This window comes from Notechis scutatus, chromosome 8 (genome assembly GCF_049901735.1).
Source record: "Notechis scutatus isolate UNSWTSFEM ecotype Mainland chromosome 8, rNotScu1.2, whole genome shotgun sequence".
NCBI lineage: Eukaryota > Metazoa > Chordata > Lepidosauria > Squamata > Elapidae > Notechis > Notechis scutatus.
Genome location: NC_142016.1, coordinates 12,423,557 through 12,495,645, shown reverse-complemented (window position 1 = coordinate 12,495,645; position 72,089 = coordinate 12,423,557). Strand labels below are relative to the sequence as shown.

General features: G+C 41.2%; 1 protein-coding gene across 6 annotated transcripts; it reads left to right on the top strand.

Annotated features, from left to right (window-relative positions):
- The first annotated feature begins 35,767 nt into the window (after positions 1-35,767).
- Positions 35,768-71,803, top strand: WASF2 (WASP family member 2). Of its 6 annotated transcripts, XR_015750449.1 has the most exons (11): positions 35,768-35,885; positions 46,604-46,659; positions 51,838-51,991; positions 57,502-57,636; positions 59,035-59,188; positions 60,339-60,456; positions 62,325-62,455; positions 65,018-65,173; positions 66,353-66,855; positions 67,597-67,989; positions 70,648-71,803. XR_015750449.1 is itself a non-coding variant. In XM_087970674.1 (10 exons), the coding sequence occupies exons 3-10, from the start codon at positions 51,862-51,864 to the stop codon at positions 67,752-67,754; spliced, it is 1,485 nt and encodes a 494-aa protein (XP_087826800.1). In that variant the 5' UTR covers positions 35,768-35,885; positions 46,604-46,659; positions 51,838-51,861; the 3' UTR covers positions 67,755-71,803. The 6 variants fall into 6 exon arrangements, 4 of the variants coding, with proteins under 4 accessions (XP_087826800.1, XP_026531876.1, XP_087826799.1 ...); XR_015750448.1 differs by lacking the exon at positions 46,604-46,659; XM_087970674.1 differs by having other exon boundaries at positions 67,597-71,803.
- Positions 71,804-72,089: the final 286 nt, after the last annotated feature.

The window sequence follows — 72,089 nt, the reverse complement described above, 5'->3', positions numbered from 1 at the left end:
TGGTGGCTAACCTTTTTGGGCTCCTGTGCGAAAAATTGTGCACGCACCAGCACACACGCACTTGCGTGCCAGCACCCAGAATGCAATGCGCGTGCCCCTCCCCATGCCCCGCGCATGTGCGCGCAATTCCCCCCGCCACCCCTTACCTGCACTGCGCCTCACAGCTGATTTTTCGGCTGGTTTGAGGCCTTTTTTGGCCTCTCAGAGGCTTGGAAAAAGCTTCTGCAAGGCTTTTCAGGCCGAACTATAGGTCCGTTTTGTCACTTCCGGTATTGCAGGAAGTGACGAAAGGGATCTATATTCAGCCTGAAAAACCTTGCAGAGGTTTTTTTTTTTCAAGCCTCTGAGAGACCGAAAAAGGCCTCAAACCAACCGGAAAAAAAAAAATCAGCTGTCAGATGCGCGCATGCGCAGTGAGATAAGTTTGCCTGAGGCTCGCGTGCCAGCACAAATGGCTCTGCATACCACTTGTGGCACGTGTGCCATAGATTCACCATCACGGATTTATAGCAAGCTTCCTAAACTGTAAATTTAGGATCCCTCCTCACAGTTCAGAAGCAACTTAGAGAAGGCTATAATTATTTTTATAACCTGATTGGGCTTGTATGGACAAAGCAGCAGAACTGTCAAAACTCAGCCAGGGTTTGGGCCATTTTCCAAGCCTAATCCTGCACAGGGCAGTTGCTCTGAAGTGGAGAATTACAATTCCACAAAGTCTGATTCCTTCTGTGCTAAAAGAGCTGCACAGCAGTCAAATGGTTAGATCAGGGGGTCTGCAACCTTAAACCCTCAAAGAGCCATTCGGGCCCCTTTCCCACAGAAAAGAAAACCCCGGGGGGCCAATAATTTAGCAAGCGGTTTGACTGGGTGGGCGTGGCCAACTCTGCATCACTCACTCCCACCCAGTCACCTCCTGCTCTGGAATATGGAGCGAGCCCCCGTACCCCGCCATCATCCTTACCTTCTCTGGCCAGGTGAGGAGTGATGGGGAGGGGAAGGGAGGGGCCAGCCAATGATGGGATCAGTCAACAGGGAGCCACAGCAGAGGGCCAAAAGAGCCGCATGTGGCTCCAGAGCCACCGGTTGCAGACCTCTGGGTTAGATAAAAGGCAACTGAGCCCACGGAAGGATTGGGGGTGTAGCAAACACCTCAGAAGGGACCTCCCTATTTTTTTGGGACCGTAGAGAGAACGGGAGAGATTTACTTCCAAGCTTGCCAAGTTAATGCCAGCCTTAATGGGGTAATCCAGATGAAGAGGCACACCCAGAATTACTCGCTCTAATTTTATTGTAAGGTTGCATTAATGGAATCTTGTAAATATTCAGTAGTCCTCGGTTTACAAAAATTCCTTTAGTGACCTTTCAAAGTTACAACGGCATTGGAAAAAATGTAACTTATGACCATTTTTCACAGTTACAACTTTTGCAGTTGCCCCATGATCCTTGGTGACCGGTTCATATTTGGTGACCGTTCCTGTGTCCCAAGGTCATGTGATCTCCCTTTGCAACTTTCTGACAACAAAGGCAATGGGAAGCCAAATTCACTTAACAACCGGGTTATTAACTTACCAACTGCAGTGATTCACTTAACATCTGTGGCAAGAAAGGTCCTAAAATGGTGCAAAGCTCACTTAACAAATGTCTCACTGAACAACAGAGATGTTGGGCTCAATTGTGGGTGTAAGTCGAGGACTACCTGTACATTTCTCTCCCCCCCACACACCTGAGGCACCAAGGCAGCTGTATTGTTCCCACCCTAGAAACCTAGTATTGCATAATGTAAAATGTTGCATAATCCAGTTCCTTAAAAAAAACCAGATCCATCGATCAACCTAAGAAGTATGTCAACTCGTAAAGCAATCCTATGCCTGTTTCTGAGTTGCCATAAGAAGGAGGAGGGGGGAACCTGAAGGAGCAGTATGGCAATTAAAACCAGAAACAAATTCTGTGCTTATCTTATAAAGTTTGTAGCCTATGCTACTGGATCTTCTGCCCACAAAAATCCTTCATTGGAGAGTGTGATTGATGACACCCAGCCTGTGAAAGTGTTTCCATTGGAGAATCTGATTTATGACACACCAGGGGTGTGGGGGGGGAAACAGGGTCATAGGTGATAGTAAATTACGTTTGTCAGATTTGGCTTCATACAGACTAGTGTTGCTCCTAATAAATCTTTTGGATTCTTTTGAAGCTTAGCTCAAGGTTCATGATTTAATTAGGGCAATCATCGGAACCCTGACAAAGTGGTAGCTGCCATAACTGGATAAGCTCTCAGCTTGAGAACCAGCCCATCCTAACTTGTGGAGAGAAGCTGGAAATGAAATTGACCAAGATACTCTGGGAAGGAAGCTGAGGAAGCAGTGGGAGTCCTGTGTCTCTCCCACTCGTTGCCTAGTTTGTGAGTCAGTGTGTCAGGCAGGACTGTGGAGGTCCATTAGTTAGTTATGGAAGGGATCTAGCTTGGAGACCGAGCAGATTCTTAAGTGTATGTCTTAAATCAGTGGTGGGATTCATTTATTTTTTTTACTACTGGTTCTGTGGGCGTAGCTTGGTGGGCATGACATGGCTTGGTAGGCAGGAGAAGGTTACTGCAAAGCCCCCATTCCCTCCCCACCCCACTAACCTGCTTTCCAGTTCCGTTCTCCTGTGCAGGGCAACCAAAGAAGACCCAGCCAATCAGCTGGGACTCAAAGGGAGGCAGAGAATAGATGGGGGCGGGGCCAGTCAGAGGTGGGATTTGCCGGTTCTCTGAACTACTCCAAATTTCCTCTACTGGTTCTCCAGAACTGGTCAGAACCTGCTGAATACCACCTCTGTCTTAAATCCTGCATTCACTTTCTTTGGAGGGTTGTTGCAAATCAACACAGACAACATTTAGCTAGGTCAACCGATGGTCTGCCTTACTAAAGGCAGCTCTCTGCCCAGAGGTTTTGTTGCCATGGTATTAAGAAGGGTCAAAGCTCAGAGGTTTCCAGTTTGAAACCCCAGCATCTCCAAGGAGGATTAGAAAGAATCAACTCTATTTATTTATTTATTTATGTATTTATTTAGTTTAGTTTGTCAAGCATATATGAGAAAACAAGTAGTATGAACATATTATATAAACATATAAGTATAAACAGGTATAAGTATATACATAATAAATGAGTACAAATAAATGGGAATAGTAGGGCAGGGACGGTAGGCACGCTGGTGTGCTTATGCACGCCCCTTACACATCTCTTAGGAATGGGGTGAGGTCCACGGTAGACAGTTTAAGGTTTTGGGGTTTTTAGGATGTAACAACAGAGTCGGGTAGTGAGTTCCAGGCATTGACCACTCTGTTGCTGAAGCTGTATTTTCTACAATCGAGTTTGGAGTGGTTTACTTTGCGTTCGTATCTATTGTTTGCCCGTGTGTTATTGCGGTTGAAGCTGAAGTAGTCATTGACAGGTAGGACGTTGAGGCAGACGATTTTGTGTACTAAGCTTAGGTCAGACCGTAGGCAACGTTGTTCTAAGTTGTCTAAGGTCCAAAATTTCAAGGTAATCTATTGCGAGCTGAGGAGTGGAGTGCTCTTCTCGTGAAATACCTCTGCACTCGTTCCATTGTACTAATGTATGTTATACAGTGTGGATTCCAGGCAGATGAGCCGTATTCGAGAATTGGTCTGGCGAAGATTTTGTATGCCCTGGTTTGCAGTTCAGTGTTACCAGAGATACTTCTATGGATATGGAAAAGACCATTAATTCTGTTGTCCAAATGAATTGCTATATTCATGAATAGACTAAACCAGGGGTGTCCAACCTTGGCAACTTTAAGACTTGTGGACTTCAACTCCCAGAATTCCTCAGCCAGCAAAGCTGGCTGAGGAATTCTGGGAGTTGAAGTCCACAAGTCTTAAAGTTGCCAAGGTTGGACACCCCTGGACTAAACCATAAGCCTGGTATTTGTTAGATTTCTATCCCACTTTTTTGGGGTACTTTTTCTATCCCACTTTTTTTTGGCTCAAGGCAGCCTATGTAAGGCTCCCTCTCCTCCTATTTGTCTGTACAACAGCAATTCTATGAGGTTGGTTGGGCCGAGAAGGAGGAACTGGTTCACAATCATCCAGGGAGTTTGCTTGGCTGATTAAAAATCTGGAGCCTGATTTCCCCACTCCCATTCTGACAACCGGTAAGCCAAAAGTAAAGACATAGTTTTAGCATGTTGTGAAAACAGTGCCACCATATTAAACCATGATGCTAACGGCAAAGCTAATAGTAAATAGCTCAACCAAAGAACCTCTTAAGATTATCCCACCAATATTGACAATTGGGCAAGCCACAAGAATATAAACTGAGAGCAAACCCCATGCCTTATTAGCTCTGATGATGTTACCTGGTATAGGTTTTAGTATAGGTATAGGGCAGTGGTGGCTAACCTTTTTGGACTCCTGTGCCCAAAATTGTGTGCATGCTTGCACTCACATGCCAGCACCCAGAAGGCAATGCGCACCCCCTACTCATGCACGCGCAATCCCCACCCACGCCGCCCCCTTACATGCACTGCGCCTCACAGCTGATTTTCAGCCGGTTTGAGGCCTTTTCGGCCTCCCAGTGGCTTGAGGAAGGCTTCTGCAGGCTTTGCAGGCCGAAAACTAGCCCCATTTCATCACTTCCGGTATCTTTGGAAAAATAGGAAATGATGAAACGGGGCTAATTTTTGGCCTCCAAAGCCTGCAGAAGCCTTCCTCAAGCCTTTGGGAGGCTGAAAAAGGCCTCAAACTGGCCAAAAATCAGCGCATGTGCAGTGAGGTAAATTTGCCTGCAGTTCGCGTGCCGGCACAAATGGCTCTGTGTGCCAGCTGTGGTATGCATGCCATAGGTTTGCCGTCACATGTGTAGGGTTTCCTGCTTCAGCAGGAATTTGGACTAGAAGACCTCCAAGGTCCTCCTGTTATTCTGCCCCCTAGTTTGGATAATGAAATGTCTGCAAGAAAGCAACCAAGCTCAGAGGACCCCTAAAGCATAACCTTCATTTAGCGTAGCCTGTTAATTTGAACATACCCTTCGTAAGTTAATTGAGCATCTTGTGCTAACACAGCCAGACCCTTTCGAAAAGCTTCAGAAGATACAGGGGCCTCCGCACTCTCCAAAGTTGACGTGACCATTAACTTGCGTGACTTTAACTTAAAAACCCGAAGGCTCTCCAGGACTTTGTGCTGCCCGTTGTTTTGCTGCAAGAAACTATTCACTTGGAAAATATCCGCTGGCATGCCTGCTGCCAATGAATGAGGAAGGAAGAGTGGGCGACATCTGGGAGGCAGAAGTGATGTGAATGTCGCCACCCAGAGCCCAGTTGTACCACCGCTCTAAGGGATCCTCACCAGGGATCCAAGCGGCGAGTGGGTTGGATTGGGGTGGGTGGGTGGGGGTGGCATTTGGAACAGCTCTGAACAGTGGTGGGATTTGAAACTTTTTACTACTGGTTCTGTGGGTGTGGCCTGGTGGGCGTGGCAGGGGGAAGGATATTGCAAACTCTCCATTCCCTCCACACCCCATTAACCTGCTTTCCAGCTCCCTTCTCCTGTGCAGGGCAACCAAAGAAGACCCAGCCGATCAGCTGGGACTCAATGGGAGGCAGAGAAGAGATGGGGGTAGGGCCAGTCAGAGGTGGTGTTTGCCAGTTCTCCAAACTACCCAAAATTTCTGCTACCGGTTCTCCAGAACCGGTCAGAACCGGCTGAATACCACCTCTGGCTCTGAAGCATGTCCCTTTGCACAGGCTGAGGTAGCTGTAGGTAGCAAAGTGATTCAAAGGGACTCCAGGGAGCCAGGAGGGGAAAAGACCCAAAGGAAACTTACATATTTATTTCTCACCGGTGCCTAAACTGCTAGGATTCCTAAGGGAAACCAAAGCTCCTCAATGCATCCTATCTCTGTGCCAATGTCAGCTCCTAAGGGGAAGGATTAAAGGAATTATATTATGATTGGCTATCTCTGAAAGGAGGCAGAAGACAGCAAAGAAGAAATCTCAGTTTCTGGGAATTTTGCCGGATCAGAGCAATTATTGGGCTTTCTCAACCCTCCCTGAGCAATACAAGGAGGGTATCTCCTCCTTGCCAGAAGAAGCCCGTCGTGGTAGAAGAGAAAGTGGGGCACCTTTTTAGAAGGAAGTTCCTGAACAACCCGGGTGTCGACTTAAGTTTACACAACTCCTTAAACCAAAAAGTACAACTCGCTTGGCACAATATGTTAAGCAAGAACCATTTGAAGCTCTACCACCATCTTGGATCCTTTTAACTCACCTGCCCAAGACTTCTCTGCTACATCAAACCAACCACGTATGGATCAGGATACAGGGGGTCCTTGAATTGCAACAGTTCATTTAGTGGCCATGCAAAGTTACAAAAGCACTGAAAAAAGTGACTGGTGACCATTTTTCCTACTTATGACCTTTGTAGCACCCCCGTGATCATGGGATCAAAATTCAGATGCTTGGCCATTGGTTCATACTGACGACCGTTGCTGTGTCCCAAGCTTACGGGATCCCCTTTTGCAACCTTTTGACAAGCAAAGCCATGGGGAAGCCAGATTTACTTAACAACCATGTTACTAACTTATCAAGTGCAGTGATGCGCTTAAGAGCTGTGGCAAGAAATGTCATAAAGTGGAGCAAAACTCACTTAACAAATCTCTCACTTAACAACAGAAATTTTGGGCTCAGTTTGGGTCAGTCAATTTTATTACAGGTAGTCCTCAACTTACGACCACAATTGACCCCAAAATTTCTGTTGTTAAGTGAAACATTTAAGTGATCTTTGTCCCATTTTACAGCCTTCCTTGCCACAGTTGTTAAGTGAATCACCGCAATTGTTATTTGCCTATCAGAAGGCTGCAAAAGGTGACCACACATGTTCTTGGAACGCAGCAGCACTCATGAATATGAGCCTGTGGCCAAGCATCTGCATTTTGATCACATGGTCATGGGGATGCTGCAAAGGTTGTAACTGTGAAAAACCGTCATAAGTGTTCTGACCCAAACCTGGTTCCAAGAGAGCAAACACAAGACAAAGGTAGCAGAACAACCTTTTAATGTTTCATTTACAAATCCTGTTTCTTCACAGACAAAAGGCTGCTTCCAACTAATTAGCTCTGATAAGGAAGAGCCTTGCCAAGTTTTCTCAAGGCTGCCAAGAACAACAGATAAAGTTACTAAGCAATAAATCAAAGAGTCTTCAAACACCAACTCAGATACTCTAACGTCCACCAGGCTCGAGTATCAAACTTCTTTGCCTTTTGCAAAGAAGTCCGGTTTCTCAGCTAGCTTTTATCTTCTCAGGATGGGGCCATAACCTTGCAGCCTTACTCCTTAGTCACCCATGGTGCTGCAGCTGCTCTTTCCTTTGAGCAGCCCTGCACACGCGCGCTGGGCACGGGCTCCTCAGGGGCCTCTTCATCACTGCTGCCAGCCTCCACAATCTCCGAAGGTGGCATTCCACTCCCTGATGGTCCTGGCCCCATCCCTGCATCATACGTAGGTCCCTCGTCTTAGTCCTCACTCTCCAAGACCTCAGCCGTCTGTACCTGCTGCTGGTGAACCACAACAATAAGTCCCATTTCTCAGTGCTGTTGTAACTTTGAATGGTCACTAATCATCATCTTCTTTTATTGACCCCATAATCCCTTGCGGGGGTGAAGTCTGGGCAACTGAATGCAGCTGAGTGTTTACTGGCCAGATGCCCTCCCTGTCACCAATGCAGAGTTTCGTTCAGCAGATATATCCTCAATGTGTCCAGAGAGAGAAATATCTGCCTCTACCTAGGATCGAACTCACAGCCTCCTGATTGTGAAGCAAGAGCTCCACCTCTAGGCGACTGTCCCACTCATTTGAACAGTCACTAAACAAACTGCTGTAAATTGAGGATTAGTTGTATATAAATATATACTCTACCTGACTCTGTGGTTTCTTCCACAAACCCCAAAAACTTTAACCTTAGACTGTCTACTATTGACCTCACCCCCTTCCTAAGAGTCTGTAGGGGGCGTGCATAAGCGCACCAATGTGCCTACCGTCCCTGTCCTATTGTTTCTTTTATTTTTCTTTATTTTCTTATAAATCTAGGCAGGTTTATGCGCTCTCCCTTCCTTAATCCAGGCATCCCACCGCCGTGTTTAATTTACGCTGAATAAAAGAAGGAGAGAATTCTAGGGCCTTTGTCATATTGCCCAACAAAGCAAATCCATCAGCAGGATTTCCTGCCAGCTGTATCTCTAGTCTTGCACCACCCCGTCTTCCGGCCACTTCTAGGTGTCAAAACGTGAAGGGCACCTGGGTGTTTGTTTTCAGCTTCAGTGGGTGTCACATTCCACCTTCAGAACAGGGGGAATTCCAGGCTCTTAAAAGGAAGTAGCCTGAAGCATTGAAGAACAAAGAAAGGTTCTTTCCTGAAGACCGCACTAGCCTTTAGTTCCCAAGCAACATGATAGGAGAGGCCCATTTAGCTTAGACAAGGCATCCAGGAAGAGCCAAACAGGATTATGAAGGGTGGTGGAAATGCTGCAGGGATGTGTTTTGATTTTCTGTTGTTTTATGAAGTTTGAAAAGTTAAGGAACACGGGTAATAGCAATAGCACTTAATAAATAAATAAATAATAAATACATAAAATAAAACAGCAATAGCGCTTAGACTTATACATACTACTTTATACGGCTTTACAGCCCTCTCTAAGCGGTTTAGAGTCCCCAACAATCTGGGTCCTCATTTTACCCTCCTCGGAAGGATGGAAAGCTGAGTCAACTTGGAGCTGGTGAGACTTGAACTGCCAAACTGCAGGCAGCCAGCAGTCAGCAGAAGGAGCCCGCAGTACTGGCACTCTAACCACTGTGCCACCACAGCCGTTTTTGAGCCTGGCAATTACAGTCGTAAGTCATGACGATCATAAAGCGGGAATAACATAAATCAGAGATGATTTTACGACATCCTCCACAGCAGTCGTTAAGTGAACACTGTGGTCATAATATGAAGTCCACAATCATTAAGCAAACACTGTCCTGATTAAGCAACTCATTGTTTGCTATGGGCTGGTTTTGGATGGAAACCGGAAGTAAACACCAGTTTCCTGCAAAACCATCGTAAATCCAATCACACGACCACAAACAGCAGCAAACGTGGATAGGTTGCCGAGTATCCAAAATCCCAGGACTGCGGGGAGGGCAACATTGGAACTTGAAAACAGGATCATAAATACCTTTTGGGGATCCATCATAACTTTGAATGGTTGCTGGGTAACTGATTGTAAGTGGAGGACTAGCTCCAGGCACTTACGGTAAATTTTGTTATCATCAGCTACATCTTCATATTCTAACACTTGACCATAGTACTGTAGTACTGCACTGTACTCTGGTAGATTATGTATCAAATATACTTGCAAGGTGGCAAATGCCATGCAGTTGGGCAAGACCAAGGCAGCAAGAATGACAGAAATCTCAGATCTCTTTAATGTCTGGGATAAATACAGAATCTTGAGAACTAAGAGGAATTTCCAATCCTCATTTATATTGAGTTAATTAGGATGTTTGCTGGATTGGAAAGGCTTTTTCTGGATTTCTGGCCACCTGGGCTGAGTTGCCTTTTATGAGATAAGCTGCCAAAACCCTGTCCTGCTAGCTCTTGGTTGTTTATGTCGACTCTCCCATTCCTTTCTCAGTCGCACTGGCTGCTCAGCTGCAGCAATTTCCATCCAGGCATCCCATATCTTCAATTGTGTTGAGTTTATTTACGTAGTGAATGCTAGACAGGCATGGCTTTGGTTAGAGAATTGGCTTCAAATATCAACATTGTCTTTGGGTATCCAAAGTGGCTTCAGCATCAGGGGTGCACAACTTTTCTTGGACCAAAACCCACCCTGGTTGTAGAGAAGCTTAACAGGATCTGCACACAAACAAAAAGTATGTTATAGTAGGAGATATTATAGACATCTATTTTATAGAGCCAGTTTGGTCTAGTGATTTATGCTCCAGGCTAGAAAGTAAGAGACTGTGAGTTCTAGTCCCATCTTAGGCCTCAAAGCTGGCTGGATGACTTTGAAACAGTCCTTCTCTCTCAGCCAAATATAGCTCCCAGAATTATTTTGTGGTTGTCAGGTGCAAGAAGTCAGGGACCAAGATGGAGTTCAGGAGCATCACAAGTTTATTTCATGTTACCTATACACAAGAGTGTACTAATGGTTGCGACGAATTGGTACCAGATAAGAATCCATGGACTTCAGGAGGGCTGGACTTGGGTCTCTTACCAGGGTGTAGAGACTCCAAACTGATGATGCATTTGATTCCACCCTCAGACTCAGCCTGGTTGTCTCCTATAGTTGTGTGAAAAATAGAAGGAGGGAAGAGTGCTAGATCTGATTGCTGTCTTGTTATTTATAAAAATAATAAAGGTGGGATGTAGATAAATAAATAGGCAAAAACAACAACAACAACAACAACAACAACAACAACAACAACAACCAGTGAGCTTTCATCAATTCCTGACTGTAGGAGAAAAGAAGGCAGAGCTGGGGGGCAGAGTTAAACAAGTCGTCAGCCTAGAATGGTTCCATTCTCACAGATGATCCAAGTCCAACCCCTCCTGAATTCTTTTTTTTGCTTATTCTTTTTTTTTTAATTTTTATTGGTTTTTAAGATGAACATAGACAAACAAAACATAAAAACATCAAGCCATCTTCCATATATATACACATAGTGTGCTGGTTGGTTTACAAATTGTTTTGTGCTTCCATTTCGTAGTCTTCAATTACAATTACATTGTATATATTCTCATATTTTCAATCAAGTATTAAATACATTAATATCATTGTTAATCAATCATTTGACTATACTTTTATTCATTCATGTTTTACGAAATAATCATATTTTACTTAAATTGTTTTGTGACAGTTCATATTATCATCTCAAATCTATCCTACAATCTTTTTGTAGATGTAATAAGAAAAGAATACATCTTTCTATATTTATTATTTTCTAAGAATCTACATATTTCATTACCATGTTTTATTTTCTAACCATTGATAGAATAGATCCCAGATTTTATAAAATTGTTTATCATCTTGTTCTCTGATTTCAAATGTCAATCTACTCATTTCAGCACATTCCAATATTTTCTTAATAATTTCCTCCTATGATGGTATTTTCTCATTTTTCCAATTTTTAGCAAATACAATCCTAGCCGCTGTTAATACATTTACAATCAGGTATTTCAATTCTTTACTATATATTTCACGTAAAATTCCCAATAAAAATATATCTGTTTTCAAATCTATATGCTTTTTTGTCATTTTTTCCAACCACGTGTGGATTTTAGTCCAATATTTTTGAGCATCCACACAAGTCCACCACATATGGTAATATGAGCCAGGTGTCTGATGACATTTCCAACATTTTTCCAAGAATTTTCCGACAACAACAACAACCAGTGAGCTTTCATCAATTCCTGACTGTAGGAGAAAAGAAGGCAGAGCTGTGGGGCAGAGTTAAACAAGTCATCAGCCTAGAATGGTTCCATTCTCACAAATGATCCAAGTCCAACCCCTCCTGAATTCTATTGACTCTTTTCTGGCGCCAATTTAATATGGAACTTTAGTTGACTAGATTCTTATCTATAGGCTTAAGCAATAAACTGCTTCTGAACTGCCGCTTAATATGCCCCTGATTCTTTACATCTGACACTGACCAAGAAAATATGTTATTGTTCAGGTTGGAGCCCAAATACTTTTGGATTGAAGACGCAACCGTGCAACAATTTTGCAACATGCAAAAGGAATGGGGCATGTCTTCTGATTGGTCCAGGAAGCAGAGGGGGAGTGACCAGAACATTTATAATCAGGCAGGAGGAGGAGCAAAGAGTAGCTTTTTTGCATTCATGCAAGAATTAGTTTAGTTTAAAACAGTTAATTAGTTAAAACAGTTTAAAACAGATAAGAGAATATCTAAATATCGGTTTCAATATTAGTTTAAAACAGAGATCTCCAAACTTGGCAACTTTAGGACTTGTGGACTTCAACTCCCAGAATTCTCCAGTCAGCATAGATGGCTGGAGAATTCTGGGAGTTGAAGTCCACAAGTCCTAAAGTTGTCAAGTTTGAAGAGTTTTGATTTCCTACAATGGGCGGTAGTTTTGTGGGAGAGACTTGGGCCTGGGATACAGCCACTTACACGGTGACATCTTGCGATCTTGAAACACAAGTCCTGTTTACTCTGGCAGGAATGACTGAAGGTACCACCAACTGATTTAATAAACTACTGTCAGTTTCTCTGCCATAAATTTTGCACAACACATTATTGGAGCAACCCTTCCCGCAGACCCTCAATTTTTAAAAGAAGCTGAAACATGTCAACTTTTCCCCAAAGTTCAGGGGGCTAAGATGAATATTAAATTGCACTCAATTTAAATGGGACTGTAATTAAAGATAGTTAATATGCATTACTGTATTAACTGTATGAATTACTTACAGTTAATTTGATTGCTACCTAGATGTTTAATCATTTCGTCTTCTCCCTGTCGTGTTTAAAGATTTTAATTCGGTGACACATTTTGAAGAAGCTCCAAAGGTTCGGGTCGGTCGGTGAGCAATGTAGGCTCAGGCTATTGGTGGTGTGTGGCGTCCCTGCTCTATTCCCCTAATGTGGCCAAAGAGTCATTTGCCCGCTAGCTTGATGGGGATGTTCATACACGGCTTCATAGCCAACAGCAGCTCTTGACCTAATTCCAAGCAGTTCAGACTTTTGGGAAAAGAAATCTATCCGTTTACTGGTAGCCTTTTGGGTGGCAAAGAATAAGTTGGTATAAATGGAATGAAAAGATATCACATAGATATCAAAACGACGCTATAGAGCACTGCACACCAGAACAACTAGATACAAGGACAGTTTTTCCCCTGAAAGCCATCACTCCGCTAAAGAAATAATTCCCTCAACACTGTCCAACTATTACAAAGTCTGCACTACTATTACTATTACTCTTCTCATCACTCCTCATCACCCATCCCCTCCCACTTGTGACTGTATGTAACTTTGTCACTTGTATCCTTACGATTTATATTGACTGTTTCCTAGTATGATTTTATTGCTTACTGTACCCAATGACTATTATTAAGTGTTGTGCCTTATGATTCTTGATGAATGTATCTTTTATGTATACTGAGAACATTTGCACCAAGACAAATTCCTTGTGTGTCCAATCACATTTGGCCAATAAAGAATTCTATTCTATTCTATTCTATTCTATTCTATTCTATTCTATTCTATTCTACTCTACTCTACTCTACTCTACTCTACTCTACTCTATTCTACTCTATTCTATTCTATTCTATTCTATTCTATTCTATTCTATTCTATTCTAAGAACACATAGAATAACAGAGTTGGAAGGGACCTTGGAGGTCTTCTAGTCCAACCCCTTGCTCAGGCAGAAAACTCTATACCATTTCAGACAAATGGTTGTCCAATTTCTTCTTAAAAACGTCCAGTGTTGGAGAACTTCTGCAGGCAAGTTGTTCCACTGGTTAATTGTTCTGCCAGGGAATGTCTCCTTGGTTCTATGTTGCTTCTCTTCTAGATTAGTTTCCATCCATTGACTCCCTCTTCTTTGTGGCAGTCCCTGAGATATTGGACCACTGCTATCATGTCACCCCTAGTCCTTCTTTTCATTAAACTAGACATACCCAGTTCCTGCAACCGTTCTTCATATGTTTTAGCCTCCAGTCCCCTAATCATCTTTGTTGCTCTTCTCTGCACTCTTTCTAGAGTCTCAACATCTTTTTTACACCGTGGCAACCAAAACTGGATGCCGTATTCCAAGTATGGCCTTACCAAGCCATTATAAAGTGGTATTAACATTTCATGTGATCTTGATTCTATCCTTCTGTTTATGCAGCCTAGAACTGTGTTGGCTTTTTTGGCAGCTGAAGTACACGGCTGGCTCCTATTTAAGTAATTGTCCACTAGGACTCCAAGATCTCTCCTCCACCCCGTACAAATCCTAATTTGGACTCAGTGTTCACTCATCTGCATCATATAAAATGTTGTAAAATTGGGCGTGACTCAACTATCCAATTGCTTATGGACAAAAACTGTGGTCGTAAGATAAGGACTACCCCGTATGTATAATTGTACCCTTTAGGTTAGGCACAACGCATGCCTCTTCAGCGAGCACGAAACGGGAGAATGAGAAAACCTCCTGCAAGAGATTTGCTTAAAAGGAAGCGCAAGGATGGCTGAACACAAGCGGCAGAGGTCTGTCAATCTCTCTCGCCCTTTCTCTCCTCCTCCCTCCTTCCTTCTCCTTCCTTCCCTCCCTCTCCCCTCTCTCCTCTCCATCTGTCTCCCCTCTCTTTTCTTCCCTCCCTCTCCTTCTCCCTCTTCCTCCCTTTCCTCCTCCCTCTCTCTTCCCCTCCCTCCCTATCTCATTTGAATTTCCTTCTATTTCCATGGGCAGGAGAGAAAGTTGAACATCTATCAGCCAAGCAGCCTCTTGCTACACACACAAAATGCACCCTGTTCCCTTCCACAACATGAACCAGGACAAAGAAAGGAGAAACCTTAGCAATGGGGGTGAGAAGATTGTTGAAGAAGAATGGGCTTTTATTTTTTTTTAATCCTAAAAAGTTCCATGCAGATAAGATTGCAGAATGAGGTGCAACTTGGAAGAGGCATAGAATTTTTTTTTAAAAAGAGGTAGAATTACTTTAAATGCAGGGATGCTTCCATATGGGACTTTTTTGTGTGCTGTCACCTTGCCTAATCTGCAGAAAGGGGTAGAGTTTCCCCACCTTTTTCTTCTATTTTGCTTAAGATGGAAATTTTCTCCAGGAGGGAAAGATGCTGCCTATCAGGTGGGTTTTTATATATATATATATAAAAATCTACCTTGTTTGTGAACCTCCTACTTGGAAGCAGCTTTTCTGAGCCTTTCCTGCTGCGAACTCCCAAATTCGTTTAACTTACTCCCAAATAAAATGTTCTGGGCCAGCAGCAGCTTGGCAGAAGCGAACAATCCTGCCTTTAAGATTAAGGCACAGTTGTTTTTTTAAAAAAATGTAGAACTGGCCCAGTTCAAGCGCTGTTCTTTTTCCTCCTCCTCCTCCTCCCACTCCTCCAATCAGGTGTGGTGAGCCTTCTCGGTTTTTGCTCGAACAAATCAAACGGAGCAGCAGTTGCGAAGTGCAGAATGGCAGGAGGGCGAGGAGAAAAAGGTCTGTGTTTCCAGACTAAAATCGGGCACATGGCCATTTAAGACCAGGGATTTTTTTTTTTGGGGGAGAAGGCCATTAAGGCTGAGGTCTAAAATGATCTAGCTGTGCCCATCGCTGCAATTGCTGACGTGAGTCTACAATCATTCCCGTCCTCCTCCCTGGAGGAGGTGACTTGACCACAGAGCCTGGCAGTTCATTTCCAGCCAGGATGCAGGAGTAGGGGAAGAAGGTTCAGCTCATGATACATATCATTAAAATAAAAAGGGTGGATGTTTTTTTCCTCCCTATCCTGGCATATGGCTAGGGAGAGACTTTTTTAGTTTTTAAAAATATTTTTTTTTCTTAAATAATAATATGAGTGACAGTGAGGACGAAAGGGAACCAGTCAGGGAGTCTGGCGAGGACTTGGACAAGGGTCCTGCATCCGATGCAGGGATGGGGCCAGGACCAACTGAGAGTGGGGTGCTGCCTTCGGGGTCTGGCAGCAAAGCAGAGGACCCTGGGGGATCCTTTTCCCAGTGCGCCTGCGCGCAGAGCTGCTAGAAGGCGAGAGCAGTGGAAACAGCAGGGACGCCTTGGGAGTAAGGCTGGGAGGTGATTGCCCCTCCCATCAGAAATCAAAGTCAGCCCTCGGCCATGTGCTCTTTGCAGGAAGCAAAGAAGTTCATTAGATTCTGATTCCTCATCGAAGCCCTGCAAACTCTGGTTTGTTTTTGCTGGAACTCCTGTCGGTTTATATTCTACGTAATTGGACTTCTGTTTCTTGGCAGCATTCTGCAGCAACTGAAAAGCGTGCTCTTACCTGGAGGAATTGTGTCTAATGAGTTTTGGCTGGGAATGCAAGTACTTCCCAGCGTTGCATTAAAAAAAGATTCTACTTTTAAATTCAGTTGGTGTTTTATTAAGTCTGACGAAGCCTGGGTCAGAACAGGATCCTGCAACGGTCGTAAGTGTGAAAAATGCTCATGAGTCACTTTTTCAGTGCCATTGTAACTTCGAACAGTCACTAAATGAATAGCTGTAAGTCGAGGACTGCTTGCACTAGATTCAAGAAAGGAAATTCCTAATTCTTGAATTAGCCCTTGATCTGGGCTGGAAAATTGTGAGGGCAGGAAAACTGGCAGCACAGGTGCTAAACTCCTCGGGGAGGGGTGGATTCTTTCAAACAAAACAACCTTGTGCTGTTTTTATTTGCCTAGAAAGCTGAGAGTCTGTTGGAGGCCTAAAGATGTCCTTGAAGATAAATAGAATAGCAATAGCAATAGCACTTAGACTTATATACCGCTTTACAGTGCTTTCCAGCCCTCTCTAAGCGGTTTACAGGGTCAGCCTCTTGTCCCCAACAATCTGGGTCCTCATTTTACCCACCTCGGAAGGATGGAAGGCTGAATCAACCTTCAGCCTGGTGGGATTTGAACTGCCAAATTGTAGGCAGGTGGCAGTCAGCAGAAGTAGCCTGCAGTACTGCACTCTTACCACTGCGCCACAGAGGCTGAATGCTAAAGTTGGCTGCTTCACTTTGTAATCCTAGATGGTTGCTATCTTTAAAAAATACACACACAATACAGTTAGTCCTTGACTTACGACCACAATGGAGGCCCCAAAATGTCTGTTCCTAAGGGAAACAGTGGTTGAGTGAATTTTGCCCCGTTTTACGATCTTTCTTGCCACGGTTGTTAAGTAAACCAGCTGTGGTGGTTAAGTTAGGAACACGGTTGTTAAGTGAATCAGGCTTCCCCGTTGACTTCATTTGTCAGAAGTTCCTAAAAGGGTTAAGGGTTAGGGTTCACATGATCCCGGGAGATTGCAACTGTCATAAATATGAACCAGTTGTCAACCCTCCCAATTTTGATTACGTGACTATGCATGGGGAGGCTGCAATGGTCATAAGTGTGAAAAATGGCCATACCGCATTTTTTTTCACTGACGTCGTAACTTTGAACGGTCACCAAATGAACTGTTGTAAGTTGAGGACTACCTGTATATATGAAGCCCAGTGTGGCAGGGAATTTGGTGAGGTGTCCAAGGACATTGGTGCCTCTTGAGCAGGGGTGTCCAACCTTGGCAACTTTAAGACTTGTGGACTTCAACTCCCAGAATTCCTCAGCCAGCAAAGCTGGCTGAGGAATTCTGGGAGTTGAAGTCCACAAGTCTTAAAGTTGCCAAGGTTGGACACCCCTGCTCTAGAGCCATGATGGTGAACCTATGCCACGCATGCCAGAAGTGGCATCCAGAGCCCTCTCTGTGGGCATGCAAGCCGTCACAAGCTGCTCTTCTAGTTTCTGGTGCCAGCTGGTCTTAACAGGCAGTGGAGCTCTGGAAAATGGCCTGAAAATAAGTGGAAAAAACAGGCTGTTTTTCGGGCCGTTTTTTGGTTGTTTTCAGGTCATTTTTCAGGCGGTTTTCGGCCCAAAAACAGCCTGAAAAATAGTGTGGAAATGACCCCAAAATGCCCCCAAAGTAGGCATGCGCGCACCAGCCAGCTGGTCTTCGGGTTTCCAGCGCTCCGGCACCCACACATGCACAAGTGTTCCAGTTTGGGCACTCAGTGCCAAAAAGGTTCTAGAGAGTGCATGGAGACTCCAGTTTTACTAGCATGCGGTATTAAGAGCTGTGTTGGTGCAGTGGTTAGAATGCAGCATTGCAGGCTAATTCTGCTGACTGCCAGCAGTTTGATTCTCACCGGCTCAAGGTTGACTCAGCTTTCCATCCTTCCTACGTCAGTAAAACAGGGACCCAGATTGTTTGTGTGTGTGTGTGTGTGTGTAATATGTTGACTCTATAAACCGCTTAGAGACGGCTGTAAAGCGCTGTGAAGCGGTATATAAGTAAGTGCTATTGCTATAAAATGGCTGGTAAATGTTTAATGGCTTAAAGCAAGGGTGTCAAACTCAGTTTCATTGAGGGGCCGCATCAGGGTTGTGTTTGATCTCGGGGGCTGCGGGGGGGGGGGCATGGCCAGCTTGACATCATTCTCTGAGTCTCCATTTTTGACTGCAGTGGCCTCCTGCATTCCTCTGTCAGTAAAAACAGAGTATGTGGCTAAAAACAGAGTCCAGCTGGGCTGCATGCCCCCCCCCAAGCTCCATTTTCATTGGCAGAGGGATGCAGGAGGCCATCACGGCCATAAATGCAGCTAAGGTGGGCCTTGCACAGCCTCCCTGAGCTCCATTTTCGCTGGCAGAGGCACTGCAGGCCAGTCCTTTGCTGTTTCCAGGGCGGCCCCGCAGCCCAGATTTAAGCATTCTATAGGCCAGATCCGGCTCCCGGGCCTCGAGTTTGACACCCCTGGCTTAAAGCCTCACTCTGGCAATGCGGTCGGAAGCGATTTCTGAGGCTGCACAGAAAAGAGGCTTTCTCTGGGGTCGGTGGGTTTCAAGTTCTCCATGCCCGCTGTGCAAAATATTAGATCTCTCTAGTGAACTTAAAGCACAAGAATTACCTTCTGCAGCAGCTGGGCAGCTGGCTGCTTTTGTGGTCGGCATGCATAGAAGCGTATGAAAAGAACAGGAGCCTTTTAAGAACATGTGCAATGCCAGTCAATTGTACAACGACGCATTCTTGTTGTTTAAACAATCACATACACACATACAACAGTGGATTTTGCGACTTGATATTCGGTCATCCTCTTGAGCAGTCCTTGAAAGACCATTTTGTCCAGGATTTTTAAATGACTGAACTACCTCACCGGGGCCCTAAGACTGCCTGTGTGATGCAACGGACTTTTTTTGCGCAGGTACCAACAGGAGGAGGGGGAAGACAATAGGCATCAATCCACATTTCAAACTGCTTTGATGCTCTGGATAAAAAGGCGGGGAAGGGGAAAACAGCAAGCTGTGAGTGAATCCTACCAATTTTCAAGACAATATTCGTTGCCTTTCTGATTAAATGTATTCTCCCTTTCAGAACAAGCAACTTAATGTCATCATGACTTTAGGTTGTCTCGAAGATGCCACTAATCTGTTTGTCTCCCACTCACCAACCTCAGTGCTTGTGACTTCCTGGGGTGTTTTTATTTTTATTTCTTTTGCTCAGCCATTGTCTTGATCCTTCCAGAGCAAACCAAGTCCTCTTTTCTTCTGCTGCTGTTCTAAATCCAAGGTCTGGGCCTCCACATTTCCCATTCTGGAATGAAATGCAAATTGCTCTTCTCCAGAGTTCTACCTTGCACAGGTAAGGATGCTGAAAGGGCACCGCTAACCTATACCTTGGCGCAAAGGCTGAATTTCTAGTGTCAGCAAGATAATCACATTTTTCCCGTTCTTTTTCCTGAGGGGTGGATATGCATGCTAATATTTTATAACACAAAATCAAGGAGACTGGATAAGCAAGATAAATAACCATGGCTATTCCTGCACTGAATTGCAAACTAGCCAACTACATTACAGCTTAGCATGTTCCGTAAGCAAAACTCTAGTATTTACTGGATAATTTAGGGGCTTGGTTCACACAGCATGCTAAATCTGGTTACAGAGTTAATCTGTCTTCTGGGCTTGCTCAATACATTCAACACACCAACTCATATTCACACAGACGCACATACCACCTCTGAACAAGACTAAAATGAAGGAAGGTTAATCTTTTGGGTGAATGCAACTGTTCGATTTGTAACCGGCCTATATAAAAATGATAGGTGAATGCAATCCATGTGACATGCAAACTCAGGGGAAAAAATGAGCTGATTCAATAAACCATGGTTCAACTAACATAGCTGTGTTGTGTTGTAAACAGGTTGTATATGATCTGGTCAATTTTTTTAATTATGCTTTGGAACAAAGCATCATTGGCTGCATTGCCACAGCATTCTAAACCCAAAAGCAGAATTTATAACCTCAATGGTTGGCTTTACAGATTATGTCTGAATACAGCCATAATAAAAATAAAGCGGCTGAGTATATGTAGTCCTTGGTTTATGACCACAATTGGGGCTGGTGCTTCCATTGCTAAGTGAAGTGGTTGTTTAAACGAGTTGCATCCGATTTTATGACCTTTTTTGCTTTTTTTGTTAAGTGAATCACTTTGTCTGTTAAGTGAATCTGGCTTCCTTCATTGACTTTTGTTTGTCAAAAGCCAACTGAGGAGGTAGAAAAGGATAGGCACATGACCTTGGGACACTGCAACCCTGATAAAGACATGCTAGTTGCCAGGTGCCCAAATTTTGATCATGTGCTTGTGGGGATGCTGCAATGATGGTATGTGAGGACTGGTTGTGAGGCACTTTTTCCCCATGCTTTCATAACTTTGAATGGCCACTAAGTGAATGGTTGTAAGTTGAGGACCACATACAAAGCATGAAGTCTACCTCTGATTAAATCTCAAGAGCTTCAGAGACAGGTGTCTACAAGGGAATATCCTGCCTGATAGAGAGGAATATCCTGCCTGATAGATTCACACAATCTTCTGGTTTCAAGTACAGTGTTTTCAACCTCAGCTACTTTAAGATGCATGTACTTCAACTCCCAAAATCCCCCATCCAGCTGTTCTAGGGGATTCTGGGAGCTGAAATCCATGCATCTTAAAGTAACTGAGGTTGAGAAACATTGTTTTTGTGGGTAGCCCACAAATTGGATGCCTCCCTTGTCCCTTGTCTGCTGCATGATACTGGTGAAAAAACAGGATTTCAATGTTCTACATCAGAGGTCTCCAAACTTGGCAACTTCAAGACTTGTGGACTTCAACTCCCAGAATTCCTCAGCCAGCTATTGAAGTCCACAAGCCTTAAAGTTGCCAAGTTTGGGGACCCCTGATCTACATGAAGGATCTTGGACAGTAAAATGTTTATAAAAGGAAGTAGGATGGCTGCACAGCCAGGGCTTTATTCCCCAAGTGGGCTTGGGAAAGTGACATAGCACAGGAACTCTTTAAAAAGAAAAAAGAAAAAACATTCTAGACCAGGAAGGAAGATTTTTCCCACACCCACTTTGCCACTTTGTTTTCTCCTATGGGGAATGTTTGGAATACCATCTGGAGCCTGGCAGAAGATAAGGGAGGAAGGCAAACCAAGGAACAGGACACAACTAAAATTGATTTTACTTTATTTTCCTTTAAAACAGAATAAAAACAAACATAATTCATTCACGTGAAGTGTTAATACCACTTTATAATGCCTTGGTAAGGCCACACTTGGAATACTGCATCCAGTTTTGGTCGCCACGATGTAAAAAAGATGTTGAGACTCTAGAAAGAGTGCAGAGAAGAGCAACAAAGGGGACTGGAGGCTAAAACATATGAAGAATGGTTGCAGGAACTGGGCATAGCTAGTCTAATGAAAAGAAGGACTGGGATGACACAATAGCAGTGTTCCAATATCTCAGGGGCTGCCCCAAAGAAGAGGGAGTCAAGCTATTCTCCAAAGCACCTGAAGGCAGGGCAAGAACAATGGGTGGCAACTAATTAAGGAGAGAAACAACTTAGAACTAAGGAGAAATTTCCTGACAGAAATCAGTGGAACAACTTGCCTCCAGAAGTTATGAATTCTCCAACACTGGAAGTTTTTAAAGAAGAGATTGTCTGAAATGGTATAGGGTTTCCTGCCTGAGCAGAGGGTTGGACTAGAAGACCTCCAAGGTCCCTTCCAACTCTCTTATTTTAAAAGCCTCTCCTCTCCCATGATCTGTTTAAAGTATTCTCTTTTTCTTTGCACTGGGAACTATTCTTTGAGAACGAGATTTGGAGATCCTGGAGGGTCCCATGTCAAGCACCTTTGTTCTAATCTAAGCCATCACATATGTGTTTGGTTCTGGCTTGCCAGGGTGCTCAAACCTAGTCTCGTTCTGCTTAACAAACCATGATTAAATCAAGACTTGGCTTAGCTTTTGGTAAACATATCAGTCTTTGTCTCTGATAAGGTTTAGGTGACAGAGTGAGAAGAACCGTTGGAAAAAAAAACCCTGTTACTGGGCTCTAATGATAAAACAGTGTCAAGGGGCAACACACATTCACAATGTTGTTAGTTGCAAAGTTGCGTCCGAACCATTGTGACCCCATGGACAATGTTCCTCCAGGCCTTCCTGTGGTAGACATCTTCTGGAGTCCATTTAAGCTCACGCCGACTGTTTCAGTGACTCCATCCAGCCACCTCCTTCTCTGCCATCCTCTTCTCCTTTTGCCCTCAATCGTTCCCAGCATTAGGTTCTTCTCCAGGAGTCCTTCCTTCTCATTAGGTGGCCAAAGTATTTTTTGAGTTTCATCTTCAGGTTCTGGCTTTCTAAAGAGCAGTCAGGGGTGATCTCTTCTAGGACTGACCCGTTGGATCATCTTGCAGTCCAAGGGACTCGCAGGAGTCTTCTCTAGCACCAGAGTTCAAAGGCTTCAATTCTTTGGCACTCAACCTTTCTTAGGGTCCAACTTTCACAGCCATACATTACGACTGGGAAAACCATAGCCTTGTTGGCCCAGTGATGTCTCTGCTTTTTAGTATGCTGTCTAGATTTGGATTTAGAATATAATGCCCATGGACATGTCATGGGATTGGGATACATTCACAGTGGCAAAACATTTTTTTACAGATGGACCTGGTCATCCAAACTGCTTGAATGTAAAAATAATAATAATCCTCAAATCTCTAGTTGTGTTGAGGTTGAACATAGCTTCCACTGGGTTTGCACTTTATTATTATTATTATTATTATTATTATTATTATTATTATTATTATTATTATTATTATTATTATTATTATTATTTGCATGGGCTGGCCGGATTGGCCTGCTCCTCCACAAGCCAGGATTCACAAGCCACAACAGCTCCCTTCTTCACACAACTTGCGAAGCCCCAAGGAAGCAGCTCGCATTGTATTCAGTCGGACCTGTGAAGCTCGTCTTTCTGTCCCTTGTGTTTTGATGTGCAAAGCGCGCAATCAATAATCCCCGGGCACAGTCTGAGGTTTCTTCCGCTCGAATAACGTTTCTCTCTGCTCCAGCCGCTCCCTCCCTTAATAGATCTGGTTCGCATTTGGGGTGAGCCAGTTGCTTTGTGTCTATCTTTCAACCCAGATGCTCAACTGACCCACTGCAGAAGATAATCAAAGCGCTTTCAGCTCGTGCCCTTTCTGAGCGGCTGGCCAGTGTTGTTTCCCAACGTTTTTTTTTTCTTTCTTGACACCTTTATGGCGGGTATGTTTTTGCAGTGTGCAGGCTCGGCTGGGGTGCAGGCTCGGCTCTTCAGATCTTGGCTGGTGGCAGAGATCCACCTAATTATAATCATTATCCAGTGGCAGGTAATAACGGGCATCTTTCCCGTGCTAATTTGGAGATGGGAAGGGAATGAGAGGAAGAGGCTTCTTTAAAAAAAAAAGAAAAAGAAAACCCAGAAAAGAAGAAAGAATGCAAAAAGGGGGGTATGCATCTAGCCCTCCCCAAGACTGGGATTTTTTTTTTACCTTTGATACTATATTTCCTCACTTTCAGGAAAGTTATAAAGAAAGCGCATTTCTGTTTAATAATCTCGGGATTGTCCTGAGATGGAAGATCCAGGTTAGGTTCCCTACATCCGTTAACAGCAGAGGTATCAGCGTTCCGACAAATAAACTCCAACCCAATAAACTCAGAGACAGGCATTTCCTCAAAGTTACATTTTATTAGAGTTGTCGTATTGGCACATCTGGGAAAACCCAAATCTGAGAGTTCCAGGTTTTCCCTTCCCCAAGAGAAATTCAAAGATCCATCCCCTGCACCCATCAGTCCATCACATGGCCAGTGGTGGGATTCAAAAAATTTTTACTACTGGTTCTGTGGGCGTGGCTGGATGGGTATGGCAGTGGAAGGATACTGTAAAATCTCCAGCCAGAGGTGGTATTTGCTGGTTCTCCAAACTACTCCAAACTTCTGCTACCGGTTCTCCAGAACTGGTCGGAACCTGCTGAATATCACCTCTGCACATGGCCCAATCAAACGTCGTCCCAACTGGAGACATTCCTCCAGACACTCCTCTCCAGGTGCAGGGCAACTTGTCCTTGACTTCTAAGAAAGAATGTTGTTGAGTCTAATCTTCTACTCACTAAGAAATCTCACCTTCCAAATTCCCAGGCACTAAATGTGGCAGCCTCGAAGCTTCCAAGTAAAATATGACTTCCAAGGCTGACAACAGGTAGTGCTCAATTTACAACAGTTTGTTTAGTGTCCATTCAAAGTTACAATGGCACTGAAAAATGCGACTTATGACCATTTTTCACAGTTGCGACCTTGGCAGCACCCTCATAATCATGTGATCAAAAGTTCAGATGTGTCATGCCCCTGATGGAGACTGACTCTGAGTCAGAGGAGGAACAGCCGACAGGGAGTGGAAGTGTGGCTCCAGAGGTTGTGGAGGAGGCTGCGGAAGGGCAGAGGCCCGCTGGGCAGTCAGAGGAGGACCCAGGCCCATCCCCTATCCATCTTAGGACATGCAGGGAGGAGAGGGCTTTGATCTTCTTCATGGGCTGCAGCTGTGACAACTGAAAAGGACGGACATGCGTATGGGCGAATGCTGGAAACAAAGCGTGGAAATATCTCTAGTTTATGGTTCCTCTCTGAGTTTGGCGTCCTTCCCAGTGTGTGTTCTGTTATCTGTGGACATCCTCCAACCTTGCCTGGTTAGTGTTGCTTTTTTCCTCCTTCTTGTAACTGTGTGGGAGTTTTTTGTCTTCAGTCAAGGATATTCAGAGCTTGGAAGCAAAGTGAAGGAATAAAAGGAGCTTCACCTGTTTTCTGTAACTATGTTTGTTTTGTATCCCACCCTGGGCCATCACATGATGCTTGGCAACTGGTTCTTATTTTATGACTGCTGCTGTGTCCCAAGGTCATGGGATCACATTTTGCGACCTTCTGACAAGTCAGTGGGGAAGCCAGATTCATTTAACAACCAGGTTACTGACTTATCAACTGTAATGATTCACTTAACAACTGTGGCAAAACAGGTCGTAAAAAGGTGCAAAGCTCACTTAACAACATATCCCTTAGCAACATAAATTTTGGGCTCAGTTGTGGTCATAAGTTGAGGACCACCCATGTATTGGATTTAACACAATGTCTCTCCCTGAAATTTAACTTGCAGAGCCTGCCAAACCTTGTCTAATTTGTTGGCTAAGCCGCAGCTAGCTGAGTTCCCTTGCCACCACATTAAGACACACCACAATGGGTTGGATTCATACAACTGTATGTGGTGTGTCTTTAGTTTTACATTAATATGTTTATGCAGTTGTTCCCTTCTCTTTCTAAAACAGTGTTTCTCAATCTTAGCAAACACTAGAATGCGAACCATACTGGCTGGGGAATTCTGGGAGTTGGAGTCCAATATGTCTTAAAGTTGCCAACGTTGAGAAACAACATTCTAAAACTCCTGCCCTCCCCAGCTCCCTGGCCAGTAGTTTTGCCTCTGGAACCATGCAGTGTATATCTCTTTAAAGCTTGATCCTCCAACAACTAGAAGTCCTTACATTTCTCTTCCTATATGCCTGGAAAGGGCAACTTTGGGGAAAGCAGAATTGTGTGGTTGGGTTCACAAATCACATTAAGCCACGATTCTTTAACACTGCTTATTTATAAAATGTATCCTTTTGTTGGTTTTACAAATAGGGTCAAAGAAGAAATGGGAGTGGGGGAAAGCAAAAATAAAAACATACTATCCGCTGAATTTGCACAACACATTAAGCCCAAATTTATGAGTTTGCAGTCTGAATTCACAAAGGATGCTAAGCCCAAACCAAATATTTGAGCTTAGCAAGGTGTAGAACCAGCCTGACTATTTCTCTGTCCAAAGGATGGCTGGCAAAGAGCTATCAAGGTGACAAACATTAAAACACACACACACACAAACAGACAAGTATTTGATTGCAATGTAGTGGTAGCATTTTGACTATTTTTTCACCATGCTCTGCAGACACCCCTGAGCCTAGGCGTCCCCCAGATCGACTAGCTTGCAAACCAAGCAAGTTTCAATCGAAGAACAGGGGACTGCCATCTCTAGCAGAAGAGAAATAAAGAGTTGGGCCAAGGAAGGAGGCTGCCATAATTATAAACATCCCCTTATTTCCCTGCTGGGCATAGAGAGCGTTCTATCTCCTTTATCCAGCTGGCTCACTCATTTGCACAGCCTTCCTTTTTTGCTTCATGGACTATCCTGTAAGTACTTTACTAATAATAATGATAATTCTTTTTAAAAAAAGTCTACATTGTGTTCTCTGGCTGGGGGTTATGTCACTCCAAAATCCTGTCTTTCGGTTTCCTAAAGGTTGTTCTTTGGTGTGAAGGAGGCATCTTATTTGTTTTTTTTCCCAATTGCTTGGGAAAGTCATTCCATTTTAGTCTCGGGGTTTTGTTTTGTTTTTGAGTGGGCTAGGCAGTATGGTTTTCCCAGTTGCAATGTATGGCTGTGAAAGTTGGACCATAAGAAAGGTTGAGTGCCAAAGAATTGAAGCCTTTGAACTCTGGTGCTGGAGAAGACGTCTGTGAGTCCCTTGGACTGCAAGGCCATCCATCCGGTCAGTCCTAGAGGAGATCAACCCTGACTGCTCTTTAGAAGGCCAGATCCTGAAGAGGAAACTCAAATACTTTGGCCACCTAATGAGAAGAAAGGACTCCCTGGAGAAGAGCCTAATGCTGGGAACGATTGAGGGCAAAAGAAGGGGATGATAGAGTATGAGGTGGCTGGATGGAGTCCCTAAAGCAGTCGGCGTGAGCTTAAATGGACTCCAGAAGATGGTAGAAGGCAGGAAGGCCTGGAGGAACGTTGTCCATGGGGTCGCGATGGATCAGACATGACTTCACAACTAACAACAACAAAAGACAGTTGAAGAAGCTAGTTTGCTGTCGTTGTGGTAGTGCGGTTGTAGGCACCGAGCTACAAAGCAGCAAACCGGGAGTTCTAGTCCCACCTAAGGCACAAAGCCAGCTGAGTGACCTTGGGCCAGTCACACGTGCTCAGCCCTAGGAAGACGAAGAAGAACTTCTGAAAACGTTGCCTGGAAAATAAGACCGCCTTGAAGGCCCCACAAACAAACAAAGAAACATCTGGCGAAGCCACCAGAGGCGGCGGCTGCTTTCTGTGACACGTCTTCCCATGGCTCTGCAGCCTCCTTGGCTCCATTGCCTTCCCCATCTGAAAAGCCTGAGGGGTGTGTGTGCTAGACATGTATGTATCCTGAGGTGTGTGTGTGTGTGTGTGTGTGTGTGCATGTGTGTCTGAAACTCTCCTTCAATGGGAATGGGGGAACCCAGGGACAGAATTGTACAAAAACGAAAAGCACTGCACACACACACACACAGACAGAGAGAGACGTTTTCCAGCCATCTTGTCAGGGTGCCTTAGGGGTCTCAAACCAGCGGTCACAAGCACAGGACGACCCTGCCTTTGCAGTAAACTGCCAAAGAAAAAGGGAATTAAAAAAATGAAAAAGCAAACCCACAGCTGTTTATTTTTGAGCCCCAAAGCGCTGCATTCTGCTGGTAGGGAAGCTTGCTTGTTATTTTTATGTTCCAGCTGCCGTGGCTATGAGATATCTCTCTAGCTGTTCCCTTGCTCGCGGCCAAGGCTAGCCTTAGAACAAATAAATAGCACCCTGGGTGAGCAGCTCTCCTCCTCCTCCCCCCCCTCTCTCTCTTGGCGCTGTGGTGTTGCCAACTTGCGTGACTTGTGCAGAATGGCAAACCCAATCAAAGGGAAGCCTGGGTCCAGGCTGGCTTCAATCTAGAAGAAACGAGACCCCGATTGGCGATTGAGAGCGGCGCATCCTTGGCGTCTCCCAATGGTTTGAGTGAATCATTGGCAGAACGTTTTTGGGAACATCAGGCCTGCTTGTGGCCTGAATATTGCTGGTTGTCCGCCCTGGGGGCAGAGATAAGCAGCATCGGCGGTGGTGTGATGGCTTTCTGGAAGGCGGAGGAGCGTCCAAAGAGGCAAATGGGCTTGCTTCCTCTCCGCTCTCCCCAGGCACACTCCTGCAGGGCGAGATTTTGACTCTGGTGGGGAAGAAGAAGAAAAAAGGGAAGCAGGCAGCTTTGCTTTCTGGAGGTACCAGGAGCCGGTTGAGCAAAGGTTGGCTATGTCTCCATGGAGACAAGACAGCAAGCCAGACACTGCGTGTGTAGATCTAAGGTTAAAGCTGATTAGCAAATGTCAGTGGGATCATGTCAGCAGTGTTTCTAGGACTGCCCTCCATCCGCCTTGGCATGGGTCCCTGTCAGAAAGGAAAACTCAGCAGGCAAGAGCTGGCTGAAAGGAAAGAAGCTGGAGGCGGACGGGCAGGGAGGAGGGTGGGTGGGAAGGAAGGAAAAAGAGACTCTGTGGGAAAAAAAACAACGGCTGCTTTCTCCTTGCAAAGCTCAGCACTGAAGACTTGTGTAAGAGGGGCCTCTTCTGCAGAGGTGGTGTCATTGTAGTGTCGTGGTGGCTGGACCAGGACTTTTTGCGAGATCTGGGGTTTGGGCCGAGGGAGTTCACCTCTGCTGATGCCCTTCCTTGTTTCGGTTTACCATTCAAACAGGTACTTCTACACGGCCTTTGCCCCTCTTCCCTAGGGGTGTGTGGGTAGTGTGTGTGTGTGGGTATATATGTGGGGGAGGCGGAGAGAGCAGCGTGCAATATGCAACCCCGCCACCAGAGAACAGGGATAGTGCAACAGGAGAATGCCTGGAATACAAGTTTTGTAAAGAGCCAGAAGGATGGGTATGTTGGTTTCCAAAAGGCTGGCTCAAGAGGGCACGTGGAGGGGCCGTAGAACAGAGGTCGCCAACTGGTGGGCCGCAAGAAAATTTCGGTGGTCCGCAGAGAAATCTCACCCCCAGAGCATCCCCCAAAGCAATTAATCCAGGCTGCACAGGAACACAAGTCTGCGCCGCCCACATGGCCCAGGGAACCCTCCCCTCCTTACCCGGCAAACTTGCCTGCTAAATTGCTATTTTTCCTTTCTCCGACCATCATCCGTTCTGCTGTGCCAGGATTTAGATTAGCTAGGAAGCAGGAAATGGTTGGATTTCTTGCTTTCTAGCTAGTCTTTAGATCAGCCGAACCTCCCTTAGGACTGAAGGTTCTATTATTCAGTGCAGACTCATGGCAAGCAAATTTGAGAAACTGAGCTAGCCGATGGCAGATAGATAGATCACTGACTGATTCTGTGAGCAACTCAATCTGCCTGCCTGCTTTGCCGGATTTTGGGTAAAAGTTGCTCTTTTTTGAATAAAAAAATTCAATATTTACATAAATATTTATAATATTTACATACAAGCCATGCCCAGCCAGTCACATGACCACCAAGCCACACCCATAAATTAGGCCACACCCACAGAACCAGTTAGTGGTCCCCGGGATTTAAAATGATGAGTTTGGTGGGCGACTCCTGCCCTAGAAGGTAGCATCCCCTCGCCCCTTCTTTGTTGATCTCAAAAGCTAAACAAGGTTGGATTGGGGGGGAGGGGGGCAAGGCACCAACAGGATTGGGGAATAGAATGACTGCAGGTTAGACCAGAAATCAGAAAAACATTCTGGAAGGTGAGAGGAAGCCTCTTCTGCACTGTGGCTGAAAAATGGACATGACTATATCCCTGTCAATCACTCAAAGACAACTTTACCATAATGTGGACAAGGGACTGGTCAACCTGGATTCCCTTGGGTGGAAGTGCCAGAGCTGGAGAGTTGCTCAGAAAGACACCCAACTGCAGGTATAATTTATGAAGGTATAATTTATACCTTCTGCACGTATAATTTATGAAAACCAGAACTGGCCAGGAAATTTGGGGCCTCTTCTCTGAATAAACTCTCTCCAGAAAGGGCATCTCATGAGGAAGATCATTCAGACAGAAAGCCCCAAATTTCTTTACATGTTATGGTTTTGTGGGATTCTTGGTGCTCTCTGAGCTTGGTGGTTTTCTTGCAGACGTTTCGTTACCAAACTAGGTAATATTATCAGTGCAAACTCTGTTGCTTCCCACAAGGCTTCTAAGCCAATCCATTTTTCCTAACCCAAGAGTCACAGTTGAGAAGTGGTGAAGATGCTAGACTGGGAGTAGAGAGAATAAAATTCTTTAGCTACAAAATTTCTCTGGGTGACTTTGAACTGGTCCCTTCCTTTGAGTCCACCATCCCCATCTGCACTCTTAACACCTGCTCTGCAAAAGCCAAAAACTGAATTAGCCCACCTGGAGGTCAGGAGGCTACATTGCAAGTCAAGCCCTCAAATGTTACCGTCCCTGCAATCTTCAGTTTGCAAACCTGCTAATTTATTTAGATACGTGACTTGGCTAGGAATTAGCAGAAGCTCGGAGGGTAGTTGTTATGTCAAGTCACCTGTGTCTGTCAAAACAAAAGCTAGGTAATAATTGATGGCCTTTTGACTCATGGGGTGGGAAGGTAGGTAATATGCTTTCAAAAAATAGGAACTTGCATTAGCATAATTATCGAGCTGTATGAGACAATAAAAGCGTAGCTAAGAGGCAACCTGTTGCAGCAATTTGTGTGTTGGGGCTGGGTTGTACAGATCCATTCAGGTTTAAGTCTCCATGCTATCATGGACGTCAGTTGGATTTGTGTCCCTCAACTAAACCTACTTCACAGAGTTGTTGCTGCAGAGTAAGTAGTTCTTGACTTACAACTGTTTAGCGACTGTTCGAAGTTACAGCAGCACTGATAGTAATTTAGAATTGGTCCTTGCACTGTCACAGCAATGTGGTTGTCCCACAATCACAGGATCAAAATTTGGGTGCTTGGATTGTGCAGAAATGGACAGACTTACATTGAAGATTAAACAGAAAGAAGATACAGAATATTATCAAACTTGGAAATTATTCTAACAGTGGTTGGAAAAAAGGGGGTGGAGATTAAGAATGTAATCTGTACTGCTAAGAAAATAAAATAACCCAGACAACACTATGTTTATTAAGCACTAACCAAATGTAAACAATAGAAAATTAATAAAACTTTATAAAAAAAAATTTGGTGCTTGACAAGCATCATGTATTTATGATGGTTGCAGCACCCTGGGGTCATATGTTCATCATTTGCAACCTTCCAACAAGTAAAGTCAGTGAAGGAAGCTGGATTCTTTTAATGATTGCATTTTCTCTTAACAACTGCTATGATTCTATGTGCTATAACACTGATGCAAACAAACAAGTTTTAAAATTGGGCATAACTCACTGAACCCCACCTTGCTTACAATGGAAGTTCTGATCCCAAGGATTTACCTCTGGAACCAGAAGAAGGAATTCTTTTTATCTACCTTAAACTCTTGAAGGAATTTTGGCATCATAGAATTACAGATTGGAAGGCACCATTAAGATGATCTTATTCAACCCTACATACAATATGCAGGAAAACCAATTAAACTGTCCATGAGAGGTGACTGTCCAGCCCCTTTTTAAGATTCTCCAGAAACGGAGAAACAGCCCTAGACAGCCAGCTCTACCATTGTATAGAGCTTAGTATCCAGCAACATTTCTGATCCTGAGGCTGTCCTTATATTTAAAGAAAAAATAGGCAACCAACAGTTATACCCAATCTTCCTGATCCTGGTTTCTATGATGGCAGAGAATAATTGTGGACCCTCTCCTGTAGCTTTCCATTATGCACCTGCACATGGCTTTCCTATCTCTCTGAAGTCTTTTCTTCCCACCGAACACCCAAGCGTCTTCCACTGTTCTTATGGGATGTGTCTGTAAGTCCCTGCATCATCTTCATTGCCTTCACTGAATTAATGCTCTGGTAGATTAAGCTGCCTGAACTGGATAAATAAATTCATGTGAGTTTAATGTTTGTGTTCAGATCTTGCACGTTGCCATACCATCATGGCACAGCATTTTTCTCTGCTCTTGTTCCTCCTTGCTGGGTTTCTCAGGGAGGGCAGCTGGAAGTCTGTGGCACCCTTTTCTGCATTTTGAAATAGGTTCTTAACTATCTTCCGCATCAAGAAAATTGCATAGATGCATCTATGAAACCTAGCAGGATCAAGCTCAACTTTATCTAAATAGATTCTGTGTTTTTTACCCCTGTCCTTAACTATCTTCCACATCAAGAAAATTGCATAGATGCATCTATGAAACCTAGCAGGATCAATCTCAACTTTATCTAAATAGATTCTGTGTTTTTTACCCCTGTCCAGAATAGAGGGAGGGAGGGAGGGAGGGAGGGAGAGGTGTGAATGGGGAAGGGGGTATTGTTGGAAAAGCAAGACAAGGGGGCAACATTCTTTCCCTTTCACTTCAGTTCAAGGCTCCTTCCAGACAATTCGTCATTTCCTGTATCCAGTTCTCCAATTAATTGGTTGCTCTCATTAGAAACCCAACCTTCCTGAAAGGCTTTTTAAAATCTATTTCAGGCGATTGCAAACCTGGAGAGGGAAAGATGAACCAATTCAAGCAAAGCTTTGGAGCTTTGCTAATCTCATGCCCAAATGCTGGACATGTGTAATTGCAAGTCTCTGGATGTTCTGGGCATTGATGGTAAAAATCTGTCAAATACAAAAACAATGTCCCTGAAACAGGAGTGTGTGCAAGGGGTGAATGTAGGGGTGGGGGTGGGGCTTGCTATGGTGCAGAATACATCACATGGGTTTTTAATCTCTGCTGAAGTTGATTCAAGCATCTACACCTGCAGTTTGTCTCTTGCAAACACCTGGATTCCAGCTCTTCATCTCCACATGCGTCCTAATTTGGAAGAGAAAGGAGAAGTTGGCATGATAAATACTGCCTAAAGAATTCAACCTTCAAGTCAAAAGTCATGCCATGGCAACCCTGCAGCAGAGTACAGTATAGGTAGTCCTTAACTTACAGCCACAGTTGAGCCCAACATTTATGTTGCTGAGACAGTTGTTAAGTGAGTTTTGCCCCATTTTATGGCTTTGCCATTGACTTCGCAAAGGGAACAAAGAGTAATCACATGATCCCAGGACACTGCAGACGTCATAAATATGAACCAGTTACCAAGCATCTGAATTTTGATCACGTGATCATGAGGGTGCTGGAAAGGTCGTGTGCAAAATGGTCATAAGTCAGTGCATTTTTCAGTGCCATTGAATGCTCACTATACAAATGGTTGTAAGTTGAGAACCACCTGCAGTGATTAGCAAGGGTTTTCAAACTTGGCAAGTTTAAGACTTGTGGATTTCAACTCCCAGAATTCCTGAGCGAACATGACTGGAGGAGGAATTCTGGGAGTTGAAGTCCACAAGTCTTAAAGCTGTCAAGCTTGAATACCCCTGAGTTATAGGGTTAGATTAGGACCTGGGAGACCTAAAAACAGATCTCCTGGCTAACTGGGGCAGGTTCTTCTTTCTCTCAGTCCAGCCTTCCTTGCAGGATTGTTGTGGGAATAATATGAGAAATCCCCAACCCCCATAGAGGTAGTCCTTGACTTACAACCATTTATTTACTGACTGTTTAAGTTACAACAGCACTGGGAACAAAAACTTACAACTGTTCCTTGCACCTACAACTGTCACAACATCTCCACAGTCATAGGATCAAAATGTGAGCGCTTGGCAGCAAAAAAAACCCAGCCATTGGGGAAACTGGAATTGGTTAACCACTGCATGATTCACTTAACCACCAGTGATTTGTTTAACAAAAGCTGTAAAAATGGTTGTAAAATCGGTTCTGACTCAACTTACAACTGTTGACTTATGACTGAAATTCCAGACCCAGTTGTGGTTGTAAGTTGAGACTATATATGGCATTTTCTCAGCCTTATTTGAAAAGGGATATGTGCTTTAAGGGGAAAAGGTGCTTTAGAAAGCTCATGGGATGGCACAAGTATCTCTGGCCTGCAACTTCTTGAACTCTTCCTAGGCTCACATTGCAACTGCAGAAGGTGGTTGTGCAACCCCAGGGAAAAATGACAACTGCAAAAGGCTCCTGGTCTTCCTGCATGAAACACCTATTTTATCCCACTGGTGTATCTTTATTCTTTCTCATTGCATATTTTATTCTATTATTTAACTATTGCTTTGGTGAGATAGGCAGCAAATAAATTTAACAATACATTTGTCCAGCTGTGTAGTTTGCTGTTACAATCTATCCATCCATTTCCATTTGTCCCTTCCAAACATTAACCAGGCCAGGCTCTGGCTAAGTTTCAAACCCAAACAAGCTACGTAGTAGCACATCCAGTTTCTCATTTTAGATCACAGGCTTTGATCTCAGAAGGGAGGAAAAAACGTTGGATGCATCAGATTCCATGTCTTGCTTCCAAGTTCCTTCTCATAAAGGAAAGGAATACCTGAGAAGGGAGTGGGGCAGGAGGCTGGTAGGGCAGGAAGAGATTTTTCTCTCAAGAATCCAAACCCTCCCAGCCCTGCAAGAGCCAGAAATGGCCGAGGGATACTCTAAATACTTTTATGTTCCCTCCCAGGATGTTGAAATTGCCTCTGGCAAGTCTGTGGGGCTTGCTTTGCCTAAACAGGTTTTTGATTAACAAGCCAGCCACCCACCTAGCATCTTTCTCTCTCTCTCTCTCTCTCTGTGTGTGTGTGTGTGTGTGTGTGTGGTGTGTGTGCTTGTAGCTTAAGCCACTCCATTTGATTAGGGATTTCCTCCCCCCCAACCAAACTGAGAAAATAAATTAGCGTTCATAAATACATGCAGAAAGATGGGATGAGAAAAAAAGAAGAACAAAGTTTGCCATTCTTTCTTAAAGTAAGACCTACCAACCTGCGGAACCGCCTCAATCCGTGTTAAGACTACAACTCCCCGAATTCCAAGCCAATGACCCGTGTGTTTGCTCGGCGCACTGGGAATTCTGGGAGTCGTAGTTCGTACAAGGGGAGGGGCACTAAATTGAGGTTCGCTGCTTTCCGGCAACGAGCCGTCTCAGAAATGGTACGAAGAAATATAACTTAAAGGATATATTATTATTGGATGGATTTATGACGATTTAAATGAATGTTAGAATATAAATTAAATTAAAATGAATATCTCGCATAAAATGATGGGAAAATAGTAATAGTCAAACAAATGATTAACAATGATTATATATATATATAAAATAACAGCCCCCAATGACAATGCTGCTGCGTAACGTGTGAAAAAGCCTAACCCCCCGCCCCAATCCTCTCGTCGCTTCTCCGTTTTTTTCCAATCTGGAACTCCCCAAACTTTCCTGTACTGCAATAATACCTCCCAAACGCCAGGGGACTCAACCGTTTCCCCTCCAACCTTAGGATCATAGAGCAGACCGGCCTAGCGAAACAGAATAAAGGGAGAGTAAACCAAAACAGGGAACTTTTGAGAATGTAATCAATTAATGAGAAGGCAGAGCGCCAGTAATGCCTTCTTTTTCTCTTTTAGTGACGACATGCGACGATCCCTTCTTTTCGAAGCCTACTGTCACCCCTTGTCCGAAATTCTTCTCTCCACATGAATCCCCCCTGCTAGTCTCAAAATATGGTACGGCCCAAATTGTTTACGTTTTTTCTTTTTTCTTTAAAAAAAAAAAGGCTTCGTAGGGTGTGGTCGCTGAAAGAAAAAAAGGAAGTTGGCTGGCTACGCAAATCGCGTCGGGTAATGTTTGACAGACAGAGGAAGTCGGCCAATCCAGCGAGAGCGGGAAGATGCCCGAGAGCCAATGAGAAAACGGACCGGTGGAGTAGGCGGAACTACGATCGGTGAGGGGAAGCTGAGGGGGCAAAGCCGTGGAATGGCGGACGGTTGGGACGGTTCGCTTCGGTGGTGAAGAGCGGAGTGGAAGCGGGTCGGAGAAGACGGCCGTTAGGCGGGTAAGCCTCGCTCCGTGACACGGAGGGGATGTGGAGAAGATAAAGACCAGGGGTCACCCTAAAGAGAGCTAAACTGGAAAGGTGCTCTATATCGTAGTGGGAGTGGCGCCGTTGGGGGTGACGTAGAGGAGGCGACGGCCGCGGAGGAGAGAGGCGTGGCCTATGCGGGTGGTGCCCCAGACAGGTGAAGGGCGTGGCTTGTCCTACGAATGGCGCCTGGAAGTGGAGTGGGACAACACAAACTTCGGGTCCGCGGCTTCTGCTTCCTGCTGGCTCACCGACATCCTCCCAAGTGCACAGTGATGGGTGAAGTAAGTGAATGGGGCTCGCGGTAAGGATTTCGTGGTCCCGAGAATTCGTGGTCAAGGCGAGAGCCAAAATCAGGAGCCCTTCCTAGTCTAGAGCTTCCCCCTGGTTATTCGTCCCTCTGCTTCCTCCCCGAGTTATTTTCATAAGGGTTAGGGTCGGTGAGAGAACTTTTAAAACTGTTTTAAACTTGTCTTACTTGGATGCTTTTGTTCCTTTTTAAAATTGCAACTTAAAACGAGAAGGGTGTTCAGGTTGGATTAAAGGTGAAGGTTCATGCCGCGTCGTTTTTTGAGGGTTATGAAACCTGCAGGTTTATCCTGTTAGTATTCATGGGACCCAAGACTCTGCTGTTCTCATTGCACCATACAAAGACAATAATCTATTTTCCATGTTTATGTTAGATAGGGAATCTGAGAACTACTCGTGGATTCTGGTCTAACCTATTTATTCAGGAATAGTGTTACGTGGTTTTCTGGTTTGGTCCATATCTATACTGGTCCTACTCTCTGCTTGCAACCCGTTGACTATTTAAACAGGTATTGTGTAAAGCAAAGGTGTCAAACTCAAGTCGTCAGGTGATGTATCGGGACTTTTTCCCCCTTTGCTAAACTGGGCAGGGGCAGCGCCAGCATGTAACATGCAGCTTGCGGGCCACAAGTAAATCACAGGTGTGTAGTTTTTACTGTTTGAAAGAATCTTACTAAAGGCAGTGGGGTGGCTTTTTTCAAAGAGCAAAATATTGTGTTGATCTTAAATGGCTTTTAGATAACCAGATTGTGTGGTTATTGGGAGTACAGGTAGTCCTTGACTTTCAACAGTTCGTTTAGTGACCATTCAAAATTACAGTGGCACTGAAAAATGTGACTTAGGATCATTTTTTCACAGTTATGACCTTTGCGGTATTCCCATGGTCATCTGATCAAAATTCAGATGCTTGGCAACTGGTTCATATTTATGAGGATCGCTGTGTGTTCCAAGGTCATGGGATCACCTTTTGCGATCTTCTGACAAACAAAGCCAGTGGGGAAGCCAGATTCACTTAACCGGGTTACTAGCTTATCAACTTCACTTAACTGTTCACTTAAGAGATTCACTTAACTGTGGCAAGAAAGGTCATAAAATGGGGCAAAATTCACTTAACACCTCACTTAACAACAAAAATTTTGGACTCAATTGTGGTCGTAAGCCAAGGACTACCTGTATTGATAAATTTACCCTGCAGTATGTTTTTTGTAAATTGCTTTATTAAATTTATATTCTGCCCAATTCCCAATGTCTATGCTCCCACATTCTTTCACTCTTGATAAGGAAGTGAAGTTAGTGGTATAAAACCAGGAAGTTCAATATTTAACAGTTAGTGTAGGCACTTGCTTCTTCATAGGACAATCCAGTCAAACTATGTATATATAATATATGTAGTATCTGAAGGGGAAGAATTTATTCATCCCAGATTACTTTGAATTTTTACTGTGAATCATTTTGGTATATGGTGGTTGTAGAGTGTTTGAAAACAATTGGATATAAAAGGGTTCTGTTGGTCTACAATACATGGAAATTTGGGCCAGTGCTATTTGTAGGTTTAGCCTTCATCCGAAGGAAGATATGTAGATACTGCAAGTGAGGAAAACTCTTGTATTCAGAACTCCATGGGGAATGATGGAACATTAACATTGTTAACATAAACAATTATCTAAGGAATCCCATTGTAATTATATTTAGAACTGTAATTTGCACATGCTAAGTAAAAAAATTCCCAGTGTAAATTCGTAAATCCTTTCATTTCTGTTTGGTATGTGATGTCAACTGTATATGGAATGTCTCTTTATATATGTCATAAGTTGGGGGTGTTTTAATATCGTTTTGGTAAATAGTATAAAACAATAGTGTGTTTCTAAGCTAAATTGCTATTCTTTGAAAATGTAGTCAATGTATGCATTGTACTTTTCATAACATTCCTCTTAGCAAAGATACTTCAGTGGGATACTTTTAAGCACACAATCTGTTACAAGGAATAGGGAAAGCTTTTTTTTTTTTTTAATGTGAGGTTACTTAGTTTTGTGGGTAAGATGGTAGGGAAGGACCTGGGAACATTGAGGCCAGAAGAAAATCAGGGCATTCTGGCATTTATCTTGATAAAAAGAAAGGCACTGGAGTGATGTAATGAAACCGAACAAAGTAATAGAGGAACAGGAAAGCAATTCTGTGGCTTTAATAGGGTCTTGGAACACACTTCTTGCTGTGATTCATAGACAAGGAAAATGCTGATGCAGGAAAGACTAAACGAAATGAAGAAGAAGGTGGAGTCTCTAAAGAGATATGATGACCTAATCATGTACGAGTTGATTAAGAAACCTATGGGATTTAAGAATGTTCTATCTAAAGTAGAAAATACTGATCATAATTTTCTATTGAGAAAAGGAAATTGGTATAATAAGTAATAAAGAGAAAGGAGGGCTGTTTCCCTATAAAATAGGTAAACACCCATGCTGACCATAAGTGGGAAAAAGTAGTCAATCTCCCAGATCATAATATATTGCTTCTCTTAATACAGTAATTTGTTGAGTACAGTACTTTTGAACAAGATACAATAGTCTGAAAGCCATTAACAGTGGTTTACAAATCATATTGGCTGGATTTATGCTTCATAGTAAATCAGTGCGTCACATTTTAGCTTTAATATTTTGGGTGGGAGTGGGAGGCAAAGCTGTTTCTGTATCCCTACCCTTAATCCTTCCAATTTTTAAAATGGCCTAGAATCATTGGAAAATTTATTTTGATCCACACTATGGGAGACAATTGGAGAAATTTGCCTACCAGAGACCTTCTGGTTTCATCTTCATCCCAACTCTTGCTATAAAAAAACAGGACACTTTTAGCCTTATAGTTGAACAGCCTCTTAAAGCACTTTAAAATGTCAGGCGGACAAAATGAAGCCATTGGCTTTACTGGTATTGGAATTCTCTTCCATTGATATTAGAACCCATCCAGTATGTACCCAGGAAAAACTCTGATGTTCTGGAGTTGATAAAGGCTTAGTGGAATGACATGACAGGAAATTGCTTCTATTGATCCTTTGCATGGAAATGAGCATCCTTTGATAAGGAATGCATAATATTTAGGCATATGGATTAGTTTTATACCCTGACATATCCTAGAGGCACTGGTTAGGGAGATGTTGTGGTAGTTTGGAAAGTTACTTGGAGTGGGAATTCTCAAGGTATTTGAAGAAATAGATGCAGTCTCCATTGTATCCAAAAAACCCTACGTTGGAATTAAGATGGCAGAAAAATTCCTGTGCCTAAGAGCAAGATATGGGCCTGCTTGTATATGCATATGTATGCCGATGTATGTATATTTTTGGGAGTTTGGAGAGTGATGTACATGATCTCTAGATTCCTCATACATTTGTGCTTTTTCATAGAAAATACAGCCATGTACATTTTAATATTATTTCTTATATTAGTACTTTTGATGGGCCTATGCAAAAAAACAGGTTGTTGGATCACTAAGAATAAAAGTTAATGATTGTTTTGAAAGTATAAAGATCAGTTGGATAAAAAAATGGATCATTCCACTTTTTTGTGTTTGAGCAATTTTTGCTCTTAGTTTTGTTACATGGTAGCTTCAAGAGGCATAGAAAAATATCAACTGATATAAAATAAGAGTATTAGAATTTTATTAATACTGATTATCTAGAGAGAAGAAAAATAACTGGTGAAGTTTTGTTCATTAGCTATGAGAATAATTCTGATATAGCTTGAATTACTAGTTTTACTAGTACATTATGTACCAAATACAAAGTATTGTTAGATTTATGGTTAAGTTTTTTTTTCTTGTATATTCTTTATCTATTTAAAACATTCACATGGAAGTACATTCCACTTGGATTTGTGTTATATATTTCATGCAGTTTTTAAAATTGTAATATATATGTGGTATTGTGTTCTGAATTCAGGGATTTCCTGATTTACTTTGGAGATTTTATATATATAAATAAATAAATAAATAAAATTCAGTTTTGTTCGGGTATTTTCCCATGTCATTATAGTTGTGCTTTTAAAGTTGTAGCAACGTTTCGGAAGAATCTCATCTGCCATCATCAGGCTTCTGTATTGTGTTCGTCTTCTGTATTGTGTTCAAACACAATACAGAAGCCTGATGATGGCAGATGAGATTCTGCCGAAACGTTGCTACAACTTTAAAAGCACAACTGTAATGACGTGGGAAAATACCCGAACAAAGCTGAATACCAATACATGTAAGTACCCGTGAAAACTTAAGAATGTATGTATGTATGTGTGTATGTATGTATGTATGTATGTATGGCATTATCAGTTACTGTTTTTTGTTAGACTTGTTTATCTTCATTCTTCTACAGTGGCTCCTAGATTGCCTTTGAGTTCCCTAGAACACTGATTGCCAACTGGTGGGCTGCGAACCACAGGTGGTCCATGAGAAAATTTTGATGGTCTACAGAGAAATGTCCTCCCCAAGCACCCCCCCAAAGCAATTAATCCAGGCTGCATGGGAACACAAGGCTGCGCTGCCCACATGGCCCACCCACCTGCTGGCCCCCACCATTTGGCTGAGCGCATACCTTACCTTGAGTAGAGCAGCCATGCGAGCTGGAACTGGAAAATAAGACCAATGGTGAAGGAGGGAAATGCTCCCTGGCGTGGCTTGCTGACATTGGTGGGAAAGTCGGTCCCATATTCCAGAGCTGCAGTAGTCACAGGACTGGCCCTTTGATCATCCCAGAGCAGCTGCTCCTCCACCCGGGTGCACCAGCCTGCCATGGACTGGAGGAACTGCTCCGGGATGACCAAAGGGCCAGTCTTGTGACTACTGCAGCTCTGGAATATGGGACCGGTCCGTGGTGGGGTTGGAAATCGCACTCTGTAGAGGTGGCTTCAGGAGCGCTCACTGAGAGAAGCAGCCGGAGCCCAGCCAAAGCTTCCCGCGCTGCTTCTGCGGGCGCTCCGATGACTTTGCAGATGGCTTGGCTGAACTCCTGTCCCTGGGAGTCAAAGCGCTGAAGTACAAGCGGTGCAGGAAACTTTGTCCAGGCTCCTCGAGTGAAGGTGGAATGCTGATGCCGTGCAAGTAGCACGGTGCTCCTGCACCTTCCAGCTATCTCCATCGCCACTTCGGCCCGCCTGTGCTGCTGCCCCCCTCTTGCCGGCAACAGCCCCATTACCTTGTCCTAGCCGGCGAGATCTGCGCTGCTTTTTGCACATTGCATCACCCACAAATTTGCACATTACACATGCCACCCCCTACAGTGGAGATTTCCAACCCCACCACGGGCCGGTCCCATATTCCAGAGCTGCAGTAGTCACAAGACTGGCCCTTTGGTCATCCCAAAGCAGCTCCTCCAGTCCATGGCAGGCTGGTGGACCCGGGTGGAGGAGCAGCTGCTCCGGGATGACCAAAGGGCCAGTCCTGTGACTACTGCAACTCTGGAATATGGGACTGACTTTCCCACCAATGTCAGCAAGCCACCATCAGTCAAAATTCATATTAGTGGTCCACGGGATTTAAAATTATGAGTTTGGTGGTCCCTGAGGTCCAAAAGGTTGGCGACCCCTGTTCTAGAAAAGACATGAGAAAAAAACATTGTTAAAATTGCTATAGATGTTGAATTACCACATTATGTATAATTATGTATAATGGGGTAGAAAATTTTCCAAATCTGCGTTGATTTTCGTGGTTTTGTGGAACCATTCTACTTTATCCTTTCAGATTTGGTTTAGAATCAAGTATTTTTGAAATCTTTTTTTCTGAAGGATTAGCCATTGTGGAATTCAGGATTGATCTCTTCCTGTAAAATGCTGCTGGTTTATGAGAAAAGTCAATGAGGAGTTGTCAACAACTGTACTTTGAGATGGGCAGAGGTTACTCTCCAACTGTGGAAACCTGTAGTTCTACTCATCAGAGCAAGTGCCTCATTACCTCCTCTTGAATGTAATAGGAGGGCCAGCCTCTCACTAGCCTCAAGCTATGGTTGTGATTCTAAGAATAGTCTGGCTTCCAACTGTGCCAAACCTTTTTCTCTCCATCTTTGGGGGAGAAGGCTGTGGCTTTCTGCTTAGATTGCAGTCTAGAGTGCATCAGTGATGTGACAGCAAAATAATCCTTTGCTTTTTCTCCTGACTCCAAATGTGAATGTGGAAAGAAAGATAAGTATCTTTTGTCATGAGCATAGTGTCTCCGAATGATAGCAGAATTGCAGAATTCTGTCCCGTTTTCTAGCTTCAGCGAGATAATTGTACAGGTAATTGAGCCTAGAAATTAGACTAATAAGCTGTGATGGTTGTAAAGCGGGTCACCATGTGACTGCATCAATTTTACAAACTTTTTCGTGGCAGTTAAGTGAGCACCGCGGTTGTAAGGGAACCCATTTTTCGCTATGAGCCATTTTTTGTTGGTAATCAGAAATAAATGCCAGTTTTTTACCAAACATTGTAAATTGCAGCCATGTGACCACAAGCTGTTGTAAAGGGCTGCAAATGTGGTTTAGTTGCTGAATGTAGTCATGTGACCGTGGGCAAAGGCAATGTTGGAACTTCGAAACCATAAGTAGTTTTGGGGGAGGGGCGGCCTCCATCATAACTTCGGATAGTCACTAAGTGACCAGTCATAAGTTGAGGACTACTGGGACTGTAATCAAGTTCAGAGTTTTTATCAGAAATATTGACACGGCTAGCAAAAGCAGTCCTATTAAGGGATGACATGATTTTTCTCAAATCAGCTAGAAATCCTGGTTTGTTTAGCTGCTTGCTTAAAAGGGAAGTTTGGAGGTAGAACCCATGAATGCAGGCTGGCATATCCATCTTACAGTGATTGTTTTGCCAATAGCCCACTTAGCCTGGCTATTTTTTTAAAACCGTATATGTTCTTGTAATAATTATTCTTATTGTTTGGAAGCTGTATTCAATTCTTAATTCAAATGTTTAAGATACTTCTGAGAAAAAAAACTATCTAAAATAATGAAATCTAAAGCTATCTGTAAAAATACCTTAAGAAAAAAAAATTGGCAGTTGTAGATTTTGTAATGTCAGAGGTTGACTTAATAAGCATTCAACAATGATTAATTTAAAATACTAAAACTGTTCAGGCAAGAATGCATGCACATATTGTAATGATTTTTCTTAAAGTAATTGGATTATATTTAGTGAGCTATTTACATTTAATTATTAAGAAAAGACTTATTTTCCCAGTATTTCCCAACAAATGGTAAGGTGAAGAAATTTGATATCAGACTATAATTAATTGTATAAGGTGAATTAGAAAGAGCAGTAGATATTATAGAAAGGCTGCTTTATTTCAGTAATTTAGAACTGCTATTGAAGGTGTAGTGCAGGGTGTCAACTTGGCAACTTTAAGACTTTGGACTTCAACTCCCAGAATTCCTCAGCCACCTGGCTGAGGAATTCTGGGAGTTGAAGTCCAAAGTCTTAAAGTTGCCAAGGTCGGACACCCCTGGTGATGCATAATTTAAAAACTGAAATAAGGAAAGGGGAGCTACTTAAATGGCACAGTTTTAGGTATCTGCCCTGAAGAATGTCAGCAGATAAATCATTCCTAACTAGTTGCATTGTGACTAGAGAGAACATCTCTAAAGAGAAATATGTGCAAATCTTTGTATAGGGAAGTAACTTATGTTTGCATTTCCCAGGTAGAGAAAACAATATGGCAGCCATACACAAATGAGGACAGGCAACCATGTTTAGCTATATTTATATACTGGCATCAATTCAGCTTTTAAATGTATAGCATTAACTCTGAAATGTTGTTGAGCCTGGCAAAAGAATGCATGGTAGCTGGTTTTCAATGTATAAATAATTTTCAGTCTTGTCATTAGAAGATGTATGCTTTTGCCACAAGCATTTAAAGATGTTCTTAATGTCCTTGCAATTGCTCTAGTGTTTCTGGAGAGCATAAGTGGATTTAAAGCCAATCTCTGCATTAGCCTCTAACTATGGCATAGATAATTATAATTTATATCTGGCTTGTTTTGGGATTTCTGTTTTCTGCTCATTGTCTTTTTTAAAAACTGAATTAACCCACTTTGATACTCTTTGGAGGTAATGTTTGTTGAATTCAGTGGAGATTACTTCTTGTTCTTGATCATTGTTTCAGTATAGCCATCTAATGCTGGTTTCAGCTACATGGTTTGCATCCTTAGGTTGTACCCTTGCTTACACCTTTGATGAACAACTGAATCTCAGATCTGTTCCGCCAGTCAGATTAATCTGTAGTAAGTGCTATCTCTGGTGGAGTAGAATTGGATCAGTCATATGCTTTTTTCTCAGCTGTACAGCCTAAAATTTATGTTGCTAAGTGAGACATTTGTTAAGTAAGTTTTGTCCCATTTTATGACCTTTCTTGCCACAATTGTTAAGTGAGTCACCACACTTGTTAATTAGTAACATCATTGCTAAGTGAATCTGGCCTCCCCATTGACTTTGTCAAAATGTTGCAAAAGATTGCATGACCCTGGGACACTGCAACTGTCATAAATATGAGTCGGTTGCCAAGCATCTGAATTTTGATGACATGACCATGGGGATGCTGTAATGGTTGTAAGTGTGAAAAACAGTCATAAGTCATTTTTTCCCATGATATTATAACTTTGAACGGTCACTAAATGAACTGTTGTAAGTTGAGGACTACCTGTACTGTAAGATATACTTAGCTATTGGTTGCTATAACTAGGTTTGGGCGCAAAACTTCTTAAGATGTGGAATAGGAAACAACTCTTGTTCTGAAATATCTTTCCAGTTTTCCCCTTTTTCTGACTAAGATCAGCTGGGTAGAGTAATAGCATATTTTTATGTGTAATGATAATCCATTATTTAGTATTATGGCTGTAAACAGCTATCTGCACAGGTGTTGGGTTAAAGCATTCCTACTTCTTTTCCACCTGTGTAGATAGAAAAAATTAATCAATTTCAGTTCAATTTAACACATTAGCTTGTATAATATGCTAACGCTAACAAAACAGAATTGCTGTGTAATATGCCATGCCAGGATAAATGACTGATATTATGGCTTCATGTATTATGGCTTCATGCAAAGGTCCTACTTCATGCAACATGACAAGGAGTTTCTGTGTTTCTACAACATACTAACCATAAATTGTTCAAATTTATTTCAGCTTAGTTTACCCATGCAAACTTAGTCCTTGTGTGCTAAGGATTATTTTAAAATCAAGACAATTGCAAAAGAAGCCATTAAGACAATCTGAAAGCTTAAGCATGTATTGTCACTTTGCAGAATATACATTAATTAATAAATTTCTATTGTAAGTTTAATTATGTTGGATGATTATAGGAAATATCTTCCAAGGATTAAACCTACAGAAACACCTGCGTAAATTTCATGCATGTATACAAACATTTGGGCATTATGCAATATTAGTCTATCCTTAGTTCTATAAAAAAAGCGTACTCTATAAGAAAGTTGTAAATAAGGCTATATATGAGTCAATTCTTATGAGCAGGAAATAAGGATTTAAGGCTGAGTTGTTGAGGAAAGCTTTAATTAAAGACTTTTTGGACAGTTCACAGTATATTTTGTTTTTAATATTTGCCTGTCTTAAGGACAATTTAATTGTTATATAGTTAGCATTTCTACTATTCTGTAACTCTAAGCTCTTTAAGACAGTATGTAAAGAATGAAAGAAATTATTTGGGCAGGGATGGGGGGAGGAAAGAATCAATTAAAACCATAGCTTCTCTTTTCCAATCATAGTTTGTCTGCTAGCTATAACTGCCTGTAAATGACCAAAATCTGCATTTGAGATAAAGGCAAAGTGTAAGTGCTTATTATAGGTGGACATGATGTGATATAACAGTGGTGTCTTGAATAAATTACTTGTTGCTGAGGCTTCTCTCTTAGGTTAGGCTACAGCATTACTTTTTTGGCAGGATGCAGAATTTTCTTCTGGACCTTCCTTTTAAAGGTTTCTAATATCATTTCCTCCCTTTTCCTGGCTTTTCAAAATTACTTGCAACTGTTCTTTCTGGCAGTTTTCCAGAGGAATTACTAACTGCTGAGAGAACTTAAGACACCTTAAGTTCAACTTAAGACACCGGAAATAACAACTGGACTTTCCTTGGTAAAAGGAAATAAGATTTCTGATTTGGTGGCCTAATAGAAATTTAAAATTTTGACCCTTTAGTTCTTTTTTCCTGGTGTGTCTGATCCACCACTGGGTATTATGAAAAGCTGTCCTTAAGAAGCTGGAAAATTGTGGTGCTTGGTTTTGTTATGTGGCTCTGCAGATATTTTTAATTCAGGTATTTGTTTGAAGGCATGAAGGATTGAAAGTTTAGAAGAAGGGTGTCTACTTTCTGCCCCCACCATTGTTGTCCTCTCGTCCTCCTACCTCTTTCTATTCTCAGCTTCTAGTTGACCTGGGAGATCTGAAAAGATGCATAATTGCACTCAACAGCTGCGGGTACATTTTTCGGCATAATTCTGGATCCTGTTTTGAATCTCAGCTAAAAGTTTCCTCTATCCAGTCAAGTCTGACTCTTAGGGGGCAAGTGCTCACTGTTTCTTAGCTGAGGGAACAGTGATGTCCGAAGACATTTCAATAGTTGTGGCCAGCATGATTATATGTGGAGGTGCACAGAACACTGTTTGTTACCTTCCTACCAAAGTGGCACCTATTTATTCATTAATATTTGCATGCTTTCAAACTGCTAGGTGGGCAGGAGCTGAGGCAAGTAATAGGAGCTCACCTGTCGTGCGGCACTGTCAGCTTTCCAGCTGACAAACTCAGCATCTTTAACAGCTGAGCCACTGAGCCCCAATTTCAATCCCAGATGAATTTGGTTGTATCTCAGGTGTCAACCCTTCAAAGTCGATCAGATCAGGAAACAGATATCACAGGAAATGCTAGAACTCGAAATCAATTTATAGCTTATAACAATAGACTCTTGAAAATATGCCACTGTTTCCCCTTCTTCTATCAAAGAGAGTCAAGGCAGGGCAGCCTTGAGTTTTTCTCATCTCTTCCTGTTTTCTAGGCTAAGCCCATGTTTCGCCAGTGATTGACATGTATCCTCTTCAAAGCCATCTCCTTGCTCCTCTGCATCAGATTTATGTGTTTAAACAGCCCCAGATGCAATTCTCCTTTAGCCTTTGCTCAGTATTCTATATGGGGAAATGGCCATTTATTTGGTCTCATCCGCTATTCCATTGGGTAAATAACCTCAAGTGTTCTTTGGTTAATGACACATGGAATCTATTGCCCATCCCAACAGGGACATTTAAATAGAGTTAAAGATTGCCAGATTGCCACATGCACTAAAATATATTTAGAATATTCAAAGTATTCCAAGTTGGCTGAAAATTGATGAAATTACTGATGATAATTCATAGAAATGACCTAAAAATCCTTTGGTGGTATTACTTTTATAATATAGGTAATCGAGTTATGAGCATTCTTTTAATTAAGTGACACTCCCCCAGTTCATTCTGTTGAGTTAAAGGGCTATATATGGGACGAATTGTATAAGTACTTCATTAACAACAAGAGCTAATTTGGAGTTGTCCTACACAAAAAAATTAACATTTTAATGAAATTTTCATCACACAGATTCTAAATGCGTGTCATACACCACCCAGAAATTTCTGATGACTTCCATAGTCATTAATGCCTTTAGAGATGAAGAAGAATAGATTCACTGTTTCGAATAGTGGCTAAAATTTGAACATTCAGTATCTCTGCATAAATATGGGCTAGCTTTGGATCTTTTACCTCAATAAATAAATGAACAAGTATAATGTTTTTGACTCATTTGTTTAATTGGGTTCTCTTTAGTTTTGGGATGTGTAGAGAACAGATCACATTTTGGGTCATATTTATGCAGAAATACTGGAAATTCCCTCCTTCGCTAAATCGGGTGTAGGTGTGGCCAGCATGTGACGCATGCAGGCCGTGAGTTTGACAACCCTGGTCTAAAAAATACACATTACTTAGTTGAAGTTTGCCTTGGAGAAATGGATCAATGTTTCTACATAGCAGTGCAAAAAAGTGGTAACAGGAAATATTTGATTGCAATTTTTTTGCATTTAAAGATGGTTCACCCAGATAATGAATCTAAGGAGCTTGTTTATTTTTCACACAGACATCTTACATGTTGAATGATGTTAGGAAACGAATGAAACAAAAACCCAACTTTGATGTTAGTGGCTCAGTAGACTCCTTTTATATACCACTGGGATCTACATAACTTCTGGTAACCGTTCAGCAACAAAGATATGCAAACATTCAGAAAGTCCAAAGGGGAACTAGGCTTTTTAACCAGAGGTATAATTGCTGACATGGTTAAGCAAATTCTTTCGTTTAACATATTGGGTGGATTGCTGTCAAAATCATCATAGCGATATTTTGGATGTATATCCTAAAAGATACTTGATATTAAAGGTATGTCATTAGAAGAGAATTGTGGCAATGCTGATTTGGAGGGTTTCTCCCCCCCCCCCCCAATATTGTCCAGGAGATACAGTAGTTTCTCTTTTTTTTTCTTTTTTCTTTTTTTAAAAAAGGAGGGGGGAGTTTATGAGATTGGAAGTCAACTTCATCAGAAATGTTTTCTTTATAGCTTTTCTTGCTGTTATTTTACATGAGGGTGGGGCTCTTGTTCATTTCCTTCCTTTCAGTGTTCACTGTTAGTTTTCAAGCAGGGGAAAAAGCAACATATGAAAAGAATTGTTTACCTGAAGTAATCCTTCTAGAAGCATTTTTCTGATCTGTGACAGTGAAAAAAATCCTGATTTGTTCAAGGGCCACACGAGTCCTGTATACATTCTCTGGGGCACTTTTATTGTATTATGTTTTCGGTGCCCCTCTTTTTGATGTTTGAACCATTTGCAAGCTATTGTTTTGTTTGTATAACCTGAAATGTTAGTAGTATCTGCATACAAATGATAGCATGTTTTTCCAGCCAAATAGGCACTGTATGTAACTGGTGAATCTCTTCTCCAACATTACAGTTTATAGTACCAGAAATGTTTAATAAGCAATGTGTAAGAACTCCTGGATATAGTAGGATTTGAGGTTAAAATGCATGATCATATGGTTTTAAGAGGATGCCCATTTCATAATTCATCTCAGACTTCCCCCAAGCTGGCATTTTCCAGATGTGTTTGGATTTCACTTCTCATAAACCCCAGCTGAAAAGTCTTATTTTAACCTTATGTTTCATAAAGTTGGGGCTTTCTCCTTTTATTTCTGAAGGATTGTGGTTTTCTTCAGTGTTATTTCTATATGGTGGCTTTGTGATATTCTTACTCCACTGGTATCTGCATACAGTTGCACTTCCATTTCCGCTTTTGTATTGCTGCTACCTCTTAACGTTAGTCTTCGTCTCAATAGACATTTCAACTGTTCTTTCCTGCTTTGTTAAACCAAATACCCCAGGTTTTTTATGCATCCTTTAAGTTAATGGATTTTAGATACCTTGATTCAAAATTGTTGGCAGCATAATGCACCATTTGGGCTGGCTTAAGTATATAAATAGGCAAACACATTACTGCAATGAGAATTTTGGAGATCATTTTTCTATTTTTCAAATAGTGACCTACAGTAGGTTTGCTTTGCAGATTCTACAAACACAAAGATTGCCTTTGTGCATTTCTTCAAAATGATGTTCCCATTTTCAACATACTGTATAACAGTAGTTGACATTTAACAAACCAGATGTGTGTCATCTGAAGCTAATCACTGTAGGGAAAACCATCCATTTGAAGCAAACCTTTGAGTTAAGTTCAGAGACAGACTTGCCAAGAACATTGTAATAGCTCGAAATAATATATCTTACTTAACCTGTTTCCCAATTAAAAAAAAAAACCAACACTGCAGAATTAACATGAGAATTGAGTGAGACACCACTTTATATACTAAGATACCAAATCCACTTATTACAAAATCAGAACTAGAAGTCGTTCCTAATGTGATTATAAGCACAATATGTAGACTGATCTCTGAAATACCCAAGCATAGGATGTCTTGGTAATAGGTAAATTAATTTATTTTAAGGTTTCCTGGCTGCTTTTGCTCCAACTGTTAATTATAGAGGGGGTTTTTTTCCTCCCCATTGTAACTTTCTGTTACACATAAAACCTTAGACATTGTTCTGTACCCTCTAGATCTTGGACTCCTCTGCAGTGGTAGGTCAAATTTGGAAATTCAGATTTTGGATTGGGAGGTAATTAGCAAAAGCTAAATCAGCTTCGGTCCCTTAACACCCTGATAGAAAAGCATTCAGGAATGACTCCTGGACCTCAGAGATAAGCTGCCAGCTGCCACAGAGACTATAAAAAGGTGGTTCAAAGTCAAGCATAAACAGCTGACTTAAAAAAAAGAAAAAGAGCCTTGGATTGTTGCTGCTGGTGACAGGAAGCCATGTTCCCCAAGCTGTCAGCTTCCTGCTCCCCCTCCCCCAATTCCATCCCACAGCAGATCAGAGCATTTGTCACAAGGCAGCTGTCTCTTTTAGCAAAGCTGTTTGCTGCCTAACCTCAGAGAGGGTGGGTTCCCTTTTCTTCCTTGAAAATTAGCTAATTAAATGCAGTATATTTTATTTTCGCTAGTTGGACAGCTCATAAACACATGGCTGGGTTCTTCAACAGAGTGCAAATTCTAGAAGAGAAATATCAGTGTCTTTTGAAGATGAATGGCATGAGCATACGGGCACTTTAATACTTTGATTGCTGAAAATTGAATGGTTAGTTTTATAGAAGGTAGAAAGATAGTGAACTTCAAAAAAAGTATCATTCTGTATTTTGACATTTTTATCCCTAGTGGCTCTAAAATATTTAATTTGATATAGGGAACTCCAATCTACAAGTTATCTTGTTTAATTAATATTATTTATTAATAAATGCTTTCTTTAAGTATTACAGATGCCTTGATTTAAAAAAAAGTTTGGGAAAGGCAAACAAGCATGATTGTCCTTCAGAATCTTTTTGAGCTTGTATAATAATTTCAAAAGGTGTATGGCATTTATCTGATTGTGAGAGGTCATTGCCCTACTGTATTCTTCTGTAAAGTAAAACAACTGTTTTAAAAATGCAGATGTATTAGTAGGAAAGCCTTCCATCATGAGGGAATTTAGGAGAAATAGTGCAGCCCTCTGGCTAAAAAGCAGTTGTTAGTAAGCTGCCTGGTCAGCTATCAACACTTCCTGTTTTCTCATGAGAATCCAGCTTGTCTAGCATGACAAATTTTTATCCTTCCCTCAACTAAAATGTGTTAATGTGTAAATTTCACATTGGTCTTCATAGTGCCCAAAGTTGCTAGATAGTGAGATGGGCAGCATATAAATTTAATAAGAATAGTTTTTGAAAATATTTAGCAGTTATAAAAACCATTTCTAGTTTTGAATAAATGGATATGGGACAGGTTACAGCAGTGGGAGTTTTTGGTGGGAGTTTGGAATTATCCGGTTTTGATTTCCTTGTGGCAACCTTAAAAATTAGATTTGTTTTAAAAATATATAGGTTATGAGAGAGTGCATACATAACTGTGTTATGATATGTTAGAAAATTAGTGTATCTCTAATGTTGCTAAGGTCTGTGGCCATATCATCTTTTTCCTGTTTGGGGATTATTCTTTATCTTTTAGAACCCTGTTTGAAGCTGATCCACCATGCCATTAGTAACAAGAAATATCGAGCCAAGGCACCTGTGCCGCCAGACATTGCCCAGTGTTCGGAATGAGCTGGAATGTGCGACCAACATCACCCTGTCAAATGTCATTCGACAGCTGGGCAGCTTGAGTAAGTACCATAGCAAACTGCTCTCAAGAGCTGTTGGGCTCCCAATTCTTTCTCGGTGCCCTCTTTCCCTGTGACTTATTTATTATCCATCTTTCTCTAGTACCAAAATATCTTCCACATAATGTTCTCTGAAAGGAATGCACAGGATAGTTGGAGTTAAAGCTGAGAGAAAAAAAATGAGGCACACTATTAAGCATTGTTCAGATTCCAGGGTTCAGAATTTCATCAGAACATAAAAGGAAGCAATTTAATGATTAGAACTGAACTTAAAACTTACTTCATTGCATACCTGAAATCCCCCAATTTTCATCTATTACCTTGTTGAATATGTCTGCAGATGAATAATAATAAGTTGGCTATATTTTTTAATCTGGTTGGACAATAACTTCATATAAAAGCTGAATAAAACGTGAGATGGAGTAATAAAAAGAGAAATCAGTCATAGCAATTTTTGCAACTGAAGTTACCTTCATAGCAATCTTCATTTTTCCAAAATGATTTACTGAACATACTTCATTTACTCTTTGAAATAAATAATCAAACAGTGATTCTATTCAAGCTGTCAAAAATGTGGTAGTTGAGGTTATTAATATTTCTAATATGCCCAATAACCAGAATTCCCTCAGCAAATTACTTAAAGCATGGCAAACAATCAAACAGTAAAAAGAATTAATAAGCAGAACAGGAATGATTTAATGAAAACCATACAAAACCAACATCTCAATATAATATGAGCGCTTAAAATCAAAAGCTGACTGTAAAAATGTGTACAGTTTTTATAACTATATTCCTGTAGAAGAAGAATGTCTTAACCTGGCATTGATAACACTTCAGTGCAACTGCCTGGTATTCTGTCCTCAGCAAAGCTTTTGACAGAGCCTTATTTGGCAGGAAACCTAGAGACAGGGCACCTAAAGGAGAGCCTCTAAAGATGACTGAGGGCGTTTAAGAATCATCATTTACACATAGTCCTCAGCGTTCATAATCTGAGGGCTCTCTGTAACTGATGGTTCCTTAGCCCCCTCCTCAGCACTGAACAAGTGGTATTTATGACTAGTCCTCAAAATTCCAACCATCAAATAGCCATCCCTACAGTCAGATGATCATGATTTGGGTGCTTGGCATCCAGCTGGTGCTTATGACTGTTGCAGCATCCCGCATGACGACCATTTGTGGCTTTGCCACTTTCTCACAACTTGCAATGGGGAAGCCGGCAGGGAAGGTCACAACTTGCTTTCATAAGTTGCTTCCACTGATATTCTCCTGATGCAATGGAGTATGAGATCCTAAGAAACTTGTATTCAGTAGCACCGTTACCCAGCACCTGTGGCTCCTAGCAGCATACCCGCACTCCTTAGCTTTACATTTTTTTGTCATTTGCTAGCGAAAATGCTAGAATTGTGATTTGCTTAACCTTGTGATTCACTTTAGTTGACTATGGCGACTCTCTTAACAACCATCAGAAAAATCATTATAAAATCGAGTCTGCTTATGTGATGATTCAACAGGAGGACCACAACGCCTTAGTCAAAATTCTTGTCTCAACTGTCGTAAGTTGAGGGCTGCCTGTATACAACCTGATTGCGATATGTGTATCTCCAAAAAGAAGGCTGGGTCCTATTTTCTTTTGACCCCCCCACTTCTTCCACTTCTTCCCCTGCTGAAGATCTGTTGTCTTCTTTGTTCCCTACCCTTTTTGGAAGGAACCACAGTATTTCTGCCTGCAAAGCAAATGTGTGCACAAGACAGTTTGACGTGTACATAAAATGCTGCTTAAACTCTTGAGGTTTGAAAAGGTTGAAATTTAGCAGCAGAACAGTCTGGATATTACTGTTGAATTAAAATTGTGGAAGGAACCTTTTCCTGAAATCATTGTGCATTTCTAAGGAAATGGGGGAGGGAGGAATGAGGCAGATCTTATTCTGTTCTTGATTATGATATTTTTTTATTATTTAAATTTGGGTATGATTGAAGAAAGCCAAAACCTTTTTAAGTCTTACTCTTTCTGGATTGTTTTGGAAATGGTACATATATATCCCTGCTGCAGTTAACCCAGAAAAAAATTATATACATGTAGCATTTTTTATCTGAGCTTGTTTTTCTCTCTCCCTGCTTCGCACATTGTGGAACCACTTCTTTTCATATCTGACATTTGTGCAGTTACAGAGTTTAGGGGATAGTATGATCAAAAAGCAATATTTTTCAAGATAAAAAGTTTATTGAAAAAGTTGACAATTATTTCATCTGCAGATCCTCAGAGATCCGCTAATTTCCCTGGGTGTTAAGTCTCAATAGAAATACAAACTGAGAGTCAAATAAAATAGCATGTGTTGCATTTAATCAAAGGTAGTAGCATCAAGGGAGAATTATGTTTGTACAAAGAAAAAAGTGCAAATTTGGCACTATGAAGTATGGAAGAAAACCCTTTAAAGTACTGTGTGACTAAGAGTACTTTATATTGCAGTCTACATTTGGGTATTCTTTCTAGATAGGATCACACAAAAAAATCAAAATCTCACAGTGATATACATAGTATACATAAGTATAACATACAAATGCATAACTCTAAATGAATTTGCTGCCTTTTTTGTATGGTGAAGTAGTTACAGTGAGGATGGGTGAAGGAAATGTGGCTAAAAGAATTCACATTAATGCTGTTCACTATATCTATATATATGAAAGCGAAATACCACTCACGCATCATCACAAAATCTCTAGAACCATAAAGCCTAGAAACTTGAAATTTGGCATGTATGTTCCTCTTGGTTTCTAGGTAGTCAGTAAGAAAGGATTTTTCCAAATGACCACCAGAGCCATTAGTATTTCCTATATTATTATTATTAACACGCTCTGATGCTAAGGAGTTCTACTCCCCTCCCCACCTGAAAAGAAATCTCTTCCAACTGCAGTTCAGCTAAGCCATGCCCAGGCTCCTTGCTGTCTCCTTCTTGCTCACATAGCAAATACTGTTTCAGTTTCCAAACAGCCCTCAACTCTCTCACTCCCCACCTGAAAAGAAATCTGTTCCAACTGCAGTTGAGCTAAGCCACGTGCAGGCTCTTTGCTGTCTCTTTGCTCACACAGCAAATACTGTTTCAGTTTCCAAACAGCCCTGAACTTTCACACACACACGACAGGATGCTAGCCAGATGAATACCAATGGATGCTGGTAGGCAGAGGCCCAATTTTTTATTTTCCTCCCCCAAAACTTACTCGATCACATAGTTTCGTAGTGAAGCACGGGTACCCTGCTGGTATTTCCATATTTTTCGGTCTTTGATAATCATTGTTGCTTCTCCTGGTTTCCTAGTGGGTCGCCGCAGCCAACTTGCCAGGGCCAACTCACTATAGGACAAGACTTATTCTAATATCAAAGAAACAATGGAATAGAATCCTTTGAAAACAATTTTATTAGTTTTTAAAAACAAACAAAACAAACAAAACATAAAAACATCAGCTTTCTTTCATAAATATATACAAACAGTGTGTCGGTTGGTTTATCAGTTTTTGTGCATTCATTTCGTAGTCTCAATTACACTTACATAATAATTCATATTATCAATCAAAAATTATATATCCTAGTATCACTATGAAACAATCATTTGAGTATAATTTTATTCATTCATACTTTATGAGATAAGTATAATTTACGTAGTTTATTTTATAACAAATCATATAGTCATACCAAATCTATCCTAAAAACATTTTATAGATATATCAAATAACAAAGAAAAGAAAAAATATCTTTTTATATATTCCTTATTATCTAAAATTCTAAATATTCTATTATTGTATTTTATCATCCAACCATTGATAGAAAAGGTCCCAAATTTCATAGAATTGTTTATCCTCTTGCTCTCTAATTTCAAATGTCAATCTACTCATCTCAGCACATTCCAATATTTTCTTAATAATTTCTTCCTGCAATGGTATTTTCTCATTTTTCCAATTTTTAGCAAATACAATCCTAGCCGCTGTTAATACATTTACAATCAGATATTTCAAGTCTTTACTGTATGTATCAGGTAAGATTCCCAATAAAAAGATCTCTGGTTTCAAATCTATGGAATAGAATCCTTAAAGAAAAGATGCATAAGGAGAGACAGAATGAAACGTGAATGACAAAAATTAAAATATTTTTAAAAAAATTATTTTAATTATTAAGTTGGATTGTTACATTGTCCTGCAGCGAGTTGTCCCACGTCGAGCTGGCTGTGGCGAGTTGTCCCATTCCGTTTCCTCGTGCTGCACACTTGGGATCTGTGTAATCTATTGTCTTTGTGAAAACAAGGAGCCCATCAATATAATTGAATAAATACTAAATGATTTTCTTCATTTCCTTGGCATTTCAAAATCGTTGAACACTGCTGAGGGCTTCTCGGGAGTCCACGGGAAACTTCAGGTGTTCCATACGTTTGCTTGTAGACTTTAATTTGTTTTAATTATTTATTTAAAACATTTTTTTAATATCTGCTCCCCATGAAGTTTCTTTTCCAGACCTTTTGTTTGATTTAGTAGAAGCATTAAATCTCCCATACAACATTGGAACATTATTTTCAACCTTGAAAGTACCTTGCTTTGTTTTCTGGTGCTGCCACCTGCAAGTAATAAATGACTTTGTGCCCAGTGTGAAGGAAAGCAAGAGAGATGGGATCTCCTCTGGGTATCATGTAATGAAGTCAGCCTTTTAGAGCTTTCAGAAGACCGTGGAATAGAGCTCTATTTTCTTTATCCCGCAGACCATATTAGAAGCTAAAAATACCCACGGAATGTGTAATGGCCTTCTTAGGAAAGAGAATGGTGGGTTTCAAAGTGTTACAAGTGTTGAATGTCTGTGCTTTTCCTCTTTATCGGGGAAACAGGAAGGCACTTCCACAGTGCAATAACAGGCGGTTGGGAGGAGGTTCAGGGAATCCCCACTTTAATAAATGGAAGAAAATAAACTTATCCACTTGCCAAGATTGCTGTAATCTAAAACTTGTTTTATCCTGCCAGTAAATCTGGTTATTAAGCTTGTGAGAATCTTATTTTTTGATTATAAATAGCTGTTTGGCTGTGATGCTGCAGTTTGATTCCTGGTTGTCTTTCTTACTACTTAATATGTCTTTACCAATTTTGTATCACTTCCTTTTATTTTGAAAGATGTTCTTGTCAATTTATAGCAGTAGCTATAGCTTGCTGAAGGCAATTGGTACCTCATTACTATTTGTTTCGGATTTGGTTTTCCTGCGCTTTTAAGTATTGTGTTTTATGCTTTATTAGTTTTAAATCATAAATAAGCTTAACTTATGAAAGTACCGTATGTATGTTCACAGTTTCTGTGGAACCTTTTTTTTTTAACTAATGTTCTAGCTTTGACTTATTTTATTGAGGTCAACTTGTGACTACATGGCCACACATTTAGGGTTGTTGGGGTTTTTTGTTCATTTGTTTTTTGGCAATTGTTGCTTTTTTTCTGGGAAAATTTTTCCAGCATTTCAGTCTACATGCCTCTTTTTTTTCTTTTTCAGGTAAATTTGCAGAGGACATATTTAGAGAGCTGGTTACACAAGCAACCACATATGCTGTTCGGGTCACCTCTTTAGTTGAGAGAGTTGATCGCCTTCAGGTGAAAGTTACTCAGTTGGATCCCAAGGAGGAAGAAGGTATATATAAAATGTTATATTTTTAGAACATTATGGTTCATAACTGCAGCAAAAGACTTTTTTGTTTCTTGAGACTTTGGAAAACCACATTGAATCATCCAAGAGTCTCAGCTGACCCCTCATGCTCGCCCAAGAGATTCTTGTACAAAAGTGGTACCTTGCCTTATTTTGTTAAGTCACTTCATAATAGTGAGAAGCATAAATGTCTTTTTGCTTACCACTCTATAGAGCAGTGTTTGGCAGCTTGAAGATGTGTAGACTTCAATTCCCAGAATTCTCTATGCTCTCTGAGGAATTCTGGAAGTTGAAGTCCACACATCTTTAAGTTGATATGGTTGGGAAATACTGATATAGAGGAAAGGACAACCGCAAACAGATTTCATTCAAAAGAAGCACTCCTTGTCTTGAGGTCCTCTCCAGCCCTCTCTTCTGATTAAACCATAGAATTCAGTTGCTTGTGTTCAGTGTGCAGGTTAACTGCCAACATTTTTGAGAAGGAAAGGGAACACAAGTGTAGAAGAGACTAAGAAACAAACTTGCAAGGTATAGTCACTTTTTGCAAGTTCAGATAGTCTATTGCAGAGGTGTTGAAGTTTGAATTCTGGGATTTGAAGTCCACAAGTCTGAAAGTTGCCAAAGTTGGATACCCCAATCTGCTGCATCCATTGGATTACTGGTAAGAGGAGGAAGGGAAAGCACCATATTGACCTGGATTTTATTAGAGTCTAGATGTATATAAAGCTATCTTCCTACCCGTTGGATAGTTGTTTCTTTTTCACTTAAAGCTGTTTGAAATACTTTACTTTCTGATTGGTTAAATAATCATATAGGTTTTTGTAAAATTGCCAACTACTCATTTTCCATGATTTTTTTTTCAATCTCTGTTTAGCAAGGTCTGGTTTTCCATGTTTTGTTCTGTTTTTAGTCAAAGACAAGCATATACACATAAAATCAATCAAATTCATAATTACAATAGAGAAGATCCAGGAGGCAACAAGAAATTACCTATGGGAATATTGGGTTTTTTTTAAAGAAAAGTTTCAAAGAATCCAGCCATGTTTGATAATATTTGTTGCCACATTCTCACAACTGCTGGACAAAATTTGGCAAACACTCTGGGAATTGCCTCATAGTTTGCCAGGAAAAAAAAAGAAAAACTCTTCACGATCTCTATGTAGTATTTTACTTTGAATACGATGACTTAATTCCATAGCAGTTTGGGTCCTTTGGTAAATATTCCTTTCTACTGGCTTTTGGCAATTCTCTTTTGGGAACGGCATCAGAAAAGAGTTTTTATTTATGAAAGCTTTCTTGGAGGCGTGGCAAAAAGTTTACATTTGTAAACATATTTTTGTGTTTCAAATGACTATTTTATTTCCCATTTCTTTTTCTTCATAGTGTCCTTGCAAGGTATTAATACCAGGAAAGCCTTTAAGAGCTCCACAACTCAGGACCAAAAGCTCTTTGAGAGAGAATCTGCCCCCCTGCCTGTCCTTGAAACATACAGCACTTGTAATAAACCGCCCCCTCTTAACATTCTATCCTCATACAGGTAATATATCCAGGAGAAATATCATGTTCTTGCTTTAAACTCTCTCCTCTAAAGAATGTGGAATGGCATCAAATGGCTCGAAAGAGAGCTTTCTGTTTTAAGTTTAAATTTGGTTTAAATGTTTTTGGGTTTTTGAGGAAAAACAGATTTGATAGAGAAAACAGAAAAGCAGGGATGGGGATGGTTGCCATGATACAAATTTATAAACGGAGGATTTGGAAACAACTATTTGTTGATGAGACTAAAATCTTAAAATTTAAAGTTACTTAATTGTGGAAATTAATTGTATCTGTATTTGCATATAAAGAACTACCTTCTTTAACTTTGTTGGACAATCCAAAATCAGCCTTCTAAATTAACAAAGACAAAATAGCCTGTTTGGCCAATTTATAGTTGTTTTACTTTAATAGTATTGTATAAACTTCCTATGTGGCCAGCCTAACATACAATGCTTCTCTTATGTTCTTCAGGGTATATAATTTAATGCTGCTTTCCTATTTAACGTTTTGCAATTAGCAGTGCATAGATTTGAAGGTAGGATTGCTGGAACAACTCGCAAACTAATTCTCTGGGAAATGTAATTGTTGGACCCTCAAACCTGATAGTGATAAAATTCTAGGAGAGAATGTGATGGCGAAACCAATTTCTCTGCTTAACGGTTCAATTCTGCTATATCATTTTATGTGGCATATTTTGGTTTATGACTATATAATGAAAAGCAGGAAAACATAAATAAATGTCTTCTTGTAAAGTAACATATAACTAAGAATATTATGATTGAGAATTACTTGAAGGTAAAGAATATAAATATTTCTTTAACCCATATCCATTAACACCTTTTTTTGAATAGGAAAAATATAATTACAGGTAGCTGGAGGCAGTTGTCTTTTTTAAGAATCCCCTTCCCCCCCCACACACATTGCCAGTTGTGTGTGTGTGTGTGTGTATCCATGCTATCACAAAATGTTGCCTTTTGCATGTTGAAGTCTGGTGCAGAATGGGCTAAAAATTTGCACTGCTTTTGGTTTACCTTAAAGGGGGAACTTATTGTTAAGAGACAGTGGTATTTTCCCTTATCTCTGTTTCATATCTGGTTGCCAGGTACACACGCGTAACCATCTCATTCTGTATGGCTATCCTTCTCTCCTAGGGACGATGGCAAAGAAGCACTTAAATTCTACACTGATCCATCATATTTCTTTGATCTTTGGAAGGAGAAAATGCTGCAGGATACCAAGGATATTATGAAAGAGAGACGGAAGCATAGGGTGAGATGTGCGGTGCTGTTTTGGTCATGCTCGTTTGTTTGGTTTTACCTTTAAGGAAAGAGAAGGAAAATGTAGAAGGTTTCCATTGCCTGACTGCAGGCAACCCTGGATATGGACACCAATCACAGAGCTGGTTGTGTGGGGCTGGTTTTTTCTGGCAAGGGGAGAGACTTCACTCGACTTCTTTTATACATTATATCTGCTGCTGCTCTAGTGCCCTGTATTCTGTTACAAGAATGATATATGAAGTAAATAAGGCAACTTTTTGATGGCCAAAGGCCATATTTATCTTACGGGGAGCTGCAGGCAGCAAAGTAGATGGAACCACATCTCTTACTGTGAGCGGGCCAATTTGGGGAAAGGTGTTTTGAGGTCTTTCTTTGCTTTTTTTTTTTTGCCTTTGATAACCCTGGTCTGGATTTAGAGTTTTCTTTTATTTTCTAACTAAGAACAGGATGAAATACGCCATTATTTTCAATAATTGTTAGAAGGGAACTCTGCGGGCTTAAAATAATGCCCATCCGGAGTATTTTTTTTGTAACAAAATAGTTCATATTGTTATAATAACTATTGAATGTCCAATGATAGAATTATTTGTACACTTAAACCTGCAATTGAGCAAAGTTAGGATTTCCTAATATGTTACCTGCTACATAACATGTTTCTCCAACAATACGCCCCCCCCCAATAGGAAGGCCCAGCACTGTTTTATAGGCATGTGGTGAAATTAAGTCACGCCCTAAAAATTTGGGCCTATTTAAAGCATGCGTTCCCTGCCATTTCTCACATTGCTTGAACAACACGAGGTGAAGAGAAATGGAGGGGAAGGGCGGGGGGGAGTTGCTGTTAGGAGTGCCCCGCGGGTAGCCTCAGTTAGAGCACCCCGTGGGCAGCCACGCCTCGCCACCAGCCGCTTCTATCAGCCAATAGAAGCAGCTGGTGACGAGGCGACTCTGCCCGTGGGGCACTTCTATCGGCCAATAGAAGCGGCTGGTAGCGAGGTGACTCTGCCTGTGGGGCACTTCTATTGGCCAATAGAAGCGGCTGGTGACGAGGCGACTCTGCCCGTGGGGCACTTCTATTGGCCGATAGAAGCGGCTGGTGGTGAGGTGAGTCTGTGCGTGAGGCGTTCTAGGTGGGAGTATGCGTGGGGGAGAAATTAAGTCACTCGTAAAAAAGCTTTACCTAGATGGCATTTTCCTATGCCCTTAACTGCATTTTTATTTGAGGATGGAAAATTTGCAGTTTCTAAGAAGTTTTTTCCATCCCCATGATCCCTTTAGTAGCTTCCTTTTAGGCTTTCTTAACCAAAAATTTTACCTTACTTAGTGCGTGCCAGCCTTCTGCAATTAATTTGTAGAAATTCTGAACCATTAAATTAAGGTTTGATTTAGCAGTGTTGACATCAGGGGCTATTATGTAGCAATTGCTTGCTTATAGCAAAACAAAAACAACCCCAATCCAGCTGTTATTTATTTGTGTTTTTATATTTGTGTATCTGCCTATAGCAGGTAAAATGTGATCCTGTGATTGAATTTTTGAAGAATATCTTGCTGGTCTCTTTTGTAAAAATGCACATTATTTTCGCCCGTCTGTGGACACCTATTTACAAAGCATACACCTCAGATAAAACATTGATGCCTAAGATCTATTAAATACTAGTGCTTTTGGATAGGTGTAAGCCACCCAGAGTCACCTTATCAGGGAGATGGGCAGCATACAAATTCAATAAATAAAACATGTGTAGCGAGACCTAGTGAGACAACATGTTCCTTCTTATGTATATTTTTATTGAGATAACCTTTCTTTGCTGATGATGAGCTTAAAGAACTAATGGCACCTACAATTGCTTCCTATTTATTTTACAGAAAGAAAAGAAGGATAATCCTAACAGAGGAAATGTAAACCCTCGGAAGATAAAAAGCCGAAAAGAAGAATGGGAAAAAATGAAAATGGGTCAAGAGTTTGTCGATACAAGAGAAAAACATGGACTGGGAGGGTAAGAGATAAACTGTAATAGTAACCATGGAGTTGTTCCTGTGACCAACGAGGCTAAAGGTTTCTGTTTCCTGAATAGTAGCCTTTCTAGGAAGGGATGTTAATGTGTGTAGTCTGTTTGACTGAGCATGCTCTAGCTCAAAGTGAATAGCTGGAGTAGATCTTTGAATCCTAGCACATTTCTTTAAGGCTATATTTTTAAAAAGATTTCTTTTAAAAATCTGACTTCTTATCAAACTAGCTTGGGGTCATACTAAGAAAACTGTACTGGTCTGAAATGTAAGTCATCAGGAGTAGTGGTTGACTTGAAAGTGACTTTACTTTTATTACATTTAATGCAGAAGTGCAGGGATTTGAGACCTGTTAAATAAATACTATGTTGTTTCATTTAGAATTCACAGAACCTTTTATTTATTGTATAGCCTTGGTGGCTCAGTGGTTAGAATGCAGTATTGCAAGCTGATTCTACCGACTGCCTATAGTTTGATCCTGACCAGCTCAAGGTTGACTCAGCCTTTCCTCCTTCTGAGGTCGGTAAAATGAGGACCTAGATTGTTGTGGGCAATATGCTGACTCTGTAAACCACTTAAAGGGTGCTTTACAGTGGTATATAAGTGCTATTGTTTGTTATAGGGAGCAAATTGAGCAAAACAGATTTGATATTTACATAGTAATACAAACTTAACTACACATCTTTGATTTTCCTTCAACAATTTATCTACTGTTGATTAGAACCAATATAAATTGCTATTGTGAAACTAATCTGGAGATTGTTGTTCCTACTAGTGGCTTTAGAACAAAACTGAACATGTTCTGCAAACTACCTCTTCCTTACTTAGGATACTATGGCATTTAAAAGAAGAAAATTCTGCCTGTCGGCTTGATTTGGGGGTAATTTAATTATCAGAAATATAAATCGTCTACTTTTATTTGGGCCCAGTCATTTTGCTATAGAGATATCTTGGATATCATGTATTCTTAATTACATTAACTGGAAACACTAATATGGAATAGTTTTTTTTACCCTAAGAAACAAGCATATGAGATAATTCTTATGATCTTCTGCTATTTAGGAGAAAGTAGACATGGTCTTCTTTAGGGGGTCTATCTCCTTATTAATTGAAATTAAAGGTTAAAGAAAACTATCCATTTTAAAAACAAATTTCACTGCATTTAGGGGTTACTGCAGTGAAATGTTCTTATCCTGTCAATAATAAAAGCCTCTGGCAGGAGGAATTCCATTTCTGTCTTTTATTATATCTTAAAAAAAGCCTTTCTGTCAAGGTTATACATACAGTACATACACATACACCTTCAGCTCTTTTTCCTTTAGAAAAAAGGTGGGGGGAACCACAGGTCTAAAATTGTTTCTAGAGTGGCACATCATTTGTGTTGCAAAAGATAAGCCTTTGACAATGTTGGAATAAATGAATGGCTGAACAGAGGGAGGCCATGAACTTTTTCGTGTGTGCATTCTGACCTCGTTGGAAGAGAGCTGCCCAGTTACTTTTCCAAGGTCCTCTCCGCGTGACCATGTGTGTTTATTTTCCACACATATTTACTCTTGTAATGAACTGGAAATGTCAATTAGGTATCTTGAAAGCCTTTTAAATTGTTTTGGCAAATGGTTGAAATTTGGATAATTCTGCATATCAGTTCTACATCCATCACTTGCAGCCAGGATCAGCTGGCTTGGGAAGGCATAGCAAATTGGTAAAACTGTATGAATGTTAATCTGAATCAGAGTCATATACCACTGGCCCTATTTTGGTTCTGTTCTTCTAATAAGTGTGCATGAGATTGTCACCTGGAGTGGTCTCATTTGAAGCAGGCCCAAATGGCTGTTTACCCTTTCATATATATTTTTTACACTTGCCATTTTGTGTAAGTGTCATGTGTGACATGAACAGATGAATAATCATTTTGGAATAGGAGAAGATTTCTGGTATGATCCATCTTTTTTTTTAGAATAGTATAATCTTTGATATATATGAAAATTTATATCTTGAACATTTTGCCTTTGACCATATACAGACCTCAACTTATGACTGCTATCGAGCCCAAAGTTTATGTTGCTAACTGAGATCTTTGTTAAGTGAGTTTTGCCCCATTTTATGACCTTTTTTGCCACAGTTGTTAAGTGAAATTGCAGCTGCGAAGTTAGTAACATGGTTGATAGGTGGCCCTGGCTTCCCCATTGACTTTGCTTTTCAAAAGGTGGCAAAGGGATATCAGAAAAGCCAAAAAAGACCCCAGGACACTACAACCGTTGTAAATGTGAACCAGATGCGAAGCATTCCAATTTTGATCACATAGCCAGGGGATGCAGCGGTCATAAGTGTGAAAAATGGTCATAGATCACTTTTTTCAGTTCCGTTGTAGCTTTGAATGGTCACTAAATGAACTGTTGTAAGTTGAGGATTACCTGTACAGATATAAAAGTCTAGCCAAGTTACTACTGTTTATATGTTTTGCATACGCTATAAGCATTCTACATTTGAAGTTCCTTTGAACTCTTGGAGGGGAAGGAGCTTGGCTCACAACTGTCCTTTTGTGGTTTTAGGTACCCTCCTAACATGGTGTATCAGAATGGTAGCATTGGTTCCAATGAGAGTGTTGATGCTGCCTACTATCCACCTCCTCCACAGCCAGAATCTGTTTCACCATCCCCTCCTCCATTGTCAGATGATAGTCTTCCGCCTCCACCAGCAGAATTTAGGTAAGTATGTATCGCTGAAGGCTCACTAACCATCAAAACAACTCAGGCAAGACCTTAAAGAGCCTGTCCATTAGTGAGGTCAATAGTTGTAAGATATTGTCAGAAGATATTTTGCAAGCAGTACTTAAACACTATGCTAAAACAAGCAGTTGCCCTTCTATGTTCGTTTCCATTGCAACTCTTATTATGCTTGTTTTATACAGCACTTTTTCCTCCGTAAAAACATTCAATTATTTATAGCCTTGGTGATGGTATATCTTACCATAATTACAAATTAAGAGGGAATGGGGAATTAGTTAATTCCATATTGGGAAGTGCTTTAATTAAAAGGGAAACAGATTCTTACTTGTAATAGATATAAAATATGTGGGGTTAAGAATTTTATTGAAGCAAACGTGGGTGTATCTGGATACTCTTGTGCCTTTTGAAATATGGGCACATTTGGAATATGGAGACCATGTTAAATATGAAGAGCATGTCATAATGGCTATCATCAATTACAAGGTAGGTTTTTATCAGAAAGCAAGCAAAGCATAGGGCTGTTATCCCCCACCCCTGCCCCAATGTTATTTTCTAAGGATATTAGGCCTAGAAGCATATTGAAAATACTTGGTGCTTTGCTTGTTGCATGCTAGCTGTTAATTTTAACGGCCAATATGCTGCAAACGAAGCGCCAAGTGTGTCTTTTTTAGATTTTTCAAGATTCTTCTCATCTGAAGATTAAATATAAAATTAGGTAGGGCAGAGAGCTTCACAAGAACCAAAAAATGGGTCAGCGAACACATTAACCAGATGCCATGCTGGGGATTCAGCCTGTAATTTGTTTAGCATTGCAGCAAGCCAGAATTCTATAAAGGTGGGATTACAAGGGACATGCATTTGTTAACCTTGATTTAAAAAAAAAAAAAAAGCATGCCAAGGTTATTTGAATGTGGGTTATGTTCAGATTCTTTTCACACCTATGGGAATCTTTCCAAAAGCCTAGGGTTCCAGAGGGAACATTGAATCTAAATTACAGAATTTATGTCAGTTCTTGTGAGGGATATCAGAGAACGGGAGGAACTGTTTGCTTTCACTACACTCAAGATGCACTTTTTCACTGACAGCGTTTGATCCTGTTTGAAAAACTCATTTCAGCTGTTCTTTCCCTCTCCGTTCTTCCCACTCTCCATTCCACAGCTATCCACCCAGCCAGAGTGTTTCTGGAGGGCTGAAGAAATCCATCCTTGTCAGCCCCAGCCATCCTCCACCAGATCCTCCTATTAGCTCACCCCCGGGAACCAGACCTGGCTTTGCTCCACCTCCTGCTCCACCACCTCCACCACCGATGGAGGGAGTTCCTCCACCCCCTCCACTTGCTGGCTTCCAAGCTGCTGTCATTCCTCCTCCACCATCTCCACCCTCCTTCCCGCCTCACCCTGACTTTGCTGCCCCTCCGCCCCCTCCTCCTCCAGCAGCAGAATATGCCGTTGTGCCATCTCCCCTGCTGCCACAGCCCACAAGTGGGGTGCCACCCCCTCCCCCTCCTCCCCCTCCCCCTGGCCCATCTGCTTCATCTTTTGGTGGCGTGGGTATTCCAGAGGCTTCTATCCAACAACCCGATTTGGTGCCCTCCAAGCCAAAATCCTCGTTGCCTGCTGTTAGTGAAGCTAGGAGTGACTTGCTTTCTGCTATTCGTCAAGGTAAGCTGCTTCTCATTTTGGATGTCTGAATGTAAACTACCTTAAAAGGCCAAGCACTATACCATAAACATACCCCAATTAGGAGTCATTCTGAGGTTGCTGGGATTCTGAATTTAGCAAAATGTACTGGAAATCATTTAACCACATACAAGGTATTTACTGCCATTGTGCATTTGGATTCCTAACCACCAATGGCAGCTTAACTTTTCTGTTCCATCCATCAAGTTTAAACAGCAACATTAGCTGCATCCTTTTGACTGGAACTAATTGAAAGTTTAAAAAATTGTCTGACTTCTGTGTTTTGAAGAGAGAATACCCATTGTTGCTTTATATGCTTTACTATGGCCTGAATTCTGCATTTGTTGCCTGCTTTTTAGTTTCTTCCTGAATCTCATTATTAAAATTATCTTCATGTAGCTCACTTTGTCCCAGTGTCTTATACAGTAGAATCTTCACTTTTGGCATCTTCCTCACTATATTTTTGCTTTTTCAAAGCATGTAACTTGCTGAAGAATTCTGTACAACTTGAACGTTACCTATTGTGTTGGGTTTTCCCCCTGATCATCATAGTTGCTGCTATTTCCCTTTTCTTGGGGAGGCAAGGCAGTGCACAACTATTTCACATCATGCTACTTCAGCGTTATGTGTTGCCTTGCTTCTACACCTACACATATGCACACAGAGGAAGAGGGTACATATGAAAACAGCCACCTGCAACTTCTTTCTTTCTTTCCTTGCCAGGATTCCAGCTCCGTAAAGTTGAAGAAGAACGTGAACAAGAGAAGCGAGATGTTGTGGGCAATGATGTTGCAACCATCCTCTCACGCCGCATTGCAGTAGAATACAGCGATTCAGAGGATGATTCCTCAGAGTTCGATGAAGACGAGTGGTCTGATTAACCCCCCCGCCCTGCACATCCCCAATTTGGGGACGGAGGCGGATAAGATGGAGAGAGAATGGCCATCACTTCCCAGAATGCCAAACTTTTTTTTTTTTTTGGCTTTCCTCTTTTTATCCAATAACCAAAGATTGATCTTCCAGGCTTCCAAATAACTGCTTTCCCTCCCAGTTGATGGGACTTACACATCCTTCCAAGAAAGAAGGAAAATGAACCCTAGATTTCCAGATTCTCAGGTTACTATGAAAATATATATATATATTGTTAAAGATTTTCTTTGGTTTAGGACTAAATTTGCAGCTCCTGGCACAACCAGGAAGTGTTGCTTAAAATGACAGGCAACCAACTTGCAAGTAATACTAATTTCCTTTGCAACAGTTATGTGAGGCATTGGAAACACTGTAGTAAGCTGGTGATTCACCTTCTTTGTCCCTCCATTAGGGTGTAATTTTACATTTCTGCTCTCACCAGCCCTAACAATACTTTCTTTATGCTAAATTTGGAATGTATTAATTTAGGTTGGAGTTTAAAAAACACTGTACCGTGTACACAACAGGATCATCTAAAAAAATTTTTTTATCTCTTTCCCCCCTCAGTGCCTGTTAAATCATAGAATGAGCCAGGGAACTACTTAACCCATAGTACCACTTAAGTTTTTATAATGAAGATGGAATTTATGCAAAATTAGGAAGAATTTCCCTCCGTGTGTCTTGAATACAAGAGCTTTAAGCGCTGGATGTGGTCTTGCTTTGCGATCAAAAGATTTGCAGATTCTCAGTTCAGTAGAAGGTCCTACATGAATCAACTTAGCTGTAAGAGCTCTTTTTTTTTTTTTAAATCACATTATGCTAAAAGCTGAGATGTGATTAAATTAAGCCTATGACCCTTCTCTAGTCACCACATGGGAGTTTTCATGGACCAACTTGGCCATATGCAATATATGCCCAGTCTTCCTTATTATTTTCCTTATATATTTCTTTCTTTCTAGCAAACATTTATACAAATAGCTTTTGCGGGGGATTTTCTTCGCCAAGAACTAGTATACAGAATGTCAAAGGGCAGGCCCCTAAATTTATCCAGGCATCCCACTTACTGGAACAATGCTATCACTCTAATCAGAGTGATGGTTTGAATAGGGAATATGCCTATCTATTTATTGGTTTGAAAATCTTTGCCTTGCCATACGCTCTGTTGTTCTTTTCTCACTAGGATGTGCCTTGTAACAGCTTCTACATCCCAAAGAGTATTGTTTTCTTGCTTTTATCCTTACAGACCTTTATTTCAAGTCCCTGTTTTGTTTTGAATTTCTGGTTCCATAGCTATATAGCAGAGCTTTTCTTTAGCCAAAGGGAAGGACCAAACTTTCAGAAGTAGGTAGAAAATTTAAAGTATCCTGAAAAAAATCATTTAGTTGGTGGTTTCCTTTGTGGCACTGAACAGCTTTGAGCATCTGATTGGAGTGCGTAAAGGATAGGCTGATGGGTAGTTTGCTCATGAATTATAAAACCTTTCAAAACACTCTATAATATAATTTCAAGAATGACCCTAAGGCTCATTAGTAACCCAGAATTAACATTCAAGTACTAAGAGTAGTGGCCAGCTTAGAAAGGAATGACAGAACTTAGCCTTCTTTTTGATTTGCCTGGTGTTTCATACACGGCAAAGCCTTTAACTTTGTGTGACTGTGCGTACTAAATCTTTGTGAATGGCTTCCTCCTAATGGAAGCCACAAGAACATAAAAAGGCCTTCAGGTGTGCATTCAGAATGACAACGGTTACCCACACATGGTGCCAAGAAAACTATATGGCTGTGCCAATGGAATTAGAAAGCCTCTATTTCGTATGACTCTTTTCCTAGCTGTCCCCATAAATGATTTTTGTGCAGATTGACTTTATCAGTTTATAATCAATGTGCTGCATAAGGATAATGGGCATTCTTAACGTAACGTTTAAACAGGTTTGACCTAAGGTTAACGTCTAAAAGTTTGAAAAAGGTGCTAATTCTATGTTCCTTGAGAGGTGGGTGTCCTGTACAGAGAGAGTGATTTATCTTGCCAGCTTTTCACAACCTGATGCCTCTCACTTACAGCTTTTAAATTGCTTGTCTGTGTTGACTAACAATTGAAAACACAGACACTCAAACATATCCACAAATTCTGAAGCTAGGGTTGAGTTCGGATGCTAGTTAGTAAAAAGGTTGAAGTTAACTCCTCAATTGAAATCCCTCTTACTGCTTTTTTGCACTTTTAAGATGTCAGACAACCTGCCGGAAAACAATAAGTTGTTACATTGAACATCATGTTCAATAGAACAACCCTGAAAAAATCATTTGAGAAACAGAAAACCAGTCAAACACCTCACTTAGCCAGTTGGGCCCCAATTATCAGCCAGGTCATGGAATCCTTAGGTGCTGAATGGCAACCGCCTCTCCTACTGCTCCAGTTTTAAACAGATCTTCTCCCTGAATTAAAATGAATGAAATTGTCTCTTTGAGACATTCATGCTTAGTGTGAAGCATCAAAATAGATTTGATTCCATCTCCAAAAGATGGCTTTAGTGTCGCTATTCTGATTTTAGAATAGTTAATTGAACTTAATTGAAGGCGTTAGTTAATTGAACTTAATTGAAGATGCTGTACAGATTTCATTCTCTGAGTTAGTTGGAGTACTTCAGGTTTTCTTACAGCAAATAATCAGCAGGAACAGCTGCTTGGTTCAATGGAAAGAATAGGGAGGAGAAGAAATTCTACTAGAACAATAGTGCTATTGCTTGATTTCTACAGAAAGCCCACCCATTATTTTGTTTCCTTTTTTTTTTAACTTTTGCATCACATCATCTGAGTAAATTAGTTTTTCAAATTTCTTTCTTTAAAATATATATACATATATTTTAAGTTCTAGATTGTGCCGCTGGGTCTAAAACCTTTTTCTGCAATGCTGGGTCCAAAATGTTTTCTACAGTCTTTGAAGATCAGCTTCTTCCCTTCTCCATCATAGTTGACCACATTATGAGGAAGGACCCTTCAAAATCTCAAGAAGTCGCAAAGCTTTGTGAAGCAGGCATTTGGGCAGAGAGAGACTTAAAATAGGCCGCCTGGATCACACAGCTGGGCAGAAGAGTACTGTGTCCTTTTACCAGACTGCCCATACTACAGAAACTGTGGGGCCTCCTCTGCTTGATTTCCTTTATATGTATTTTGGGAGGGAGAGAGTGACTTTTTCTTTCCTTATTGCACCTTTTAACATGATTCAGTTTAATTGATTTTAAAAACTAACAATGTTTATTATGTAGAATAAGTTGACTTCTATAAGTGCCTTATTTCATAAAATATATTTATGTAAGAGTAATTATTTCAAATGTATCATAGGTCATACCTGAACAGAAATATGGAATGTTGAAGAAAGTCTTCTTTTAACCAAGTTTTCTAAATGGTCAGTTTGTAAGAAAGAGATCAATAGATTATGCCTTATTTAACTGCCGGAGGAAATGGTTATGGATGCAGTTGTTGGTTTTATTGGTAGAGACCAAGAGCATAAACATGTTTCAGAATATCAGGCAACAGCCAGCAGTATGTGATTCTAGGTGTTTGTCAGTGTATCCATGCACACTTGTTGAAAATGAGTAACCATTCCATGATGTGCTAAAAGTCTGCTTTACTGTAAACTCGGCTGTTGTGAGAATTGGCTTTTGGAATGAATTCAAAAGTCCTTAAACCTAAAGCAAAAAGTGCTATAGTGACCTCAACCATGTCTATGCTAGAGGCCAGTGATCATCAGGGTGTTCCAGTACAGCCTGATGATCAGTACCAAATTCTGTCTGGCAGGTCTTGGGTGAAGAGGGAGCAGCACAATGGAGACTGGAATTGTTGCTTCTCTTCCATGCTCTCATGCAGAGTTTGGCTCTCCATATTAATTTTACTGTCCCTAGTTGCCATTTTTAATCCAAATCTTTTAAAAACTACTTTTATAACTTCTCTAGTTTTGTCTACCTTTCCTTGAGGGACTCCTTGTAAAGTATATGTGATTAAAACAAAACTTTTTACCATATAAACTTTAAAGAAATGAGAATCCTTTCTAGCCATTGTGTTATGTTTAGGGTTGGATGAATTGGTCACTTTCTCTAACACTTGGTTATAACCTGTTACTGCCATTCACACAAGATCATTTTTTCTTGCCTATATTTCCTGGTGTGTGTACAACTTACAAGTCTGAATGTATATGTGCTTTTTGTACACCCTCTCCCTCACCCTACACATTGTTAACACAGGTGAGAATTTCACTGGAAAATTCAGTGCAGCTCAAGGAGTGCAGGATAACAGTTCCAGTTTATAGGAGTG

Excerpts from the sequence above, each read along its gene's own strand:
- WASF2 (XM_026676091.2), top strand. The coding sequence starts at position 51,862 with ATGCCATTAGTAACAAGAAATATCGAGCCAAGGCACCTGTGCCGCCAG. Across the intron at positions 57,637-59,034 it reads GGATCCCAAGGAGGAAGAAG|TGTCCTTGCAAGGTATTAAT; the intron begins GTATATATAAAA and ends TTTTCTTCATAG. Across the intron at positions 60,457-62,324 it reads AAGAGAGACGGAAGCATAGG|AAAGAAAAGAAGGATAATCC; the intron begins GTGAGATGTGCG and ends TTTATTTTACAG.